We start from the raw sequence: 72,089 nt of genomic DNA, 5'->3' as shown, positions 1-72,089 counted from the left end.
ACATATCTTCACATGTATGCAGGTAAGATTGAAACAAAATATTGATTTTGCTACTTCCTTTCCTCCAATCAGTGGGAGCTGAAAACTTCAAATCAATGAGTTCAGAATGACTATAATGCTATTGCTGTAAGGAGTATGTTTTCTTTTGCACCTGCAACTTATACACTATCACAAACTGAATTTATCAGCTTCTTCAATTGAGTTGGTCTTTATTGATGAAAAAAATGGAAAGGAATCATATACTGGCCCTAATATTTGGCTCAAGGCCTTGCTTTATGGTTTCATGTTCCAATGTTGATTTAGAAGATTCAAAGAAATAAAAAGGAATCAGTCCTGCATGTATTTGGTCAAGAGACAGTCTTGCTATCATTCACTCCTTGTCTTGTATGAAATAGTATGTTGTGAAACAAAATTTGTGCTTTAATACCTTTAAACTTCATTTACTTGATCTTTCCTTTTTTTCTCCCCTTGCATTTGAGCATAAAGTGATGTTACTTGGGAAGTGAGATGTCATCTCATACAATTTTTGTGTAATGGAATTTTCGTTTTCCGTATATGATGGGGAGTTTTTGGGGGGGATTGGGAGGCTATTACAGCTTAAATGCTAGGATTCCTCCTTGGCATCAGCTTTCGATTTTCTTTCTCTTTGCCTTCTTAAACAAAAACTACAAATTAGAATTTGGAGTATGTTGGGTAGTGTTGTTCTAGTTTATATATCTCTTATGAATGCTGTTGGAGGTAAATTTTTTTGCTTACAATAATTTCGAAGGTAAGAAAAGGCAAAGGGAATATGACTTGGTGATATTTATTTTCATTTCATGTGCCATGCTCCTTGTCATATGGAATGTGAATTCCAAGTCATTCGCTATTCACCCTTTAATCTCTCATTAAACCTATTTTTTTCCATATATATGGTCTTGATCTTGGTCGGATTGGTTGGACTCTGATATACATTGTGGTTTGTGATGTGTTTTAGTACAATTTAATAGATTGTTCATATAATGGAATCCATTTTTTGAAACAGCATATGCTTCAGGAATAAGAGCTATGACGTAGCCAATATCATGGGTTACCACATAAACCCTTCCTTGACAAGTTAATCAACCACCTTTAATCAGCCAAAAACATGTGTGGTTAAGTAACCCTGGAAGTGGGATCACAATGGACATACTATGTATATCGCCTTAATTGGTATTTGAGTTGTGTTATTACTGCTACATCTTTAGAGCAGAAAGCGAAACCCTGGTTCTTTTCTCTTGATTCCTGTCTACCCTCAAATCAATATTTCTGTATTTTATGCACCTTATCACTGAGTTCTTGCTCATGTCACATGAAGAATTTGATTAATTTCAACAGTTTGGGCATGAATTTTTACCAGTCTGTGTATGTTTTGCTAAAAAACTGAACAGTATTTTTTCACTAAATCCATTGTGTGTGCAAGTGTCTACATTTATAAACATTAAACTTCTGTGGAAAATTATGCGTACACTTTTTAAATTATATGAAGTGTTTGACCAAGGCAATTAGTTACATTCTTTGTCATTAAAATGGATGCGCTGATCCATTGTTTTCTTTGATGCAGATAATCCTATTATCCACAGAGATATCAAGTCATCTAATATTCTTCTTACCGAAAACCTGCGTGCCAAGGTTGCTGATTTTGGCTTTGCCCGACTGGGTGTAAATGAGGCTGGAGTTACCCATATTTCCACCCAAGTTAAAGGAACTGCTGGTTACTTGGATCCGGAGTATATTCGAACTTATCAACTTACGGACAAAAGTGATGTATTCTCATTTGGTGTGTTATTAGTAGAATTAATATCTGCACGCCGCCCCATAGAGCGTAAAAGAATACTCAAGGAAAGGGTAACAATAAAATGGGTATGTGCTTTTGTCTTTTATACAATTAATGTCATGTGTCTTAAAATTAGGCTTTTTAGAATATTATTTATTAATTCTTAATAGAAACTACGATTTAAATACTTGTAATTTCTCTCACAAATTTCAATTGCAGTAAAATAGTTGAAACTTTATGATTTTGTTAAGGTTGTAAGACATAATTTATGATTTATTTGATCCTGAATTATCTGATCAGGCGATGAAGAAATTCAGAGAAGGAAGGACAATTCAGATTTTGGATCCGAATCTTCCACAAACACCAGCAAATAATCTGGCTTTGGAGCAGATCATCGAGCTGGCTTTGCAGTGTTTAGCTCCTTTCAGGCAGAGCAGGCCCTGCATGCGGAGCTGTGCAGAGATATTATGGAACATCCGAAAGGATCACAGGGAGCTGTTATCTTCAGATCCCCTCTCCCAGACTTCCCATCAAAGAACCCTTCCATCGGCGACAAGAGTTACATTTAAGTAAGATCTGCACACTGTAGTAAGCAGCTCAACTTGCAAATTCAGCACTCTCATCATCGTCATAGGATTGGATTATGCTGGTAAATTGCTTTCAAAGATGGGAAGATTAATATTTTGAGAGGGAATGCATGTAGAGGTTATGTTAATGGTTTGCATAGATGAAATTATACATATACATATGTATGATACAAGTTCCAAACTCGATTGACATGGGAAGTTAGGGTTCCTTTGTAGTTAAATTTTCCAATATATTTATACGTCTACAACAAATGCCTTCCCTTGAAGTATTGCAAGAGAAGAAATGAAAACACATGCATTAGCATTAGAACGATGATAATATCTTGTGTAATTCTTCCTTTTAAGTTTTTATATGCCCCACACGATATATATATATATATATATATATATATATATATATATATATATATATATATATATATATATATATATATATATATATATATATATATATATATCTCGAATTTTTAGAAAACACTCTTAATTTGAGAAATTCTCATAGCACTCCTATGTTTGACTTAGTGATAGAGGCACAACCCTCCCTCATTATTAGTCATGAGCAAGGAACAAGGGATGGCAAGTAGCCTTCCTGCACCCTCTTCTTACCATCAACCGGTAAGCAAGGAGGCCAAGTGTGAGAGGCTACCCTTTAAAAGGAAATATAGATAACACATATAAAAATATTTGTAAACAAGTTACTTTACTTTTTTTACTATAGATGGCTTGAGAGGCTAGTTTGGGACTATTATACCTTAGTCATTAAGCAAATTTTATAGAGAAAGGACGACAAGTAAAGTAATGGCCAAGGGTTAGATGGAGGGTGATGACCGACGAGAATAAAATGATCATTTTCTAAAAATATGTTGCATGAATTTTTTTTAGTTAGGGTGCTATTTATCAAACTTAGGATTTTGTTTCGACATTCAAATGTATATATATATATATATATATATATATATATATATATATATATATAGTTTAAAAAAAGTAAATGTGAAAATTACTAATTTCGGAAGGATTTATGTACATAATTATGCCTTTATATATATATATATATAGTTTAAAAAAAGTAAATGTGAAAATTACTAATTTCGAAAGGATTTATGTACATAATTATGCCTTTAAATTAAGATATGGAGCATGTTCATATACTTTTAACGTATTGAGAGATTTTGCCACGAGAGGTTTTTGGTGCGGCGGTATCCCAAATAATGATATATTATTGTTGTACGTAGAGAGATTTTGCCGCCGTTGAGACAAGGTTTAGATGATGTGGGCGTCAAAAGGGTCGGTTATCCGGGATCACTGACGTTCAAGTGTCGCGTGTAAAGAGGATTATTCCAAGGCGCGCTCTTTCTCTCTCGCCCATTGATGCAAACAGATGTGTGGCGATCCTACCCTCCGCGACAAGCTTCTTTCCGGCCACTCCAAACATCTGAGTTCCTTCTTCCCCCGCTGCTTCTCCCTCCGCCGCCTCCGGCAGCTACACGCCCAACTCTTCCTCTATGGTCTCCACCACTCCGCCGTCTTCGGCTCCCGCCTCGCCCACGCCTACTTCGAGCTCGACGCTCCCCGACACGCCCAGCAAGCGTTCGACCAAATCCACATGAAGACGCCCCACTCCTGGAACACCATGCTCTCCGGCTACTTCAGCACCCACAACCTCGCCGACCTCCTGCGTCTCTATAAGTTCTCCCGCGCCCGGAACCACAGGCCTGAGACCTTCAGTTTGGCCTTCGGCCTGCGAGCTTGCGTCGGCCTCTTTCTGTTCGACTTCGGGAGGTCGATTCACTCGGAAGCCATCCGATCCAACCTCGATCTAGCTGAGTACGTGGTTGTCCCGCTCATCAACATGTATGTCGAATTGGGCACTATGGAGGACGCCGAGAAGGTCCTCCGCCGGGTTCCTCCGGGGATTCCCACAGTTTGGGGTCTCATGATGAAAAGCTACGTCATGGCGTCGTTGGACGTCAAAATCTTCGATTTGTTCCATCAGATGAAGGAGTTGGGACGTGAACTGGATCAACTTTCTGCCGTTTATTTGGTTCGTGCTTGCGGAAACATTCAAGCAGCCAAGGCGGGGTGTATGCTTCATGCCATCTGTTTGAAGAAGAACTTCCTGGAGGCATGTATCCACTTGCAGACCTCACTCGTCGACATGTATGGTAAGAGCGGAATGGTTGATTCGGCAAAGAAGATGTTCGACGAAATGCCATGCAAGGATGTCGTCTCATGGAGCTCGATGGTTGCGAGCCTGGCCCAGTGTGGGAGAGCCTGGGAGTCGCTTCACCTTCTTCGTGACATGTTTGACCAGTCGATTTTGCCAAACGCAGTCACTCTTGCCAGTGCCCTCCTTGCGTGCTCAAACCTCGGGGCTTTGCAGCAGGGTAAGAGTGTGCACGCCTACATGGTCCGCAACAATGTTGAACTGGATGTGGTGAGTAATACTGCTCTCCTTGACATGTATGCAAAATGTGGATCCATGGAGGTTGCTCACAAGGTCTTCGCTGATATGCCGGAGAGGAATGTGTTCTCTTGGAGTGCAATGATCGGAGCGTTGGGCATGCACGGGATGTGCTCAAGAGCTCTGGAACTTTTTGAGCACATGAAGTCTGAGAATCTCGCACCCAATTCTGTCACGTTCGTCGCAGTTTTATCTGCTTGTAGCCATTCTGGTAGGGTCGAAGAAGGGCGTCGCTACTTCAAGTCCATGACTGAGGATTACAAACTAAATCCGAAGCACGAGCACTACACATGCATGGTTGATCTTCTTGGGCGAGCTGGGCTATTGGAGGAAGCCGAATCTTTGATCAAGGAAATGCCAATAAAGGCTGGTCCTAGTGTTTGGGGAGCTCTCTTGGGTGCCTATCGAATCCACAAGCAGATAGACAAGGCGAAACAAGTGGCCGATAAGCTCTTTGTCTTGGAGCCTGATCAACGCGGGGCACATGTGCTGCTTTCAAACATTTATGCCACAGCTGAAATGTGGGACATGGTGAAGAACACTAGAGAGTTGATGAGCAAAAGGGACCTGCAAAAGACAGTCGGCTTCAGCACAATTGAGGTTGACAAGAAAGTCTACGTTTTCGATGCAATTGGCAGAACGAGAGCATCGTTGAGCTCTGGCACAAGCTGAGTGGTGAGACGAAAGCATTGGATTATGTTCCACACTTTTATCTTTCGCACTTCATGATGTGGATGATGAGGCAAAGTAGGAGATGCTTTGCGGTCACAGCGAGAAGTTGGCAATGGTTTTTGGCCATCTAAAGACTAATGATGGGTTGCCACCGAGGATAACAAAAAACTCGAGTGTGTGGAGATTGCCACATAGCCAGTAAATATATCTCCTTGATCACTGGAAGAGAGATAATAATGAGAGATTCTAAGAGATTACATCGTGTCAAAGATGGATCTTGCTCCTGTGGGGATTACTGGTAATCAGTTTCAGTTCTTGTATTCTATATTCAAAATGATACGCAAGTCCTTTCTTTTCTTGACAAATTCGTCTACCAAGCATTTTATGTCCATCTGTTATAATTCTGTAGATGATTGAGAAAAAATCTTCTTGGTGCTAGGTAACAGAATCTTGGTCCAAACTCGAACTTTATGAGAATGGGTTAGGTCAGGAAAATGTTATTTAGGTTAGCTCCGAATCAGCACAACTTTTAATGGAGATTGATCAACTTTATTGATAATGATTAGCATAAGAGTGGATGGTCAGACTTGATATGATAGAGATAACAGGGGAGAAGAAATTAAGATGAGTGAAGAGTCTTAACATTAGGATTTTATGCTTCAATAGTTATGTAATTAGTATAGATGATTCCAATGTTGAATTTATTGATCTTCTCCACCAAACTAGAATCTATTTCTTAGACCATTAGCAAAATCTGATCATTATTGTGACACTCAACTTGCATTGTTTTCTTTTAATCAATATATTCTTTTACTCCCTAAGTTTGAGTATGACATGAAACTAAACCATAATTGATATGAAAGTTAATACAACAACAAGATCCATAAGAGGTCATATGTTTAGTTAAGTTTAAAATACTTAAATCTTTATTTATAATTTATATTAAAATCTTTTTAGATTTTTCTCCATCTTTTCTCGTACCATGAATATTAATTATTTTACCTCAATACCATATCCGAAGATCTTTTAAGCATATCTTCATATTATCTTAAATAATTTTCTCTTATATTATAATCTATCAAAACGATACTTAGCTGTTCATGAATAAAAATATATATTTTTTTATCTTTCCTATTAGTGCTATACATCTATCTTAACATTCTCATTTTGATAACAGAAACATTATATATATATATATATATATATATATATATATATATATATATATATTATTCTTAACAACCCAACATTTATATCCACATTATTGGTCTCACCACTATCTTATAATTTTTTTTTTTAGTCTGAAAGCATCCGATGATCACACAAGACTTCTGACACCGTTTATCATTTTAATCATATTATTTTTATTATATGAATAATATATTCATCTATCTCTTCGATTTCTTGAATAATTGATCCAACATATTTAAAACTTTTACTAAAATAAACTTTTTATCCATTCAAGTTAATTATATTCTCATATCTATTCCCATAACCACTAAGGTTATATTTTATATATTTAGTTTTAGTCTTACTTAATCTAAAACCTTTAGTTTCTAAGATTTACCTCCATAGCTTAATGTATAATTTATTTTACTTAGACTCTCATCAACTAAGATAATATCATTTGTAAATAACATATACCATGGAGGTCATGATGTAAGCGACTACATTATCAATTGAAAAGACCCTTGATGTAATCCTATGCTAATATGAAATTGACTAGATACACTCCATATAGTTCTAAAACTAATAGCTATATTATCATACATATATCTAATAGCATTAATATAATTAGTCGGTATATCTTTTATCTCTAAAAACCACAATAATAAATCTTTGGAAACTCTATCATACATTTTCTCTAAGTCAATAAAGATCATATACAAATTTCTTTTTCTCCTTATACTTTTTCATTAATTATCTTAATAAATAAATAACTTATATTGTTGATCTCTAGGATAAAACCACATTGATTTCCAAATATATTTATTTCAAGTCTTATCCTATTTTCGATAATTTTTTTTCAAAGTTTCATAATATACCTTATGATTTTAATTCATCTATAATTTAAATAAATTTGTATGTCATCTTTATTTTTGTAAACTAGCACTAAAAAATATTTCTCCATTCATCAAACATTCTTTCAAATCCTATGATTTTATTAAGTAAGCTAATTAACCAAAATATCTTTAAACTTTTTTTATACCTCAATAAGGGTACCATAAGGCCTCACACTCTTAACTATTTTTATCTTCTTTAATGTATTTTTTATTTAATTAGCTCTAATTTTATGAATAAAATATATGATTATTAAATTTGTTACTACTATTTATTATTAAATCTAAGTCATGTGTGAAATATTTATTAAATAATTTATAAAAATAATTTTTTTCATCTTTTTTTAGTCTCGTTATCATTAGCAAGTATTCTTTAATCTTCTTTCTAATATTGTCTAAATCCTTACATCTTTTTTTTTTCTAGTCTTAGCAGTTTGATTTTTTTTTTCACCCTCTTTAGAACCTAATTTTAGTCTCTTATTTAGATTTTTATATCTTTTAATTTTTTTCTTATTTTTATAATTTTATCAATTATTAAAACATAATTTTTTTAGTAAAAATTGCTTTTTGAATTTCCTTGCACCATCATCAACTCTCTAAAAAATTGAGTCAAATTATATTGATAGGTCAAAAATTGACTGGTCTAGTAAAAATTGATTTGCAAGTTAATAGAGCATACAAAAAAAATGTCATTCAAAACCAAATCATATGCACCAAATACTTTAGCCAAAACAGCACATTCATTGGACACCAATATAATAATCTATCCTGATATAGTTCAGGATGGATTATATTCGTACAACTTCAAGTTCCAGACAGTTTAATGAACTTGTGAAAATATTACTTTATCCTTGTCTATCCTGAAAAATGTCACACTTAATAATCGTAACTATTTAGAAGCCAAAACAGCACATTCTTTTTACAACAATATAAGCAAAATCTGAATTTTTTTTTTTTTATGTATGATGAGACTAGCAAAAGAATCAGTGTCACTGGACAATTCATCTCGTTAATGGGTAAGAAAAGCAGAGAAACTAATTCACAGTTACGTACATATATACTTGAATGTTCAATGCTCAACACCAACTAAAGGTAAATCTATTGAAATCCCACAATCACCACAAGCAAGAGAAACGGGCAGCTCTGGAGAAAAAAGAAGTGGAAGGTCGTGAGAGCGAGGCTTACTCTTGGTATGCAGAGACGATAAAGACGGAGGCGAAGTGGACTCTCTTGGTGAATGACACAAACCCCATCGAACTCCTTCCCCCAATCTCCCAACGGAGCTCTCATAGGAGAAGACGGGATCCCTCGCTCGCTCTAACACAAACACAATCGATCTCCTTCCCCCAACCTCCCAACGTAGCACTCAAAGGAGTTGACGGAATCCCTCGCTCGCTCTAACACAAACCCCATCGATCACCTTCCCCCAACCTCCCAACGGAGCTCTCATAGGAGAAGACGGGATCCCTCGCTCGCTCTAACACAAACACAATCGATCTCCTTCCCCCAACCTCCCAACGAAGCACTCAAAGGAGTTGACGGGATCCCTCGCTCGCTCTAACACAAACCCCATCGATCTCCTTCCCCCAACCTCCCAACGAAGCTCTCAAAGGGGAAGACGGGATCCCTCTCTCGCTCTAAAACAAACCCCCCCGATCTCCTTCCCCCAACCACCCAAGGAAACTCCCACAGGGAAAGACGGGGCCCCTCGCTCGCTCTATTTAAAGACGAGGGTGCGGCTGCCACTGGAATCACGGAAACGCCACTGGGCAGGCCAAGCCCTCGATTCGTGCCCCTGTGAGCTCGACAAATGGATCCGGACCGTCGGACAGTAATTAGAAGATACTCCTTCGGTTAACGGTCTGCTAATTATTAAGTATGTGCGATGCAACTGTTAATGAAGTTGCAATACAACATGGCAAGCAAATGAGACACAATTAGCTTTCCTCAAAGCTGTCCTTTGAAAGTTCAGCTGACCACCCAATAGCTTCTCTCATCTCTCAAAAGAGAGAAGAGGGAGAAAAGAAAGACTATAGTGTGACTCGACATAACATTTGGTCTCATTTGTAACTTTTGGATTTGAATTTAGCAAAGAAATGTCATCTAGTCGTGTTATGTATAACTCTAATCACATTATGCTGTTTGAAGTTGGGTAAGTTTCAGAATTGGCAAGAGAAAAGGTTGTGGACCATGGAGATGTAGACACAATCATTATTGATTGTTGTCGAAATGGAGCTTTCTGCTCCCTCGAAGCTTGCGGCTGGCACTAGCAATAAGGCTGTGGAAACCCTCATTTTTGCACCACCATTTTCTAGCTGGTAAGTGAGAGAAGTTTTGTGTTAGTGATTCAGCAATTAATACTAGTTAATTGTTCTCAGAAGAATCATAATTTAAGCTCCTATTAGCATTGAAAATATATTTAAGATGCCTGATTGCTGTAAAATATTTCCCTAGTTGCTGAAACCTACACATTTTTGTTGACTCCGCCAATGAACTGGACTTGATTTATTTTCACTCAGCGGATGATGATGACATCTCAGAAGTCAACAAAAAGGATGCCTCAATTGTGGCTTGAATGGTGTCCCAGTTTTCAGAAAGAAAATAAGGTTTTTGGACATCACAAATTTTATAAAAACCTTTTGTGATTACCTCTCATGATCATCTTTTTAATGTTTGCTTCGGGTGTGACATAAAATTCTGTCAAAAGAAAGTGTTGTTCAGTATCTAATCCAGTCTGCAACCCAATCAAACAAAGCTTTCCAAATATTTGTGATTCTTATAAAGCATGAATAGAATTTAAAGGTTCTTTCTTTCTTTCTTTCTTGTGCATTATCCTAAGCTTGTCAGCAGGATGAAATGGCATACAAGGAAGAAGGATAGCCTATAACATGTTCCGAAAAAGATTGAGAAGCTGGTTTTACTTCCTTTTGACAAAAAGAGAAAAAATAATTCAATAAAAACTCACAAATTTACATTCTGATTCATCCCAAAAGAATTAAATCTACATTCAATCTGAAGCCCAACCCACACACCTTTCAGCACCAACATGAAATTCTGTTCATGAACCTGCAACAACAAAGAAGAATCAACAGCTCTCTTGAGTCACAACTCGACTTTGACAGGAAGAACAGCGCTACGCGACGCTCGGCCGAACGAGAAGAAGGACCTCCGGAGTCTGCTCGTGCTGCTGCTCTCTCCAATAACATCTTGGAGCTCCGAGTTCTGCTGCAACATCCTCTGCAGCGCCGTGCACAGCTGCCTGTCATCCCAAGAGTCCATGGAGAATGATCTCCTCATGGGTTGGACGCGGAACTGCTCATCCCTCTCCCTCACATCGATGCACTCATCTCCCATGCTGCTTCGATGCTGGAGCCTCCTGCTCGTCTTGTCTCCAAGGCTCTGCTCCGTCACTGTATGGGTGTCATCACTGCCTACTTCTTCTTCTTCGATCGCTTCATCATTACTGTGGTAAGGATCATAATGATCAGGTGGAATCGGAGCTGTGATGCTCGACCTGCAGAGTGGGCAATTGGCACTGGTCTGGAGCCAAGTATCAACGCAGTCGATATGGAAGACATGGAAGCAGCTCGGCAGAAGCCGAACCCTCTCTTCTTCTTGGAATTCACTCAGGCAGACGGCACACTCACGGAAGGACGACCTCCGCCGAGCACTCTCAGCTCTTTTCCGGTACCGAAAAGTTGGGATCGCCTGAATTGTCGATTCATCGAGGCCGAGGTTGTCGGCGGAGGTCGAGAAGGCCGTGGATGGTGCAGGCCGGCGGCCGAGGAAGCCGGAGCGGTGCCAGTTCAGGCAGCATTTAGTGACGAAGACGTAGTAGCTGAGGAGGACGATGGAAGTGGTGAGGATTCCGATGATGGATAAAGCTAGGATGGGGAAGCTGGTGATTATGTAGGGAGACGGTGGTGGAGGTTGCGGCTTGAGGGGAGGGTGAAAGCTCTTGGTGTTGTCCATTGATGATGGAAGGAAGTTGTCTTCCATGAAAGGAAAAGAATGCTTCAAATGAGCTAAACCATGCGAGAATGATGTCTATGCAGTGATATCAATGCATACAAATCAGTGGAGAGTAGAACTATAAGTCGAGGATCATGGTCGAGAGAAGAGATACAAGTCAAAACCAGAGAAAAGATTGGAGAAGATGCTGGGCTCAGGCGATGAAGTCGTCAAGTAGAAGGCCAACATGACAAGAGTGGAAACTCGTGTGAATGAGGAGAAAAATGGGAACAGGGTAATGGGTCAGGTTGGGGAATGGAGTCCAAGTGGAGAGTAAAGGAAGCAAATGATCGAAATGTATCGATGATGACAAGCGTCTTTCAGAATAGTAAACCTTATTATTTCAATTGGCTATCGAAATAAGACGGTGTATATTAATCCTACATAAAACTTACATTGACGAGAGCCTCAGTTTAGTATATACTAAACTGTGGTCATTTGTAATGCGACGGTAAAGTTTTAACCTTAGGTTCAACCATGGTCGTACGTAGAAAAAGATTTGTGATTGAGAGAGAAATGTCAGACAGATGTGTCTTCTCTTGATGTTTAGGGCTGTTCATCCAGAGACAAGGAAAGCTGTAAGAGTATAATTATACTACATAGCCCCTAGTAGAGAGCATGGCAAAGCTGCTGGTCTACACCCAAGGCCAATCCTAAAGACTAGTACCTAATCAGTGCTTTAGATATTCCTTGTGCCATCATCCTTGCAACTTAGCAATCCTTGTGCATGAACAAATGATCCATTGATGAGCCACGAAGCCTTCAAATGTTCTGAAACTTTTCTCTATTTTGGTTGCAGATATCAGTATGATGTCAATGTGGCAGATGAACTCTCACAGAAACTTCCATGCTTTGGCAGTACCAAAGCAGGTGGCGGTGAAGAAACAAAATAGCCAAAAATAATCACTTGTGCTTGTTTCCTGACAGGTAAAAGGGGGATTAGAAGGTTGAAAACTCGAGCAACTACAGCTTGATGGCAGCAGTGAAGCATAGGAGACAGAGGAGCAGTCTCGAGGTTTGATCGAGGGAAGAAAAATGGAGGACAGCATCAGAACATGCAGGGCACTGGGTGAGGACATGATGTGATGGTGGACATGACTGTGTCTCACAAAAGTATCGCTCTTCTACAACTTTGATCGTAAAATGTTTCTATGATTTACTGGATGACGGTGTAGGTTTCTGAGATGAGATCAAACCAGAAAAATGTATCGATATCAAAGAATAAGAATAACACACTATTGTAACTGATAGTTATTGTGGAGTTATTATATTTGTTTCTTGCTAAAAGAATAACAGTGTTGGAATCTTATGATGTATCCATTGCCATAGTAAGAGAGAAAAATTGCAAGGCATTCCTTTCAACTTGAGGGTGGACCAAAGTCTATGAAAAATTAATGTTTGAGGTCCACACAAGAATTTGGGTCTTTGTGGATTTCACATGCTTTAGTTGACATGGTGTGTGTGTTGAAATGAAAGTGGTATGTGTTGAGATTTGATTTATAGTTATCTATCTAGATTGTTATCATGATCTAGTGGTTATATGATGATTTCAATAACCACTTGAATCATGATCCAATAGTTATAAGGTGGTTTCATTAACTACCTCATGATCTAATAGTTATAGGGTGGTTGTCATTAGGTCATATAAATAGGACCGTAGTTCATATAGCAAGGCATTGAGCCTGAGTCAATAGAGAAAAAGACAGATAGATAGAGAGTCTGTGTGTATTTGGTATCTTGCAAGTGTTCCTCCTGTTTTTAATACTATATCAGTTTTCTTGAGTCAAAAGGATTCTTTTTACTCGTATCGTAGTATTCTGTTTCTCCTTACTCCTCCATCCCCAACATTTGTGGTATCAGAGCCTAGTTTCAATCTGAATTGGGCATTATGGCTTTTAACGGCAATTTCATGTCTCAACCCCTTATCCCAATCTTCTCGGGCAAAAGTTATGAATTTTGGAGTATCAAGATGAAGACTTTATTTAAGTCTCAAGATCTTTGAGACTTAATAGAGAATGGATATGCAGATCTAGATGATGAAATTAGGCTGAGGGAGAATAGAAAGAAGGACTCAAAGGCATTGTTCTTCATTCAACAAGCTGTACATGAGACGATCTTCTCAAGAATTGCAGCAGCGACAACCTCAAAGCAAGCCTAGTTGATACTTCAAAATCAATTTCAAGGCTCATCAAGGGTGATTACGGTAAAACTTCAAACCTTCCGTCGTGAGTTTGAAATTTTGTTCATGAAAAGCAATGAATCGGTGCAAGATTTTCTTTCTCGAGTGACTGAAATTGTTAGTCAAATGAAATCTTATGGTGAACATCTTCCTGATCATATAATTGTTGCAAAAGTTTTGAGAAGTTTAACTCTGAAATTTGATCATGTTGTTGCCGCAATTGAGGAATCAAAAGATTTATCTACTTATTCATTTGATGAACTAATGGGTTCCTTGCAAGTACATGAAGTAAGGTTGAACAGGTCACTTGAAAAAAGTGAAGAAAAAGCATTTCAGGTTAAGGGGGAGTCTTCTACTTCAAAAGAAGACAAAAAATCAGCAGGAAGAGGACGTGGTAGAGGAGGATTTCGTGGTAGAGGAAATGGAAGAGGAAGAGGACACTATGATGAACAAGGGCAATCAAATTATGATCAAAAAAATTACAAAAGTGAAATTCAATGTCACTATTGTAAAAAGTTTGGTCACATGAAGGCAGATTGCTGGAAAAGAGAAAAGCAAGCAAGCTATGTGGAGAAAAATGAAGAAAATAGTAAGTTGTTTATGACTCATTCACATGTTCATAATATCTCAAATGATATTTGGTTTCTAGATAGTGGATGTTCTAATCATATGTCAGGCATAAAATCAATATTTAGAGATATTGATGAGACTCACAAGTTGAATGTTAGACTTGGAGATAACAAGCAGATCCAAGTGGAAGGGAAAGGAACAATTGAGGTGAAGACAAATCAAGGAAAGGTAAAATACCTTGATAATGTTTTCTTTGTTCCTACTTTATCACATAATTTGTTGAGTGTTGGACAATTAGTAAATGATGGATATTCAGTAATATTTGATGATGGTTCATGTACTATTAGAGATAAGAAATCTGATTTGATTATAGTAAATGTTTGCATAACACAAAACAAGATGTTTTCACTTGATGTGTCAAATATTGAAAGACATGCGCTTGTCACAACTCAAAAGAATGAGTCTAGTTTATAGCATTTAAGATATGGACACCTTAACATTAAAGGTTTAAGATTGTTAAGTCAAAAAGGAATGGTTTTTAGATTGCCTAAGATTAATACACTTGATGTATGTGAAGGATGTATTTATGGCAAACAAAGTAGAAAACCATTTTCTATTGGAAAAGCATGGAGAGCATCTAATTGTCTTGACTTAATTCATGCTGACTTATGTGGACCTATGAATAAGACAAAGTGGTAGATATATAAAGACACTTCGTAGCTGAGCGTAAGAATCGGACTGTCGTTGAAATGGCAAGAAGTTTGCTTAAAGGAAAGCATCTTCCAAATCAGTTTTGGGCAGAAGCAGTTGCAACAGCAGTTTATTTGTTGAATATTTCACCAACAAAGGCTGTTATGAATCGAACACCTTTTGAGGCTTGGTATGGTATGAAACCAAGTGTTAGACATCTAAGAATTTTTGGTTGTATTGCTTATGCTTTAGTGAATTCACAAAATCATCACAAGCTTGATGAAAAATCAGAGAAATGCATTTTAATTGGTTATTCTTTACAATCTAAAGCATATCGATTATATAACCCTGTTAGTGGCAAAGTTATTATTAACAGAAATGTTATGTTTGATGAAAGGGCAAGTTGGAATTGGGAGACCAATAAAGATGAAACACAAATGCAAATTCCAGCAGAACTAGACACTCCGCAGAATCAAGTGACAGATCCTGCTCCAATAAGTTCATCGTCAGCCTCACCCAATAGTAGTTCAAATTCAGATTCCTCAGATGAAACCCCTTTAAGAAATTTCATATCACTGACAGAAATTTATAACTCAACATTTGCTTTGTTTATTTCAGATCCGACAACTTTTGAGGAAGTAGTTAAAAAAGAGGAATGGAGAAAAGCAATGAAGGAGGAAATCAAATCAATTGAGAATAAAACTTGGGAGCTAATGGATCTACCGAAAGAAAAGAAAGCGATTGGGTTAAAATGGGTGTTCAAAACAAAATTTAAATGTAAATTATTTGGTTTCACTAATAGTGATTGTGCAGGAGTTTTAGATGATCGGAAGAGTACTTCAGGCAAGTGGAGCCATAACAAGGAAGTATTGTGGAACGGATGAACAAGTTACGGATATTCGGATACCCTCACCAAATCATTTCCAGTTCGAAAGCATTGGAATATGCAACTATGAATCAAAGGGGAGTGTTGAGATTTGATTCATAGTTATCTATCTAGATTGTTATCATGATATAGTGGTTACATGATGATTTCAATAACCACTTGAATCATGATCCAGTAGTTATAGGGTGATTGTCATTAGGTCCTATAAATAGGACCGTAGTTCATGTAGCAAGGCATTGAGCCTGAGTCAATAGAGAAAAAGACAGATAGATAAAGAGTCTATGTGCATTTGGTATCTTGTAAGTGTTCCTCCTGCTTTTAATACTACATCAGTTTTCTTGAGTCAAAAGGATTCTTTTTACTAGTATCGTAATATTCTGTTTCTCCTTACTCCTCCATCCCCAAACAGTATGGTCTTCTTTTAAACACTCTGTGAATGCCTTCCATTCTCCTTCCCTGGTAGGAGGATGAATTCTCTATTCGATGTGTCCTCATGTACTTAATTAAATGACAGCAGTTTAAGAAGAAACAGTTCCAAATGGAACAGCTATATGATTAAAGTAGCTATATGATTGAGTTGGAAACTTTTTTGCAGATAAATTTCAATTTCTGAAATAGAGTTTTTAAAATCTCTATTTTCATAAATTGAAATTTGAAAGGAAAAGAAGGAAGAAGCCATTGGTTTGGGAAGCTTTTTTCCAGATTAAAAAAAAAGCCTCTCTATATCAAAAATTGAAATTTGAAGATGAAGAAGAAAGAAAGTCATTGGCCGTTTGTAAACTTTTCTTTAGATAAAAAGCTTCTCTATTTCACAGAATTCACAACAAATTAGATGGATGTAATATATATATATATATATATATATATATATATATATATATATATATATATATATATATATATATATATATATATAGGGTAAATTCTCTACAAAAGCTCCTTATTTTACTGAATTTTTATTTAGCGTCCACCTTTTTTTTAATTTTCACAAAGAGCCTTAAAATTTTAAAATAATAAAAGTAACTCTCAATGATTATTTGTTTTCTCTTAAAGAGTTGCATCTTTCTCTTCTCCCTTTTTAAATTCATTACATTAAACCAAACTACTCAATTGAACCAATTTAAAATAAATAATATTAAAAAGTTGTATCCTCTCTCCCCCACTTTTCAAATTTATTATGTTGAATCAAACCGCTGAATCGAAGCGGTAGTACCAAGTCAACCAATTTACAAATAAATAATATTTAATAATATAATAATATAATAATTTATGATAGTAAATATCTTAATTAAATATATAAAATTATTTTAAATTATAAAAATTAAAAGTAACATAATATAAACAATAAAATAAAAATTATTGTTGTTATCTATAAAGTAAAAAAATAATATATTAAAAAAATTTATATTAAAAAAGATAAAATTATTGAATTATTTAAAATCTTCAAAATAAATTTGAAAGCTCTATATAACCATTACTTTTTATTTTTAAACCCTTTAAAATAGTTTTTAAATTAAATTTGACACTTACAAAGTTAAATTTCTCCAAAAAATACCAAATGTTTTTTAAAAAGTCCTTAAAATGGATTCTAACTAGGTTTGAAATCTATTCAGGAAGTGTGGTAAAAAAAAACCCATAATTTAGACTCACTCACACTATTTTTTTTGGTAATTTAAAAATACTATAAGTGGGCCAAAACCTAGTCAAAACAAGTTAAAACTTTGAGAACACTTTTTAATTACTTTCATATAAACAAAAGTATAAATTTTTTTCTAATTTAGAGAATTTATTTGTTATTTTCAAATTGTGAATACTTTGAATTTTTATTTTCTTCAATTTTTTTACAAAATTTGACGAATGTGTTGCTTCCATGCAATATTTTCTAACATTTGAAATTCTAAATATATTTGAAACATATTCTGAAATTTTTTTCTAAAAAATTCATGATTTAGACCCACATATTATTTTTAGGGACAATTCAAAAATAGTATAATTGAGTCAAAACCTAATCCAAACAAGTTAGAACTTTCAAAGAAATCTTTGAATTCCTTCTAGATGGATAAAGATATAATTTTTTTTTTCTATTTTAGAGAATTTATTTTATTTTTTGATATTTTTATATTGTGAATACTTTGAATTTTTCTAATTTATTCAATTTTGACAATATTTGACAAATGTCATGCTTCTATTCAATATTTTCTAATATTTGAGCTTCATAATAGGTTTAAAACTTATTATGAAAGTATGGTCCAAAAAAATTACTATTTAGACTCTTTTACACGATTGTTGGGGGTAATTCATAAATAGTGTTGCTAGTTCAAAACCTGGTCAAAACAAATTGAAACTTATAGGAAACCTTTCGATTGCTACCGGGTGTAAAAAAAATAACTCTATCTATTTTAAGAAATTTATTTGATATTTTTCTGGTATTTTAATATTAAAATTAGTCTAAAAATTTTAATTTCTTTATTTTTTTATAAAATTTAATTTTTCGTGTAATATTTTGTAAATTTTTAGCTTCTAAATAGACTTAAAACCTATTTTTAAATTTTGCTCCCAAAAACCATGATTTGAACTCACTTATAATATTTTTTAAGGTAATTCAAAATTAGTGTAGCTAGGCCAAAACATAATCAAAACAAAGTTTAGACTTTCAGGAAACCTTTGAATTGCTACCAGAATTTTTTAATTTATTGAATTTTTTAGAAAATTTAATTTAAAAAGTTATATTTTTACCTATAATTAACAGATTTCCTAAAAGTTGTAATTTGTTTTGACCAAGTTTTGACCTAATTATACTATTTTTGAATTGTCTCCCAAAAAAATAGTGTAAGTAGGTCTAAGTCATGATTTTTTAGGAACCATATAGTCGGAATAGATTTTAAACCTATTTAGAAACTTAAATGTTACCAAATATTGAATAAAAAATATGATATGATATTTTGTCAAAAATTAAAAAAATAGAAAAATTCAAAGTATTCACAATCTAAAAAACTTGAAAAATATCAAATAATTTTTTGAAAGATAAAAAATATAATTTGTCTATCTGAAGGTAATTTAAAGGTTTTCTGAAAGTTTCAACTTGTTTTGAATAGGTTTTGGCTTAGTTACGTTGTCTTTGAATTGTCCTAAAAAATAGTATAAGTGAATTTAAATCATGATTTTTTTACCACACTTCTAGAATGAGTTTCAAATGATATAAAAGCTAAATATTTATAAAATATTGGATGTAAGCATGAACTTTTATCAAAATTTACCAAAAATTAAAGAAATTAGAAAAATTCAGAGTACCACACTTCGAAATATCAAAAAATAAAATAAAATAAAATAAATTTCATAAAATTTAAAAAGTTACATTTTTGTCCAATCTGAGAGCAATTCAAAGGTCTTCTAAAAGTTTCAACTTGTTTTAACTAGGTTTTGATCCAGTTAATCTGTTTTTGAATTGGGTAAAATAAAATAGTATAAGTGTATCTAAATCATGATTTTTTTTCAACCATACTTTTTAATAGATTTCAAACATATTTAGAAGATATTTTAAAAGTATTTGCTTTAAAATACCAGAATTTGCTTTTATATCAAAATCATGCTTTAAAATAATGATTTTTTAAATATATAAATATTGTTACTATATCATTCTTTACTTTTATAGTTAATAAAATTATTTTTAGTATATTATTTATATTTTTTTTACCTATAGTTTTTCAATTGAATATTTTTATATTTTATTATTATATTTATTAATATCAATTGATATATATCATTAATTTTTAAATATTATTTATTTTAAATTAATTAATGTTTTTGGCACTAAGAGGGGGGGGCGGGGGATGAATTAGTACAGTGAATAAAATTATATCGGTTTGAAAAATCTTTTGTACATTGAAAATCGATCTTGGAAGATGTTAACTTGGAAGTGTAAGGAAGCATAGTGAAAGCAATAAGAAGGCAGTTTGCAGTTAAAGTAAACTGCTCAAAAGAAATGCAAACCAGATTTTTATAGTGGTTTGGTCGTCGTGACCTACATCCACTCTACCGATTCCTCTTTCGTCGATGCCACTAGCATCCACTATCAGTCTTCTTCAATGGGCGAAGGTCAACTATCCTTTTACACCCCTCTTCTCCTTTTCACGGGGTTAGGAGACAACCTTTTATAAGCACACACTCCTCTCTAAACAGAATTCTAAGTTTAAGTTAGAAGAGGGGATCTTTCAAGTAATTTCTATAGTGTTTTCTCACTTTTAAGTTCTCTATGCTTATGTGTATTAACCAGGGATGAGAGGGGTATTTATAGGCCTTAAGTTGATTCAAACTTAGAGCCTAACAAGGTCTCATCCTGAGTTTCTCGGGTCCTAACGGTACCACTACTTGTACTATGTGGTACCACCGCCTACAGTACTGACATTAGGCGAAACCATCGCTTGGGAGACTGTGTCTGGATGGTACCATCACCCAGACTAGAGATATCATCGCCTAACACTGACATTGGGTGGTACCACTACCTAGTTTGATAGTACAACTACTTGACATAGTCTTAGAGATTGTGCCATGATAGTGCCACTTGTTAGGTCACTATTTAGGCCTTTCACTTAGCCCAATATAATCCATACATAGGCCCAACTAGCCTCTAATTGGGTTGGCCCAATTTCAATCCTAATTATATTTTACCTATAAAATTTAAGGCATACACTAAGCAAATCCATTCTGGTTAGTCTAGGTTTCTTCTGGCGATCTTCCGGCGAACTTCCGATGATCTCTCGGCAATGTTCCAGCGGACTCCTATCAAGCTCCTAGACTTCATGACGATCTTCTTGGCGAGTTCCGACAAGCTTCTTCCATAAGCTCCTAGACTTCTCGATCAATTCCGACAGAACTTCCGACGAACGTCTAGACTTTCGATGAACTCTCGAACTCTCAATGAAGTCTAGTTCTTGACTCCGGGACTTCATTTTGCTTTATGCCTTGCTATCGTAGTTAATCTTACACAAATAAAACCTACTTTGATCTAGAAAATTATTATAAAGTTTGAATCATGTTATTCAGTATGTCATTGGTTCATCGATGCTTCATCCAATTCTTCGGTGCATCGTTCTTTCTTGTGGCCTATTACTCAATCGGCTAGTTGACCTCTACAACTCTGATTTCCTTAGCGCAATTTCCGTTCTTCTTTGCCCGATGCCCGAACTCATGGCCCGAAGCCTTCTATCGATACATCGATCGATCCTCCGGCTCGACATCCAATCTTCTAACATGTTCCACTCCGATCCAACATAATTCTTCCTACTCTTAATTGTCTCTCCCTAATCGAAGCTTCCTACGTCACTCAAAATGCAAATCAGATATACACTATCAATTGGTTTCAATATCAAAATCTGATATTCAACAATCTTCCCCTTTTTTATAATGACAACTAATTGATGACAAAGTTAACTTTAACTCCCCCTATCAATATGTTATATTGATAGAACTCTTGAATTAAAAAATTCAAACAACATGTCATGATAAAATCATGCATAACATCATACTTCTCCCCCTTTGTCATCAACAAAAAGGAGAAGTTCAACTATCAAGTGTTTGGACATACAAGTTCAAATCATTACATAATATCCAGTTTTATCATCATACAAGTTTTATAACATACAGCTAGTAAATTTGATCATCACGTTACAACATACATAATCACCAAATCATCATTAATTTTGAGGATGTGCAAGATTATAAATTTTGTAAGTTTATATTTTTCCTTCTTAAGATAGGCATGACAACACTTTTATATACAAGCAAGCAAAATTTTACTTCATCAAGCTAGCAACTTTGGCAAGTTTTACATCATTTTCCAATATGCAAGTTAGCAAATTTAGCAAATGTTACATTATATTATAACATGCAAGCTAGCAATTTGGCAAGTGCTATTTTTCTTTGAAGTATGAAAACTAGCAAGTTTTTGAAAAAAAATGCGAGATAGTAAATAGCAAGTTTAGAATATGCAAGCTAGCAAGTTTTTCATATATGAAGGTTAGTAAATTTTACATCATTTGAAATATGCAAGACAACAAACTAGCAATTCTTGGTAATGTTCAAGATAACAAGTTCTTAGCAATTTTTCTCCCCCTTTGTCATCTTTCTTGGTAATGTCATCTTTCAATTTGTAAGCTAGCAATTTTTTTCTCCCTTTGTCATTGTCAACAAAAAAGGAAGAATACAATGTTGTAATTCTTTTTCCCTTTACATTAATTTTCAAATCATGATAAAGTTAAAGTATCATCTTTTTTCAATAGTTTCAAATTAAAACATGTACAATTTTAAAACCTTACATTTTATTCTTACTTTACCAAAAATAAATCATCATTATGGGCATATCATATATGATACTCAAGCATTCATGATATATCATTTTAGCAACAAATCATAATATTGTATGCATCATTCCAAATCATAAATAATTCAAATCATGATAGTATCAAAATATCAAATTACATTACATTCTATCATGCATGATCATAACTTCTCATTTGTATGCATCAACATAAATTCATAAGTATTTCATGTATAATATCATATTATCACATGAAGAATATTAAGAAAAATTAGTTGGGTGATGAGATAAACACTTCATGAATACAAAGAATTATACATAAAAATCATATTATGAAAGATAAAATATCAAAGATCATGAAGGATTAAGCCATAAATTCTAAATGACATGATTTATCTTGACAAATCTCCTTTCTAGTAAATAACAAAAAAGAAACATGGGAGTTCAAAAATAAAATCTTGATTCATAGAAAAATTTCAAGTATCAATATCAAGAATTCAAGATCATAATATTGATAAAGACATTCCTATAGAAAAAGGTGTCATGAGAGAACATATAAAGGATCTCGATTCATGTATAATATCTCTCAATTCAACATAAATCATAAAAATTATAATTCCGAAAAATCATGATTCATTTAGATAGTAGATAGCAAAAAAAAATATCAAGGATAAAAGATCTCAATTCACTTAGGGTAAATCTCAAGTTATAAATATCAAGAAATCAAGATAAACATCATAGTTAGATAAAGCTCATCTAAATTCAAATCAACAAATCATCAAAAATCACTTTCAAGAGATTCAAACTGGCATAAATAACTTTATCAATCTCTTAGTGAAAAATCGATAAGATAGAGAAAAAAAATTTCAAGAAAAATACTTTCCTCTTTTTAGTTGTTTCCATTCATATGATTTATTTCATAGAAACATGTCTTTTTCATTTATACCAAATAAAAACATGCATCAACATTTAAAATCGAAAAAAAACTTTCATTACGGCAAAGATCGATAATCCATAAATCATAAAAATCATCATGCATAATTTTGAAATATAAACTTATTAAGCATGATCATTATGACATCAAAACATGGTTTCAAGTTTTCAAGGTATAACATGCACAATTTCAAACTATAAACTCATTAAATATGATATCATCAAACATGATTTCATAAAGTATTTTCAATCAAAATCGAAAATGATCAATTTAGATACACATTATTATTTTTTTCTTAAAGGCATGCATAGGATTAATCATTAGATTTAAATCTAATATTTTATTATATTTTCATAAAACATGTAATTATCATTATCATTTTCAAAATTAACTAGAAAAAGAAGCATGATATATATTTTTTATTTACTAACTAATTTAAAAATAAGTCATAAAAAAGCATTAAGTAATTTTGAAACAAGACAAAGAGGTTTTGGTTACCTCATCGTCGAAAGTCATTAAGGCGTAGTTTGCCACCTCGCTTTTATCGGTTTGTTTTTCATCTTTGGATGAACTCGATTCGTTCCAAGCTACCTTGAGTGCTCTCTTCTTCTTTGGCAACTTCCTTTTACGTTCATTTTTATTTTTTAATTCTTGTTTAATGAAACCTTTTAAATTTTATAGTGAGAAGTTCGAGTTCATCATCACTTGAGCTTTCGCTCGAATAGTTTTCATTTGTTTTAAGTGTCAAATCCTTCATATTCTTTGGAAGATTGTTCTCAAGTTCTTCATGAGCGTTGCAAGTCATCTCATAGGTCATTAACGACCCAATAAATTCTTCAAGGTGAAAAATATTCAAATCCTTGACCTCTTGAATGGCCATTACTTTAGGATTCCAAGTTTTAGAAAAAGATCGTAAAACTTTATTAACATGCTCAAAATTCAAAAAACATTTACCAAAAGCTTTTAGACTATTGACGACATCCGTAAAATAGGTGTACATATTGTTAGGATCGGAGCGGCACTAAGAGGGGGGGGGGGGGTTTGAATTAGTGTAGCGGTAAAGTACGATAAACTTTTGACGATTTAAACACTTTCGGAAACTTCGTACGATAAAAGCAATGTTTCGTTTGAAACCGTTTCGATTGCATTTTAACTTGAAAGGATACGTAAGAAGGAGACAAAGAAGTAGAGCATTAAAGTGCAAATGGTTTGCAATAATATAAATGACAATAAGTAAATGCAAACTAATGATCACGCCGATTTTAAAGTGGTTCGGTCAAATGACCTACATCCACTTGCGAGGCCCCTCTTCGATGAGGCTCCCACCTTCCACTAGCAAAACTCTTGAAGGGGAAGGGTAAATACCCCTCTTACAACTTTTTACAAATGGTTCACTCTCTTACAGATTTTCAGCAAGAAAGAAGGAGGTGAACACTAGCAAATTGAAAATAAGACTAGCTAGGACTTTTCTAAGACCTTTCTTTCAATCAATTGCTTCTTAAAATGTTGTCATCTCAACTGAGATTTGAGGGGTATTTATAGGCCTCAAGAGGATTCAAATTTGGGCTCCAAAATTTGAATTCTCTTTGGGTTCCCGATGCTGGCGGTGCCACCGCCTGTCAGTGGCGGTGCCACCGCCTGTCAGTGTCAGACACTGATAGTGGACTAGCGGTGCCACAGCCCAGCTCTCGGGTGCTGGGCGGTGCAACCGCCCAGTCTGGCGATGCCACCGCCAGACCCTTCGGTTCATTGGTTGGGCTTCAAATTTAGCCCAAACCAAGTCTAATTTTGGGCCCAATTGGCCCCTAACCAGGATATAGGATTATCTCTTAATCCTAATCCTAATTACAAGTGAACTACATAACAAAAAACATCCTAAGCAAGTTTTCAACGGCGAACGTCGAGTCTTGTTTCGGCGAGCTTTCCGACGAACTTCTTCCGACGGACTCCCAACAAGCTCCCAATCTTGTGTTGACTTTAACGAGTAGCCGAGCCTTCTCGGTGATCTCCATGAACCTCCGACGATCTCTTCGGCGAACTTTCGAAAATTCCGACAGGTTCCCGATTTCTTCTCGGTTGGTTCCGGCAGCATCTCCGACGATTCTTCGGACTCTTAAATGTCCATCGAACTTGACTCAGGTATTCTTGCTTTGTGTTTTCTAATTATCGTAGTTAATCTTGCACACTTAACACAATAATATGGATTAGATCAATTAACCCATCAATTGATTTTATCATCAAAATCCGAGATTCAACAATCTCCCCATTTTTGATGATGACAATAAATTGATGACGGAGTTAAACATAACTCCCCCTATCTAAATGTCATATTATGAGAAGATAAAAACACTTGAATTCTATCCCATTGAATTCAAGCATAAACCGATAAGTTCTAACCGTAGAACTTATCGTTATTCTCATTAAGCATAAGTAAATGCGAAACTTCAATGAAAATCATTTTCAAGTCGAATGATAAGAGACAATTTTTACTACGATAGGAGATAAAGATTTTCAACATGAATTTCATGATATACATGTTAGACATGCTTTCAATATGATCAATCAATCTTGCGATATTCTCAAAGATTTTGCAAGGCATATAAAACATTCATATCACACAAGCTTTTGTAATTCATATAAGTCATGCTATCAAAATGGTACAAGTCATTACTTTTCTCCCCCTTTGTCACCAACAAAAAGGGAATGAGACTTGAAGCACATAATTTGTGATTATAACATCAGGAATTCAGCATTGATCATACAAAAATTTTATCATTAAGTATGCTAAAATATTTACGCAGAGTTCATCTTAAAGGAAAATTCAGCATTCATCCATTTTATCAAATCTCTTCTTTCTATAAATAACAAAAATTATAGATGTACAAGGAAGAGATTGTGATAAAAAAAATTTCAAGTAGTAACTCCAATAAGTCAAGATCATAATTTGAATACAAATCCATTCAAATTCAATTCGTCAACTAGAAACTCATAATCAAGCCATTAAAATCAATTTCGAGATTCATAAAATATTATAAAATCATTAATCTTGATCAGATGGGAGCGGTGTTTGACTCAAGATAGGATAAGATAATTTAACATATCATTTAGAATCGAAAGAGAAGGATCAGATTCACCGAGGAACGGAGAGAGGATGAAAAACTTTACGAAAAATCCATTCAAACAAGTTTATTCTTAGGGACAATTTAACATACCTAATTCCCTTCTAATGAATTCAAATTGGTCTTCATTCAAAGCTTTTGTAAATATATCTGTTAATTGATGCTTTGTGTCAATGAATTCTAGAACAACATCATTGTTAAGGACATGATCGCGCATGAAATGATGTCTAACGTCGATGTGCTTAGTTCTAGAGTGCTGAATTGGATTTTTAGTAAGACATATGGCACTAGTATTATCACATTTTATGGAAATATTTTTAAAGTGAATTCCATAGTCTTCTAATGTATTTTTCATCCAAACAACTTGTGCACAGCATGCACTTGCAGCAATGTATTCGGCTTCCGCCGTAGATAGTGCAACTGGATTTTATTTCTTGGAAGTCCAAGAAACAAGTGCATGTCCTAAAAATTGGCATGTTCCGGATGTACTTTTTCTATCTATCCTGCATCCGCTAAAATCGGCATCTGCATAAGCTATTAAATCAAATTTTTTAGATTTTGGATACCACAATCCTAAATTTGGAGTTCATACCTAAATATTCTTTTAACACTCTTAAGATGAGATAATTTAGGATTAGATTGAAACATAACGCAAAGTCCTACACTAAACATAATATCCGGTCTAGTCGCGGTGAGGTAGAGTAGACTACCTATCATTCCCCTATATGTTTTTTGATCGAAATTTTCACTATTTTCATTCATATCTAACTTAGTCGAAGTACTCATAGGGGTGTTTATTGCTTTTGAATTATCCATGTTAAATTGTTTTAACAATTCTAATGTATATTTAGATTGGTTAAGAAATATACCATCACTAAGTTGTTTGATTTGTAATCCCAAAAAGAAAGTTAATTCACCCATTAAACTCATTTCAAATTCATGACTCATACATTTGGCAAATGATTCACATAGTGATTCATCCGAAGAGCCAAAAATAATATCGTCAACATAAATTTACACAATAAGAAAATTATTTTCAAAATGTTTGATAAACAATGTAGTATCAACCTTGCCTTTGGTAAAATTATTTAAAATAAGAAAGGAACTAAGCCTTTCATACCAAGCTCTAGGAGCTTGTTTCAAGCTATAGAGAGCCTTAGTCAATTTGAATACATGATTAGGAAGAAGAGAATTTTCAAATCCGGGAGGTTGTTCGAAATATACTTCTTCGGAAATAAAACCATTCAAGAAAGCACTTTTGACATCCATTTGAAACAGTTTAAAATTATTACTACTAGCATAGGCAAGGAGCATCCTTATGGCTTCTAATCGAGCCACGGGAGCGAAGGTTTCTTCGTAATCGATACCTTCTTCTTGGTTGAAACCTTTGGCCACTAATCTAGCCTTGTTTCTAACCACGATACCATTTTCATCTTGCTTGTTTCTAAAGACTCATTTAGTACCAATGACTAAATGGTCATTAGGTCCAGGAACAAGCTTCCATACCTTATTCCTCTCAAATTGATTTAATTCCTCTTGCATTGCAATAACCCAAAAATCATCTTTTATGGCCTCGTCAATGCATTTAGGTTCGATTTGAGAAAGGAAGGCGGCGTTAGCATAAAAATTCTTGAAAGAGGAACGAGTTTGTACCCCTTTTGATGTATCTCCTATAATTAGCTCCTTTGGATGAGCATCTATATACTTCCATTCCTTGGGTAAGGAAATTTCGGAAGAAGATGCATCCAAGTTGCTATTTTGAGGAGGGGGTTCATTTAAATTCAAATTATCAAAACCAAGATCATCATCAAAATCATTTTTCTTTAAATTAGAAATTTCATTAAAAACTACATGAATAGACTCTTCTATTACTAAGGTTCTTTTGTTAAAAACCCGAAAAGCCTTAGAAACGGAAGAGTAACCAAGAAAGATGCTTTCATCGGATTTAGCATCAAATTTTCCTAAGGCATCCCTTTCATTCAAAATAAAGCATTTACAACCAAAAACTTTAAAATATGAAATATTTGATTTTTTATTATTCCATAATTCATAGGGAGTTTTTGATAGGGATGGTCTTATTAGGACCCTATTCATGATGTAGCAAGCCGTATTTACGGCTTCAGCCCAAAAATACTTGGGTAGACTATGTTCATTTAACATCATTCTTGCCATTTCTTGTAGGTTTCTATTTTTTCTTTCAACTACTCCATTTTGTTGGGGATTCCTCGGAGTGGAGAAGTTGTGATTATATCCATTAACTTCACAAAAATTTTGAAAGTCACGGTTTTGAAATTCGCCATCGTGATCACTCCGAATTGATGAAATCATGAAACCTTTTTCGTTTTGAGTTAGTTTACAAAATTTAGAGAAACACTTGAAACAATCACTTTTGTGAGCTAAGAAATAGGTCCAAGTGTATCTAGTATAGTCATCCACAATTACAAATGCATATTTGCTTCCTCCTAGACTTGTCGTGTCAATTGGTCCAAATAAGTCCAAATGAATCAATTGTAATGGTCTAGTGGTGCTAATTTGAGTTTTTGGTTTGAAACTAGGTTTTATTTGTTTACCTAGTTGACATGCATCGCATACTTTGTCCTTAATAAACTTTATATTTGGAATTCCTCGCACTAATTCTCTAGATGAGATCTTAGATATTAGTTTCATGCTTGCATGGCCTAGTCTCCTATGCCAAAGCCAAGCATCATCATTTAAAGCGGAAAAGCACATTTCATTACTTAGTTCATCAAGGTTGATGGTGTAGACATTATTTTGTTTTAATGCAATCATAGTTATGTTATGGTTTGGTTTTTCAATAATACACACATTTGATTCAAATCTAACGATATAACCTTTATCGCATAATTGACTAACACTCAAGAGATTATGTTTCAATCCATCAACTAGTAAGACATCATCAATAGAAAATTTTAATTTGTTACCTATGGTTCCCTTGCCAATGATTTTGCCTTGGTTGTTGTCTCCGAAGGTGACGTACCCTTCTTCTTTGCTAGTGAGCATAGAGAAATGAGATGGATCTCCAGTCATATGTCTTGAGCATCCACTATCTAGATACCATCTCTTGCTCCTAGCTTGTGATGGTGTATGTTTCTACAAGAAAGGATTATTTTTAGGTACCCATTTTCTTTTGGGTGCCTTAAAAACTGATTTAACTTGTTCATCATATTGCATAGAATTGATCATGGTTCCTTTAGGAACCCAAATTAGTTTATTTGGACTAATTTTCTTGAATGGACATTTATAAGTTTTATGTCCATATTTGCAACAAAAGTTGCAATTGCTTTGGTGCCGAACATGTAAGACGGGGCCTTTAATGAAGGTGGTTGGATTTTGGTGAGAACTTCTTACAAATCCGATTCCACTTCTTTTAGGAACGTGACCCTTATTTGTAAGGATCATGTTCAAAGATTTGCTACCAACCTCGAATTTCTTTAAGGTGTCCTTAAGTAGCAAGTTCTCTTTTTGGAGAGATTCTAGATCATGGCATTTTATACATGGAGTTAAACTATCATGATATTCAATTTTTAATTTATCGATATCACAAGTGAGACTATCATGCTCCTTTTTTAGCAATTTGTATTTTCTACTAATTGTCTTACATTCATCAAATAACTCATGGAAAGCATTTAATAATTCATGATAAGGTAAATCTGCATCAATTAAATCTGTTACCTCTTCTCCGATGGCCATTAGGGCATAATGAGCAACTTGCTCGGTGTTGGACTCCTCTTCTTCGGACGCGCTTGAATCATCCCACGTTGCCTTGAGCGCCTTCTTCTTTGATGTTCTCTTTTTGGCTTGAGGACAATCGTTCTTGTAGTGTCCCGGTTTTTTGCACTCATAGCAAATCACTTGGTCCTTCTTGTGTTCAAATTTATTTTTTATATTATTTTTTAATTTATTCTTTCTTAAATATTTTTTAAATTTTTGAGTCAAAAGTGCAATGTCATTGTCACTGTCCTCATCACTTGATGTTCCTTTCAAGTGGTCTTCTTGTGATGTGAGTGTCATATCCTTCCTGTTCTTTAGAAGGGGGTTCTCGAGCTCGTCATGAGCTTGACATGTCATTTCGTAGGTCATTAGGGACCCAATAAGTTCTTTAAGAGGGAATGTTTTAAGGTCTTTAGCCTCTTGAATTGCCGTAACTTTTGGATCCCAACTTTTAGGGAGGGATCTTAAGATTTTAGTTACTAGTTCAAAGTTAGTAAAATCTTTACCAAGAGCTTTGAGTCCATTGATGACATCCGTAAACCGGGTGTACATGTCTCCGATGGACTCACTTGGTTTCATTCGGAAAAGTTCGTAAGAGTGCACAAGGATGTTGATTTTGGACTCTTTCACTCGGCTAGTGCCTTCACGAGTGACCTCAAGAGTTCTCCAAATATCAAAAGCCAAATCACAAATTGACACGATTAAATTTATTTTTGTCTAGTGCACAAAACAAGGCATTCATAGCCTTTACGTTTAAAGCAAAAACCTTCTTCTTCGATTTATTCCATTCGCTCATCGGAAGAGAAGATTTTTGAAATCCGTTTTCAACAATAGTCCAAAGCTCGAAATCCATGGAAATGAGGAAGATCCTCATATGAGTCTTCCAATAAGTATAATCCGACCTATTAAACAATGGTGGACGTGTGATAGAATGACCCTCATGTATGCCGGAGTAAGCCATCTCTCTTGGGTATCAAACCAAATATGAGAGTGAGCCTAGCTCTGATACCAATTGTTAGGATCGGAGCGGCACTAAGAGGGGGGGGTGAATTAGTGCAGTGGTAAAGTACGATAAACTTTTGACGATTTAAACACTTTCGAAAACTTCGTACGATAAAAGAAACGTTTCGTTTGAAACCGTTTCGATTGCGTTTTAACTTGAAAGGATACGTAAGAAGGAGACAAAGAAGTAGAGCATTAAAGTGCAAATGGTTTGCAGTAATATATATGACAATAAGTAAATGAAAACCAATGATCACGCCGATTTTAAAGTGGTTCGGTCAAATGACCTACATCCACTTGCGAGGCCCCTCTTCGATGAGGCTCCCACCTTCCACTAGCAAATCTCTTGAAGGGGAAGGGTAAATACCCCTCTTACAACTTTTTTACAAGCGGTTTACTCTCTTACAGATTTTTAGCAAGAAAGAAGGAAGTGAACACTAGCAAATTGAAAACAAGACTAGCTAGGACTTTTCTAAGACCTTTCTCTCAATCAATTGCTTCTCAAAAAGTTATCATCTCAGTTGAGATTTGAGGGGTATTTATAGGCCTCAAGAGGATTCAAATTTGGGCTTCAAAATTTGAATTCTCTTTGGGTTCCCGATGCTGGCGGTGCCACCGCCTATCAGTGGCGGTGCCACCGCCTGTCAGTCTCAGACACTGACAGTGGACTGGTGGTGCCACCGCCCAGCCAAGTGGTGCCACCGCTTGGCTCTCGGGTGCTGGGCGGTGCCACCGTTAGACCCTTCGGTTCACTGGTTGGGCTTCAAATTTAGCCCAAACCAAGTCTAATTTTAGGCCCAATTGGCCCCTAACCAGGATATAGGATTATCTCTTAATCCTAATCCTAATTACAAGTGAACTACATAACAAAAAATATCCTAAGCAAGTTTTCAACCGCGAACGTCGAGTCTTGTTCCGACGAGCTTTCCGACGAACTTCTTCTGACGGACTCCCAGCAAGCTCCCGATCTTGTGATGACTTTAATGAGTAGCCAAGCCTTCTCGGTGATCTCCGTGAACCTCTGACGATCTCTTCGGTGAACTTCCGAAAATTCCGACAGGTTCCCGATTTCTTCTCGGTTGGTTCCGGCAGCATCTCCGACGATTCTTCGGACTCTTAAACGTCCATCGAACTTGACTCCGGTATTCTTGCTTTGTGTTTTCTGGTTATCGTAGTTAATCCTGCACACTTAACTCAATAATATGGATTAGATCAATTAACCCATTAATTGATTTTATAATCAAATCCGAGATTCAACACATATCTCCAATAGTCTCATTTGGTTTCATTCGAAATAGTTTAAAATCATGCATCAAAATATTTATTTTAGAGTCTTTAACTATACTAGGGCCTTCGTGTGTGATTTCAAGAGTGTACCAAATCTCAAAAGTCATTTCACAAGTTGAAATATAATTAAACTCGTTTTTATCCAAAGCACAAAATAAAGCATACATAACTTTTGCATTTAAAGAGAAAGTTTTCTTCTCCAAATCATTCCAATCGTTCATCAAAAGACTTTTGAAATCCATTTTCGATAATATTCTATAAATCAAGATTCAACGAAAGCATAAAAATTTTCATAGGAGGACGAACGATAGAAAAACCCTCTTGAAATCCGAAAAGAGTCATTTCTCTAGGGTGTTAAACCAATGAGAAATAATGTATGTGTGTGTATGTGTATATATATATATATATATATATATATATATATATATATATATATATATATATATATATATATATATATATATATATGTATATGTGTTTATGTGTATATATATATATACAAATAAATAAATAAATAAATATATATATATATATATATATATATATATATGTGTGTGTGTGTGTGTATATATATATATACACATACATATATATATATATAGATATACATATATATACATACATATATATATATATATATACATATACATATATACATATATATACATATATATACATGTATATATATTTGTATGTATGTATATATACATATATAAATGTATATATATATACATACATATATATATATATATATATATATATATATGTATATATAAATATATGTATATATATATGTATATATGTATATATGTATATATATATATACATATATATATGTATGTATATATATATATATACATATACATATATATATACATGTATATATATATATACATATATACATATATATATATGTATATATATGTATATATATATATACATAAATATATACATATATATATGTATATATATACATATACATATATATACATATATATATATATACATAAATATATACATATATATATATATGTATATATATACATATACATATATATATACATATACATACATATATATACATATATATATATATATACATATATATATATACATATATATATATACATATATATACATATATATATTTATATACATATATATATTTATATACATATATATATATATATATATATATATATATACATATATATATATATATTAAGAAGCCAAAATTGGAGTTTAGGATTTTATAATAAATTATCAATATCTTTACTAGCTATGTTGATATCTTCAATATAATATAATTATAGTTAACAATGGAAAAGTCGTACTCACTAGGAAAGAAGATAGGAAAAGTCTATGTATGATATAATATAATTATAGTTAATGTATTGGTCTTGTAGCCACCAAAGTGATATAGATCAATAATTTATAAAATAATATTAAAAAATTAATCCTAAATGATATTAATGAAATAATATTCACAACGAAACATATAATTAGAAGATTTAGATAATCTCAAAGGAGAATCTACTTCAAATAATTATGTGATGGGATAAGATGATACTCTTTTGTATATTCTTGTAGTTTAGTATTATATACCCAAATGTATAAATACTATTCTACAAGGATAGTATCAATCCTCTATAGATGATCTTGAGTGAATACTAAATATGTTAATATTTAACTCAAATGTGTAATATAGATGATATTAATAGTTTATCAAATTTTTAAAAAACTCAAAGTATTAATGTTATTTTATATTTTACAATAGTACTTCCGTCTATACATTTTTATTCTTCTAGTATCCATATACTCTATGGATCAAATTATTCAAAATGGTTAAAAATGTGAAATTCATAGTAGGCATATTAGATCTTGATTTAGAATTACTTGTTGAAAAGCCTATAGACTTGACTGATGAAAGTACTATAGAACAAGTTAATGAAATGAAAGGTTAGGAAAGATTTGATAGACTTAGTTTAATGTTCATAAAAATGATGATTGCAAATAATATAAAGACCTAATTACCGATTGCAACTAGTGCACAGGAATATTTAAAAATTATTGAAGATAAATTTAAATCTGTTGATAAGTTATTGGTTGACACACTAATAAATGAACTGACTACGACTTAATATGATGACACTCGAGAAATTCAGGATCACATCCTCAATATGGCTGACAACGTTGTAAAACTTAAAGCATTAGACATGTATGTTAATGAGTCTTTCCTCGTTCTCAATTCTCTTCCTTCTCAATTTGGCTCATTCAAGATTTACTACAATACAAATAATGATAAGTATGACTTGAATGAGTTAACTAGATTCATTATTATGGAAAATAATCTCAAAGTAAAAGTAATATTAGTGGGGACTTATCGTCTACGCTTACAGATGGGTCAACTAATAGATCTTGTTGACATATGTTATGTTCCTACTATTTCTAGAAATTTAGTTTCCCTATCTAGAATTGAGTTAGGATATTACCTTTCTTTTAGTAATGGTAAACTCAGTGTATTTTATGATTCAATAAAAGTTGGTTTTTGAATTTTGTGTGATGGTTTATATAGAATTAATTTGAATCTTGAGTTTGCAAAGACATTATTGACCCTACAATCAAGTGTTGAATTGAAACGTAGTTTCAATAATGAAATATCTTCTATATTGTGGTATAGATGATTGGGGCATATCTCCAAGGAAAGAATTGAAAGATTAGTAAAAGATAATATTTTGAAACATTTAGACTTCACTAATTTTGATGTTTGTATAGATTGCATTAAGGGAAAGCAAACTAAACATATAAAGAAAAATTCCATAAGAAGTAAAGAGCTCTCACATATAGGGTATCACATCAGCTTGAACTGAAAGAATATTCAAATGCTGATTTTGTAAATTGCCTCGACAATAGGAAGTCAACTCAGGATTTGTATTCATGTTAGCTAGTGGGACAATTTCTTAGAAAAGTACAAAGCAATCACTTATTGCATCATTAACAATGAAAGCTGAATTTGTGGCATGCTTTGATGCCACAAATCAAGCTTTATGGCTACGAAATTTCATCTCAGGACTTGGTGTGATCGACTTAATTACCAACCCGCTAAATATATTTTGTCATAATACCACAGTAGTTTTCTTCTAGAATGACAAGTACTCTAGTGGTTCCAAGCATATTGAGATAAAGTACTTGGTGGTTAGAGAAAGAGTCCATAAACAAGTGTCAATTGACAACCTAAGCACCACTATGATGATTGCTGATCCATTAATAAAAGCTTTACAATGTAAAATATTAAAAAATTATATTCTTATAATAGGGCTTGTAAGCAAGTCATAAAAGATATGGTGATGCATGTTTAGGTGGATATTGTTATTGATATTTTTTTTACTTAATTAAAGTTATTTGTTTCTACTATCCTATTTACATTTATGTTTATACATATTATAGTTGAATGTAATAATAGGATTATCTTGACAAAACAAATTACAGGGTCATTATGAACTATTTTAGGAAAGAGTAACAATGTTGTTGTATATAGAAGAGAGTATAACATTGATAATATACAACCGCTATGAATCGCATTGATGGTTGGACTTAATATAGTATTATTATGTTTATTAGATTTATTGACTTGTTTTAAATATTCATGATCATGTATAAAATACTTTTCAAAATTCTTTCGAATCTAATTAAGTAAAATTATTTTTAAATAAATTTTATTTTATTTATTTTAATTTTAAATATTTTTTTATATTTTATCAATTAATGGGTCAAGTGAAAGAATGTTAGATTTTGTGACCCATTATAATTGGATAAGATATATATAATATAACTAATTAGATTTTGAGAATATAGGCCAATAGAAAAAAAGTTTACTTAAAATATGATTCCTTAGGAGATAACCTTGATGGGAGGAACTCTTCTAATTATTTATCCTAAACCTTTTGCTCTCGCCTATAAAAGACAGGATTGTTTGAGATTAAATAAGAGGAACAAAGATTATAGTTGAGGAATTAAAGTCTCTCTCAACTCTTTTATGTAACAATCAATTTAAGTGGTCATGTCAAACGAGAAGAAAAAAAGGAGAAGAATATATTAACAGTAGATCTTGAATCTAAAGACGATGCCTTTGTATATCTTTTTTAAGATGATATCAAGTACTGTAAAATCAGATCTAATTATTTAATTTTAATTTTAATATAAAAAATTATTTTCACATTTCACATAACATATTATAAATTTTATGGTAATACTTTCTATATCCTTCTGTTCCATCATGCAACATTGACAAAGTAACGCTTGTTTGGACTTTGCTCTTGTCAATATCACTGCACCGGAGTCCTTGCATATGACGTGTACCACACACATCAATGCTCAATAAGTGCACCAACATAGCAGAAGCTTCATGGCAGGGAAGCCATTCTTGACCAAGAAAGATGGAATTCAAAGTTCCACGTCCATGAGATAAGTACACTTCATCCATGAGCAAACACTCAGTCTTTGTACGAATTAGTATGAATTGTTTATGCATATTGTGGGGATGACCTTGTCCTTTTTGTTGGAACACATTAAATACATCTTCTCCATTTATGGAAGGATAAGAGAACAAGGACAGGAGGAGAGCCAAACACAACCACTGTGCATAATGCTGTGCTTATTTATTTGGAGCAGAATATTGGACACAAAAAGTATATCATTACTTTGAGTCGATATTATATTCTTGACAGGCTGAATAACTTGGTGGTACACATATTAATTGATATTTTATTTAAATGACAATATAAAGTAAGAAAAACATGTTTTATATAACTATATTTATTTTATAACAAAGGAGTTGCAAACAATTCTAATTGGACAAGTAGAAATAGTTCAACTCTATTCGTCATCATCATTATTATTTTAATAAGAGTGAATAATTCTTAATTTTTAGGTGTATCTATTCAAAATATTCATATGTGCAATAACAATCAAAGAAGATTAGAAAATAATACTACATATTGAAATGGAAAGAGTTGAGTGATATATATTATGTCTAGCTCATTACATAACGTTCTAATTTCTGTGTGTGTTTGATTATATATATATATATATTATATGTATATATATAATTAAATCCTAATATCGAGATTTGTACCATAATTTTTTTTCTCGTGTTTAAAAGGTTAAGTATCTAACTGTAAATATTGGTAAATAATATAAGTTATTTAATCTTTTTGCTAGCTTGAATGATTATTTGACTGAGACAATATTCGGAATAAGAATAAATAGCGACACCTACTGCAGCTTTCTCAGGATGATTTAAACCCGCTATCTTGGAGCGACTCTCACCTTAGAAAGGACGCATCTCCAATGGCTCATGTATTAGGTTCCTCGGCTGTTGCCCAATGACGACAACTTCTTTCCTGTTTGGTGACGGGACAAGCAGACACTAAACCAAGAGAAGCTCCACATGTCTATTTTCAGACAATGCCACTCCAATTTACGTGCACGCCATCATTCGATTAACCGCAGCCGTTAGATCAATAGATCTTCACAGACCCGGTGACGCGGCACTCTTTTGTCTCATCTCGCCGCCGTACGTCATCCGCCCCGACTTCCTTGTCGCGGCCTCAGTCCAACTTTTCTTTGCTCCGGTCCCCATTCCCATCCATGTTTCTTCCATCTTTTCGAGTATAAATCACGCACCTGATGCTTACCAACGTTCGACAGCCACGCCTAAGAACCACCGATCTCCCACCCCACAATTCACGATGGATCCTTCATATCTCCTGTCCCAGAGTTACGACGAATTCTCGCCGGAAGATTCCTATCCCCTCCCCTTCGACGTCAACGACAGCGACGAGATGCTCCTGTTCGACACACTGGCGGAGGCCACCCCTTCGAACCCGGTCCTGGCAGGGGAGGGTCGACCGACGGGCGAGCCGTGCTACCGCGGCGTCCGTAAGCGGCCGTGGGGGAAGTTCGCGGCGGAGATAAGGGATTCGACGCGGGGAGGGGCGCGGGTGTGGCTGGGGACGTTCGACACCGCGGAGGCCGCCGCCCTGGCGTACGACCAGGCGGCGTTCTCCATGCGGGGGCGGCTCGCCGTGCTCAACTTCCCAGTGGAGCAGGTGCAGGAGTCCTTGCAAGAGCTCGAATGGGATAAGGACAACTGCTCCCCCATCATGGCACTCAAGAAGAAGCACTCATTAAGGAGGAGGAGGAGACCTGCAGTGAGCGGGAAGACCAAGGTGGCACAGAGCAGGATACAGAGTGTCCTAGAACTGGAGGACTTGGGCACAGATTACTTGGAGGAGTTACTGAGAGTTTCCGAACTTGCATAACTCAGTAAACCTGCTCCCTGCAGCTCAAATCAAACTCCATGGAACTCGGATCCAGCTTTCGGTTCCTTGATCATTATTTATTCTGCTTGCATCATTACTTGGTCCCCCAAAATGATGTAACAGGAAAATGTATGTGTTTCAGATCCGTTGAATCCATGCAAAGATGAGCGCGATGGCTTTGCTTGCTTTACACCAAGTAATATGTAGATCGGCGGCTACTGTGACATGCATTATATATAAAGTCCTATGACAGCGGAGATTCTTGCACATATTTGACCTACCATATGTCGCATCTACGGAACCCACGAGGACAATCCCATGTCAGAATCCGTCTCCATGTCGCTTTACGAAGCTTTCACGTAAATTTTCTGACATAACATGTGAGCCAAACAGAGATATGGTCTTCACTGATGAGAAAGATCAATGATGCAAGATGTGAACCAAACAGAGATATGTCTTGATAATTTTCTAGACGTATCAATTACAATATCTTCTAAAAGGATTTTACCTTATTCTAAAATATCTATGATATTTTTCATCTTTCCAAAAATCCATGCCCTTTTAAATATCTTCCTTCATCTTAGATAATCAAACGAAGACTATCCTTGATTAAATTAAGCTAATTTCAATACTCTCCCTTAAGCTTAATTTTGCATTCATCCATAATGCTTAAAAGTGACTTAAACTTAGTAAGAACTCCAAGTAGTTTGGTGATCATATCGGCTACTTTGTCAGACATGGATAAGTTCTAACTTAACTTTTTTATATTATTATGGATACTTGGTCTTATTTTTTTTAAAAAAAATTATATTGAATCTCAAGAGCTTATTATTTTATCTTTTTTTTTTTTTAATTTTCTACTTGGTCTTAAGTCTTGACATGACTTGGATCTGAAATAAAAAGTTAATTTTTTTACTAAGATAAATAGCATGTTTCCTGTCACAATATAAAATAAACTTTTTTTGCTTAAGTCCTATCCCTTTTAGGTGCTTTTTATTCCATAAAAATTCTTTATAAACGTCTATTGCTGATATATACTCAATTTCAAAGGAAAACAAATAAGACACATTTTTATAGTTTTGATTGTCAAGACACTTATCCCCCTGAAAATGATATCAAGTAATCAAAGATAGACTTTCTATAATTAATATCATCATATATGTCTCTGTGTAGTCAATAAATACAGTTTTTCTAGTAACAAAGCACAAACATAATCTAAGTGCCTTTAAGATATTTGAAAATCCACTTAACTACTACTTAGTATTCTTTTTTAAATTAAAGAGAAACCAACTAATCACACCACTACATAAGTAATATTTGACAAATAGGTTTAGACGTGCTGATGTTAAATTTGTCAAGAACCTTTTGGACATATATCTCGTGAGATAAATAAAGTTTATTATTGTTCTTGTTACAAATAATTCTCGTACCAAGAATATGTTTTGCTAGACCTAAATCTTTTTATAGCAAAAGTCTTTCTCAACTCTCCTTTTTTATTTGTAATTTTCTTAGTATAATGATCAACAATTAATATGTCATCCATATATAACAAGAGAATAATAAAATTACTATTAAAAAAATATCTCACGTAAATACAATGATCAGAAATACTTCTATCATACTCATGATCTCTTATAAAAAAATAAAATATTTTATACAATTATCTTGGTAGTTGCTTGAGACCATACAAATATTGAATCTCAAATTTTAATGATGAAATTAATTGATGAAGTTATGAACTAATATACATTTAAGATAAGTGACACAGGAAAAACTTTGATCGTGGACTTGAATTATGAAAGCAGAATCTAACATTGGGCCGGAGAGCATCATGTCGGATGATTGGTCGACGTGCTAGAGGATAGACTTTGTGCCATGAGTTTAAGCATCGGGCGAGAAGAATCGGGCATTGCACTAAGATGATTGGGTATTGCGGAAAGTCAACATATCGATTAGGTAATACGTCGAATGAGAGAATGATGTACCGAAGGATCAAACAAAGTTCTAGATGAACCAATGACATGCTATATAACACAGGCTTCATGATTGTAATTAAGTCTTGGTCGAAATTTAGAGTCTAATTGAGCCAATTTTGAGGTATAACTATATAAACTCAATTAGGGCCCATTGGGCCTAAGTTAGGGTTGTTTTGGGCTAAGTAGAATGCCCATTCAATGACCCTTAGTTGGCCCAAGCGGTGGCACCGCTTGAGGCTTGGCCTCCTAGGGAGTTTGGGCGATGGTACCGCCTATCATATGATAGTACTACTAGAGCCTAATTTTTGAGATTTTGTCAAGCGATCATACCACCTAGACTGGGTGGTGGTACCGCCCAGTGTTAGTCTGCAAGTGGTGGTACCACCTAATATCCTAGAAACCCAGGATGAGACCCTTTTTAGCTCTAAATTTGAATCTATTTGGGATCTATAAATACCCCAGCTATTCCTGCTTGAAGTAGAAAGAAAAAAGAGCAGAAAGGAGTTGCTATTCTGAGTTGAAAAAGTGCTAAGTGTCCTCCTCTTTAAGTTTCAAGCTTATTCTAAAAGAGGTATGAGGCTTGTGAATGTTATCTCTTAAACTCGAGAAAAAAAGAAAGAGTTGTAAGGGTAGTTGATCTTCGCCGATTGAAAGAAGATCGGTAGTGAATGTCGTGGCCCCGACGAAAGAGGAATTGGGAGTGGATGTAGGTCACGACGATTGAATCACTATAAATCTGGTATGCACTTTTCCTTTGCTACTTATTTTTATTACTTAGCTGCTCACTTTACTTTACATTTACTTTAAGACAAGCTTAAACACTTTCCGATATAGGCTTTATCGAAATAGTTTTTCTATATTGAATAAGTTTTCAAATCGACATAATTTTTACTTAAGCGCTAATTCACCCCATCCCCTCCCCCACCCCTCTCTTAGTGCAAATTTCGGTCATAACAGTTGGTATCAGAGCTAAATTTCTCTCTATTTGGTTTAACACCCAAAAGAGATGGCTTTTTTCGGCTTTCAAGAGGGTCATTCTATTCATTCGTCCTCCTATATTCAATAGGATGGACTACACATATTGAAAAATATGTATGAGAGTTTTATTGCTTTCTATAGATTTAATATTATAGAATATTATTGAAAATAACTTTCAAAAACCCTCTAGATTAATGAACGAATGGATTGATCTAGAGAAGAAAATATTTTCTTTAAATACTAGAGCTATGAACACTTTATTTTGCGCCTTAGACAAAAAATAATCGTATTCCTTTATGCAAAACTGCAGATGAGATTTGGCACATACTAGAAGTAAAAGAATCTAAGATAAATCTTTTATTACATGATTTTGAATTATTTCGAATGAAGCCAAACGAAACCATTATTGACATGTACACCCGTTTTATGGATGTCATCAATGGCTTGAAAGTTCTTGACAAATATTTTTCTAATCTTAAACTTATAAATAAGATTCTAAGATCCCTTCCAAAAAGTTAGAATCCAAAAGTAATGGTAATATAAGAAGCAAAGGACATAATCAATTTTCCGCTTGAAGAACTTATCGGGTCTTTAATGACCTATGAAATGGCATGTATTGCACATGACGCACATGAGAATAACTTTTCAAAGAAGAGAAAGGATTTGATACTTAGAATAAAAGAAGATCACTTGAGTGAAAGCTCAAGTGATAATGACCTTAAACTCCTCACAGTAAAATTAAAGAAGCTAATAAAATAAGAATTTAAGAATAAAAATGAACTTAAAAAGGATAAAACAACTTGCTACGAATTTAATCGACTAAGGCACTTTAAAAGCGAATGTCCGCAAGTGAAGAAGAAGCTACAAAAGAAGATAGCACACTTAAGGCGACCTAGGATGATTCGAGTCCATCCGAAGACAAGGAGCAAACCGATAAAGAAGAGGTGGCAAACTATGCCTTGGTGGCTTTCGACAACGAGGTAAGCGACTCAACCAAAACCCCTTTATTTTATTATGAAATTACTTAATGTATTTCATAAGTTATTTTTAAATTAGTATATAAAATATAAAAAAAGGGATCATGCTTCTCTTTCTAGTTATTTTGAAAAATTAAAAAAATTGAGTATGATAATTGAAGAGTTATATTCACTTAAGAAAAAAAATGCATTACTACAACAAACAAAATGATTTTGATTGAAAATGCTTTGTGTTTAATAAAACCATGCTTGATGATATAATGATGCATGATGATTTAAAATAATGATGATTTTTATAATTTATGATTTATTGATACTCTTGTGATAAATCTTATTTTTCAGTTTTAAATAATAATGCATGTTTTTGTTTGGCATAAAAGATAAAGGTATACTTGTATGAAATAAATCACATAGAAACACATAAAAAAGGAGAAAGCATTATTCTTAAAAATGTCTCTATCCCTAAAATCTTATCGAGTTTTCAATAAGAGATTAATGAATCTATTTATGACATTTTGAATCTCTTAGTGATTTTGATGATTTGATTATTTGAATTTAAATGAGTTTTATCTATATTATGATATTAAATTCTCGAAGTTATAACTTGAGATTTTCTTTATATGAATCAAGACCCTTTACTCTTTATTCTTGTATGATTCTTACATTTTGTTAAAGAGAATATTTATCCAAATGAATCATGATTTTTTTCTTGATTTCTCGAAATTCATTACTTAAATTTCTTTTGAAGATCTTTTGTTATTTGATCTCCTATGTTTTCTTTTTTATTATTTTAGAGGAGATTTATCAAAATGAATAATGTCTTTTGGTATTTACATGATCTTTGATATTATCTTTCATAATATGATTTTCATTATGTATAATTCCTTTGTATTTTTGGTTGTAAACCTTATATTATGAGTAGAGCATTGATTTAAAAAAACAAAAATTATACTATTTTATTCTTTCACTTTTCTTCTTTCTTGTTTATAATGACAAAGGGGAGAAAGAAAATTACTAGCATATCAAGAGAACCAAAATTGTTAGCTTGAATGTCAAACTTAAGCATGTTAAATCTCCTAAATGCATAAATTCTTCTTATACATTTTTTGGATCATAATCTTGATTTCTCGATTTTGATGACTTGAGATTTTTTATGCATGAATCAAGTTCTTCTATGTTTCTTTTTGCTATAGAGAAGTTTTTATCCTAATCATGATCTTGATTTCTCGATATTTGATACTTGAGATTTTTTTTGTGAATCAAGATCTCTTATTTAATCTCCTATGTTTCTCTTTGCCATTTACTAAAGAGAAAAATTATTCAAGTGAGTCATGATTGTTCTTTTGATTACAACTTGAAAGTTTTCTATGAATCAAGATTTTTTTACTTTATTAAAGAAGAGATGTATTCAAATTAACCATGATATGTCACATGACTTCTTGATGTTTATGATTTGAATTTTATTATGTACAATTGCCTTATATTTATGATTTGTATATCTCATGATATGATTGAATCATTGATGTAAAAAAAAAGAAGAAAAATTATACTATCGTATTCTTCTCTTCTCTTTGACAATAACAAAGGGGGAGAAAAGTCTTGCTAGCTTACACATCATAAAGAAAAAAAAATTACTAGCTTGTACATTACAAAAGGAAGTAAAAATTACTATATTGCCCATCTCAAGATTCAAAACTTGCAAACTTATCTAAAAAGAGAAGCAAGAATTGCTAACTTGCAATCTCAAGATAAGCAAAAGTGCTATCTTGCTCATCTCAAGAAGCAAAGAATTGCTAAACTTGCACATCACAAGATAAGCAAAAGTGCTATCTTGCTAGCTTGCATATTCTAAAATGGTGTAAAACTTGCTATTTACAATCTTGCATTCTTTTTTAAAAACTTACTAGCTTAAACATCGCAAAGAAAAGCAAACATATTATCTTACACATCTCAAGAGAAGCAAAAATTTTGCTAATTTTTATATCTCAAAAACTTGCTATCTTACTGGCTTGCATATTTAAAAAATTTGCTAATTACATTTTTCTCCTTTTTGTTGATGACAAAGAGGGAGAAGTTATAATGATGATATAAAATTATGCATGAAATATGTTAGGAAGGAGTTGGCACTAAGGGGGGGGGGGGGGTCTTTGAATTGGTGCAGTGGTAAACTACATTGGTTCTGAAATTTTCCATATGATAAAAACTGAATCGTAAAGATGCTTAAGTTGAAAGCGTGTTCGTAAATGTATTAAAGGCAGTTTGTAGTTTAAAGTAAATTGCTCAAAAGAAATGTAAACCAGATTTTTATAGTGGTTCAGTCGTCGTGACCTACATCCACTCCACCGATTCCTCTTCCGTCGAGGCCACCGGCATCCACTATCGGTCTTCCTTCAATAGGCGAAGACCAACTACCTTTTACAGCTCTTTCTCCTTTTATCAAGTTTAGGAGATAATTCTTACACCCCCACTTACTCCTCTCTCAAACTATACTAACACTTAGATCTTTTGAGAGGAGTCCACACAAGATTACAGTAGCGTTTCTTTTCTTTTTCAATCTTAATACTTGTGTAAGTTAAGTAGGGATGAGAGGGGTATTTATAGGCTTCAAGTTGATTCAAAATTGGAGCCTAAAAATGTCTCATCCCGGGTTTCTTGGGTATGGGCGATGCCACTGCTAGTGCTGGGCGGTACCACCGCTAGTGTCAGTCTGACACTGACAATAGGTGGTACCACCACCCAGTTTGGTGGTACCACCGCCTGACACCCTGCACTAGGCGGTACCACCGCCTGATAGCCTCTTGAAGACTATGTTTAGGCGGTACCACTGCCCAGACCGGCGATACCATCGTGTGACACAGTCTTGAAGACTATGCCACAATGGTGCCACATGTTGGGTCACTATTTGGGCCTTTCACTTGACCCAACACAGTTCATACATGGGCCGAACTGGCCCCTAATTGGGTTGGCCCAATTCCAATCCCAATTATGTGCTAACTACGAAATCTAAGATATTTATTAAGCTAAACAAGTTTGTAAGTCTAGGTTTCTTTCGGCGAGCTTCCGACGATCTTTCGACGAACTTCCGATGATCTCTCGGCAATGTTCTAGTGGACTCCTAGCAAGCTCCTGGACTTCACGATGATCTTCTTAGCAAGTTCCGACGAGCTTCTTTGGCAAGCTCCTGGACTCCAGTAGAACTTCCGACGAATATCCGGATTTTCGGCAAACTCTCGAACTCCCAACGAAATCGCGGTCTTGACTCTAGGACTTTATTTTTCTTTATGCCTTGCTATCGTAGTTAATCATGCAAACATAAAAATCTACTTCGATCTAGATAATTAATACTAAGCTAATCAGATGTTATCCGGCATGTCATTGGTTCATCGATGCCTCGTCCGATTATTCGACGCATCGTCCTCTCTTGCTGCCTATTGCCCAATCGTCTAGTTGACCTCCGCAACTCCGATTTCCTTGGCACAATATATGCTCTTCTTGGCTCGATGCCTGAACTCATAGCCCGAAGCCTTCGGTCGATACGTCAACCAATCCTTCGGCTCGACGTCCAATCTTCTGACATGTTTTTCTCTGGCCCAACATGTTTCTTCCTACTTCAATTGTCTCTCCCTGATCGAAGCTTCCCGCATCACTCAAAATGCAGATCAAATCATAAATACTATCAATTAGTTTCATCATCAAAATCTAAGATTCAACAATCTCTCCTTTTTTTATGATAACAACCAATTAATGATGGAGTTAACCTTAACTCCCCCTATCAATATGTCATATTGATAGAACTCTTGGTTCAAAAATCAAAGCAATATGTTATCATAAATTTTTACATAACATCATCATATTTCACCCTCTTTGTCATCAACAAAAAGGAGAAGTGCAACAATCAAGTGTTTGAGATATGCAAGTTCAAATCATTGCATTATGGACATAATCTCAAGTTTTATCATCATGCAAGTTTTATAACATACAACTAGCAAATTTGTTCATCACCTTACAACATGCATAATCAACAAATTATCATTAATTTTGAAGATGTGCAAGATTGTAAATTTTGCAAGTTTGCATTTTTGCTTCTTAAGATAGGCAAGCTAGCAATCTTCGGTGATGTGAAAAGATAGCATTTTCTTCTCTTTTGAGAAGTGTGATTTTTGCTTCCTTTGCAAAACACAAGCTAACAAAATTTTACATCATTTTACAAGCAATCTAGCAAAAATTTTGAGTTTTGCAAGTTTGTAAATTTTGCTAGAAGTGCAAGTTAGCATGTTTTGCATCTTGAGATAGGTAAGATAGCACTTCTTGGTGATGTTCAAGATAGCAAGTTCTACATCATGTATGCTAGTGAATTTATATTATTTTAGAGTATGCAAGCTAGCAATTTTACACATGAAAGTTAGCAAAATTTTACATCTTTTGAGATGTGCAATATGGACTGTTTTTGCATCTCCTTGAAATGTGTAAAGTAGCAGACATTTCTTCTCTTGAGAATTGCAAGATAGTACTTCTTGCTTTTCTTTTGAGATGAGTAAGCTAGCAAGTTTGCATTTTTTTTGTGATATGCACGCTAGCAATTATTTCTCCCCCTTTATCATTGGCAAAAAGAGGGGAATAATAATACAATAATGTAATTCATTTCCCTTTACTACAAGCTTCAAATCATGACAAGGATAAATAACAAAGATGAAAAATCAAGTCATGAATGTTAAAACAATTTTTCATCATGAATATTTTATCATTGCATGCATCATTATCATAAGTTGAAGTATTGCATGCATAATACCAAATCATCATTCATAATTACATAAATATTCCAAGCATTATTTTAATCATAAAAAATGAGAGATCAAGTCTAAAATTCGAGAAATCAAGATCATGATCCGAAAAATAAATAAGAAAATTTTATGCATTTAGGAGCTCTAACATGTCTAAGTTTATCATTCAAGCTATCAAATTTGGTTCTCTTGATATGCTAGCTATTTTCTTTCCCCTTCTGTCATTGTAAACAAAAAAGAAAGAAAGAACATAATGGTGTAAATGTTCAAGTCATCACAAAAATACAAATGTGTCATATGAAAATCATGATATGAAAGATATTAATATCAAATCATGAATGCCATAAGACATGATTTATTTCAACAAATCTCTCTTTTTTTATAAATGATAAAAAGAAACATAAGAGATCAAATGATATAATATCTTAATTCGTACATAAGAAATCTCAAGTTATAAATCTAAAAAAATTAAGATAAAGCTCATTCAAATTCAAATCAAAATCATTTTCAAGAGATTCATAAAAAATATAGATAGATTCATTAATCTCTCCTTTTTGAAAATCGATAAAGTAGAGAAAAAAAAATTTCAAGGAGAAAGCTTTCCTCTTTTAGTGTTTCAATTCATATGATTGATTTCATATAAGCATACCCCAAATTTTTATGTCAAATTTAAATATACATCAATGTTTAAAACGGAAAATGAACTTTCGTTATGACAAAGAACGATAAGCCATTAATCAAAAAAATCATCATGTTTAAAACTGAAAAACAATACAAAATCATCATGCATAATTAAATCATTAAATTATCAAATATGATTTCATTAAACATAAAGCATTTACTTTTAATATTTTGTTCCTTTATCATAAAACATGTAATTTTCATTATCATTTTCAAAATTAGCTTGAAAAAGAAAAGCATGATCCTCTTTTATTTATTTATTTTTTGTATTTTATATACTAATTTAAAAACAACATATGAAATGCATCAAGTAATTTTAAAATAAATTAAGGGGATTTTGGGTGAGTCATTTACCTCATTGTTGAGAGCCGTTAAGGCGTAGTTTATCACCTCGCCTTTGTTGGTTTGCTCCTCGTCTTCGGATGAGCTCAATTCGTCCCAGAGTGCTTTATTCTTCTTGTGTTCATAGCAAGTGGTTGCATTCTTTTTAAGTTTATTTTTGTTCTTTAATTCTTGTTTTAAGAATTTTTTAAGCTTTATAGTCAAAAGTTCAAAGTTATCATCACTTGAGCTTTCGCTCAAGTGGTCTTCATTTATTCTACGTGCTAAATCCTTCCTGTTCTTTGAAAGGTTATTCTCAAGTTTATCATGTTCAACATATGCTACAAAACTTATTTCATAGGTTATTAAAGACCCAATTAGTTCTTCGAGTGGAAAATGGTTCAAGTTCTTTGATTCTTGTATTGTCGTTATTTTCGAATCCTAATTTTTATAAAGTGATCGTAAAACTTTATTAATAAGTTCAAAATTCGAAAAATATTTTTCAAGTGCTTTTAAACCATTGACGATATCCGTAAAATGGGTATACATGTCAATAACGATTTCGTTTGTCTTCATTTGAAAAAGTTCAAAATCATGCATTAAAAGATTTATCTTAGAATCCTTTACTCTATTAGTGCCTTCATGTGTGATTTTGAGTGTGCTATATATCAAAAGTCATTTCGCAAGCAGAAACCTGATTAAACTTTGTTTTATCCAAAGCGCAAAATAGAGCGTTCATAGCTCTAGCATTTAAAAAAAAAGTCTACTTCTCCAAATCATTCCAATGGTTCATTGGAAGAGAAGACATTCGAAAACAACTTTCGATAATATTCCATAAATTTAAATCCAAAGAAAGGAAGAAAACTCTCATTCGAGTTTCCAATATGTGTAGTCCGTCCCATTGAACAAGGGAGGATGAATGAGAGAAAGTCCATCTTGAAAGCTGAAAAGAGTCATTTCTCTTAGGTGTTAAACCAAATGAGAAACGAACATGACTCTGATACCAATTGTTAGGAACAAGTCGACACTAAGAGGGGTGAATTAGCGCAACAATAAAACTATGTCGGTTTTGAAATTTTTTGTACGATAAAAACCGAATCATAAAGATGCTTAAGTTGAAAGCGAGTTTGTAAATGTATTGAAGGTTGTTTGCAGTTTAAAGTAAATTGCTCAAAAGAAAGATAAACCAGATTTTATAGTGGTTTGGTCATCGTGACCTACATCCACTCCATCGATTCCTCTTCCGTCGATGCCATCGGCATCCACTATCGGTCTTTCTTCAATAGGCGAAGATCAACCACCTTTTACAGCTCTTTCTCATTTTACTGAGTTTAGGAGATAACCCTTACACCCCCACTTACTCCTCTCTCAAACTATACTAACACTTAGATCTTTTGAGAGGAGTCCACACAAAATTACAGCATCGTTTCTTTTCTTTTTCACTCTTAATACTTGTGTAAGTTAACTAGGGATGAGAGGGGTATTTATAGGTTTTAAGTTGATTCAAATTTAGAGCCTAAAAATGTCTCATCCCGGGTTTCCTGGGTATGAGCGATACCACCGCTAGTGTTAGTCTGACACTGACACTAATACTAGGCGGTACCACTGCCCAGTCTGGTGGTACCATCACCTGACACCCTGCACTAGGTGATACCACCACCTGACAGCCTCTTAGAGACTATGTCTGGGCGGTACCACCGCCTTGATCGATGGTACCATCGCTTGACACTATCTCGAAGACTATGCCACGATGGTGCCACCTATTGAGTCACTGTTTGGGCCTTTCACTTGGCCCAACACATTCTATACATGGGCCCAACTAGCCCCTAATTAGGTTGGCCCAATTTCAATCCCAATTATATGCTAACTATAAAATCTAAGTCATTTACTAAGCTAATCAAGTCCGTAAGTCTAGGTTTCTTCCAGCGAGCTTCCGGCGATCTCTCAGTAATGTTCCAGCGGACTCCCGGCAAGCTCCTAGACTTTACAACGATCTTCTTGGCGAGTTCCGATGAGCTTCTTTGGCAAGTTCCTAGACTCCGGTAGAACTTCCGACGAACTCTCGAACTCCCAACGAAATCACGTTCTTGACTCCGGGACTTCATTTTGCTTTATACATTATTATCGTAGTTAATCCTACACATATAAAAATCTATTTCGATCTAGATAATTAATACTAAGCTAATCAGATGTTGTCCGACATGTCATTGGTTCATTAACACCTTGTCCGATTGTTCGACGCATCGTCCTCTCTTGCGGCCTATTGCCCAATCGACTAGTTGACCTCCACAACTTTAATTTCCTTAGTGCAATATCCACTTTTTTTGGCCCGATGCCCGAACTCATGGCCCAAAGCCTTCTATCGATACGTCGACCAATTCTTCGGCTCGACGTCCAATCTTCTGATATATTTTTCTCCAGCCCAACATGATTTTTCCTACTTCAATTGTCTCTCCCTGATCAAAGTTTCCCGTGTCACTCAAAAATGTAGATCAAATCATAAATACTATCAATTGGTTTCATCATCAAAATCTGAGATTCAACAAAATACTCATGATATTATGATGATATATATAATGACAAGTTATAATGATCATACATGGTAGGATGTAATGTACTTTGATATTTTGATACCATCATGATTTAAAATACTTATGTTTTGAAATGATGCATGCAATGATGTGACTAATTGGTTCTTTCAATATTCATGATCCATGAAATACTCATGATATTATGATGATGCATACAATAAAAAGTTACATAGTAGGATGTAATGTACTTTAATATTTTGATACCATGATAATTTGAAATATTTATGATTTGGAATGATGCATGCAATTGTTAGGATCAAGAGCAGCACTAAGAGGGAGGGGGGTGAATTAGTGCAGTGGAAAATTCTTTGATTTCGTATAAAGTTCGTCTCGATTCAAATCATTTCGGAAAGATGTTGAACTTAAAACTTTCGTAAAAATGTAAGGAGAAGCTCAAGGAGGTTTGTAGTAAAATAAATTGTATAAAAGGAAAAGTAAACCAGAATTTAGAGTGGTTCGATCAATAAGACCTACGTCCACTTCGGATTCCTCCTCCGTCGAGGTCACCGATGTCCACTAAAGGCCTTCCTTCAATAGGCGAAGACCAACAACCTTTTACAGCTCTTTCTCCTTTGGCCGGGTTTAGGAGACAACCCTTACAAGTCTCACTCCTCTTTTTTGCATAGTTAGAAGGCTAAGAGAGGGAGGAGGAGAATTCTTCTCAATTTTATAACACTTTTCACACCCCAAACACTTAGAATTTTTCACACATATAATAGCACTTTGTTACCCTTTCATGCAGAAAAAGGTAGGGTATTTATAGGCCCCAATGGCTTCAAAAATGGAGCCAAAAAGTATCTCATCCCGAATTTCTGGGGTACTAGCAGTACCACCGCCTGACACGTGACACTAGGTGGTACTACCACCTAATCTAGGCGATACCATCTCCTGACAGAGTTTAGAGACCAAGCTCTGGCGGTACCATCGCCTGACAGGGGTGGTACCATCGCTGCAGCATTAACTGCCAGCTGTACTACCGCCCAGACCACTTGGGAGACTTGGTCTCCCAAGCGATACCATTGCCAGCCCTGATTTCAGGGGCTGAATGGGCTATTCAATCCGGCCCAATTCATCCCTATTAAGGGCCTAGTTGGCCCCTAACTGAGTTAGTAGGAGTACCTCCCAATCCTAACTCAATCTACTATCTAACTACAATAACTAAGACATAATCAAAGTACTCTTGTTCCGGTACGTCAATTGCTCTTCCGACGATCTTCTGGCGATCTTTCGACAAACTCTCGGCAATGTTCTGGCGGACTTCTGGCAAGCTCCGGGACTTTACGACGATCTTCTTGGTGAGTTCCAATGAGCCTCTTTGGCAAGCTCCTGGACTTCTCGGTTGGTTCCGGCAGAACTTCCGACGAACGTCCGAACTTCCGACGAACTCTTAAACTTCCAACAAGATCTCGATCTTGACTCCGACAGCACAACACTTGCTTTATGTCTTACTACTATCGTAGTTAATCCTACATACTTTTCTCAACATATAGATTAGATCAAATAATTTACAATTGATTTCATCATCAAAATCCGAGATTCAACAATCTCTCCTTTTTTTATGATGACAATCAATTGATAACTTAGTTGACCTTAACTCCCTCTATCTATATGTCATACTTGAGAAAATACATTCTTGAATTTAAGGTCATTGAATTCAAGCATCAAACCGATAAGTTAAGTTCTTTTAAACTTATCAACATGCATATTATGATACTTATCATGATTTACCAATTCAAAATATGATGCTTCATATTTGTGAAAATGATGTCAAGGCATGACATCCATTTTCAAGTCCAATGATACTCAATCATTATTTATGAATTTCGAATATGAATTTTAACAAGATGACAATTCTTGATAAAAGATAACAATTCATCAATCCATGGCAAGATATCAATTGTAAATAGCAAGTTGAGTTTATGATATCTTAACATAATGAAAGACATTTATCAAGTATCTACAATGCAGTACATTTTACACATTGTTTAATATATCAAGTTGTCATCAATTTGTCATATTTCTCCTCCTTTGTCATCAACAAAAAGGAAAATAATTTAATAATGCAAGTGTGGTAAACATTCAAGCAAGTTTCACAATGAATGTATGCAAGCAATAAATGAAGGCAAGCAAAACTTTGCATGATAATTTTTCTTTGAATAAGCTAACATTTTTACTCAAGCGCTTTTTTGTTCTTCTTCAGTTATACAAGTCTCTTTCTTCCTTTGTCATAAGAACAAGAAAAGGAAGAAGGGTAAGGAAGGAATCCATGAAGACCCAAATTCATGAAAGGATTTGAGTCATGTCAAAAACAATAAATGAGTTTCATTAAATCATGCTTCAATTTTAATAAAGAGAAATGATCAAGATATTCATGTGAAATCAAATCTTCACTCTTCCAAGTTATCATCTCATACTAAAAATTCATAAAAATTCTTCCTTCATGAGAAGAGTAAGGAAGAATTCATGTAAAAGAATTATCATATAAAGGATAAAAGAAATTCCATGAATAAATCTTCATAATGAGAGGAGCATCGTATCACATCCATTTCTCAGTAAAAATTCATAAGAGTGAAATCCGTGAGAGATGCATTTGTCAATAAGTTCAATGGGTGAAGGGACCAAGTGTATCAAACATCATTATATGATGGAGCAAGTGTATGGAATAAACTTGATACAACATAAATTCATGAAAGCTCGATACATAAAGATAGTCCGAAAAAAATATAACAACTCATGCATTCGGACATTTTAATATGCCTATTTCTCTTATAATGAAATCAAATTGTTCTTCATTTAAGGGTTTTGTAAAGATATCGGCCAATTAATGCTTCGTATCAATGAATTCTAATATTACATCATAATTATTAACATGATCTCTTATGAAATGATGCCTAATATCAATATGTTTAGTTCTAGAGTGTTGAATATGATTTTTCGCTAAACATATTGCACTTGTATTATCACATTTTATGGGAATATTCTTAAGATAAATTCTATAATCTTCTAATGTATTTTTCATCTATACAATTTATGCACAACATGCACTAGCCGCAATGTATTCGACTTCGGTTGTAGATAGTGCAACCAAGTTTTGTTTCTTAGAAGACCAAGAGACAAGTGCATGACCTAAGAATTGATATGTTTTGGATGTGCTTTTTCTATCTAATCTACATCCACCGAAATCCGCATCAACATAAGCAATTAACTCAAGGTTTTTAGATTTTGGATACCATGATCCTAGATTAGTGGTTCCTTTAAGTTATCTAAAGATTCTTTTAACTACTTTAAGATGAGATAGCTTAGGATTAGATTGAAACTTAGCATAAAGTCCTACGTTAAACATGATATCCGGTCTTGTTACGGTGAGGTATAGTAAACTACCTATCATACCTCTATAAGTTTTTTGATCAAAACCTTCTCTACTTTCGTCAATGTCTAACTTAGTGGAGGTACTCATAAGAGTATTGATAGCCTTTGAGCTATCTATATTAAATCTTTTTAGGAAATCTAAAGTATATTTTGTTTGACTAAGAAAAATATCATTACTAAGTTGTTTAATTTGTAAGCCTAAAAAGAAGGTTAGTTCCCCTATCAAACTCATTTCAAATTCTAAACTCATACTCTTTGCAAATGATTCATATAAAGATTCATTCATAGAACCGAAAATAATATCATCAACATAAATTTGAACAATAAAAAAATTATTTTTAAATTTTTTAATAAATAATATGGTATCGACCTTGCATTTAGAGAAATTATTTTAAATAAGAAATGAGCTAAGTCTCTTATACCAAGCCCTTATGGCTTGTTTCAATCCATAGAGAGCTTTAGTCAATTTAAACACATGATTAGAGAAATTATCATTCTCAAATCCAGGAGGTTGTTCAACATAAACTTCTTCAGAAATGAAGACATTAAGAAAAACACTTTTAACATCTATTTGAAACAACTTAAAATTATTACTACTAGCATAGGTAAGAAGCATCCTTATGGCTTCTAATCGAGCCACAAGAGCGAAGGTTTCTTCATAATCGATACCTTCTTTTTAGTTGAAACCCTTGACCACTAATCTAACCTTATTTCTAACCACGATACCAAACTCATCTTGCTTGTTTCTAAAGACCCATTTAGTACCAATAACTAAATGGTCATTTAGCCTAGGAATAAGTTTCAATACCTCATTTCTCTCAAATTGATTCAACTCTTCTTGCATTGCGATAACCCATGAATCATCTTTCAAGGCATCATCAATGCATTAAGGTTCAATTTGAGACAGAAAAATGATGTTGATATAAAATTCTTAAGAGAAGAACGAGTTTGAACCCCTTTAGATGTGTCTCCTATGATTAGCTCCTTGAGATGAGCATCTACATACTTACATTCCTTGGGTAAGGATGTTTCGGAAAAAGATGCATCCAAGTTGCTAGATAGAGAAATGTATTCATTTAAATTCAAAGTATCAAAATTAAGATCATCATCTAAATCAATTTTCTTAACTTCGGAAACTTCATTAAAAACCACATGAATAGATTCTTCTATAACCAAAGTTCTTTTGTTAAAGATATGAAAAGCCTTAGAAATAGAAGAATAACTAAGAAAAATTCCTTCATCGGATTTAGCATCAAACTTTCCTAACGTATCTTTTTCATTCAAAATAAAACATTTACACTTGAAAACTTTAAAGTATGAAACGTTGGGTTTTTTATTGTTCCACAACTCATAAGGAGTTTTGGAAAGTAGTGGTCTTACTAAAACCCTATTTATAACATAGCATGCTGCATTTACAGCTTTGGCCCAAAAATATTTGGGTAGGCTATATTCGTTTAACATGGTTCTTGCCATTTCTTGTAAGTTTTTATTTTTTCTTTTTACTATCCCATTTTGTTGAGGATTTCTTGGAATAGAAAAATTATGATTGTATCCATTAGATTCACAAAAGTCTTAGAAATCACAATTTTGAAATTCACCACTGTGATCACTTCGAAATCATAAAACCCTTTTCGTTTTGAATAAGTTTACAAAACTTAGAAAAATACCTAAAGCAATCACTTTTGTGTGCCAAAAGGTAATTATATGTGTATCTACTATAATTATCCATGATAACAAAGGCGTATTTGCTATCTCCTAGGCTTAATGTAGCAATTAGTCCGAACAAATCCATATGGATCAATTGTAATGGTCTAGAAGTGCTTATTTAGTTCTTTAGATTGAAACTACCTTTTATTTATTTTCCTAGTTGATATGCATCACACACATTGTCTTTAATGAACTTAATGTGAGGAATTCCTCTTATAAGTTCTTTAGATGAGATTTGAGAGATTAGTTTCATGCTAGCATGACCTAATCTCTTATGCCAAAACCAAGCATCGTCATTCAAAACTAAAAAACATATTTCATTACAAAGATCATTAATGTTGATAGTGTATATATTATTTTGTTTTAGGGCAATCATAGATGTGTTTTGTGTGGTTTTTCAATAATGCAAGCATTGGATTCAAATCTAACGATATATCCTTTATCACACAATTGACTAATGCTCAAAAGGTAATGCGTTAAGCCATCAACCAATAACACATCTTCAATAAAAAAGTTGGATTCGTTACCTATGGTTCCTTTGCCAATAATTTTACCCTTATTGTCTCCGAAGGTGACATATCTTTCGTCTATACTAGTGAGCTTAGAGAATTGAGATGGATCTCCGGTCATATACCTTGAGCATCCACTATCAAGGTACCATCTCTTCTTCTTTGGTTGCTTCTTCTTAGCTAGGGGACATTTGCTCTTGTAATGTCTCGGCTTCTTGCATTCGTAATATATTACTTGATCTTTCTTGGGTTTAAATATATTTTATATTATTTTTAAATGTATTCATTTTTATAAATTTTTTAAACTTTTTTATTAAGAGTGCTAAGTCATCATCAAGGTCCTCATCACTTTATTTTCTTTCAAGTGATCTTCTTGAGTTCTTAGTGCCATATCCTTTCTGTTCTTTAAAAGGTTGTTCTCAAGCTCTTCATGAGCATTACACATCATTTCATAGGTCATTAGTGACTCGATTAGTTCTTCGAGGGGAAAGTTATTTAAGTCCTTGGCCTCTTAAATGACCATTACTTTAGGGTCCCAACTCTTTGGAAGGGATCTTAAAATTTTATTAACAAGTTCAAAATCCGAGAAACTTTTACCAAGTCCTTTTAGACTATTAACGACATCCGTAAATCGGGTGTACATATCTCCAATGGTCTCACTTGGTTTCATCCGAAACAATTCATAAGTGTGCACTAAAAGATTAATTTTTGACTCATTCACTCTACTAGTGCCTTCATGAGTCACTTTGAGTGTATGCCAAATATCAAAAGTCGTTTCACAAATAGACACACGATTGAACTCGTTTTTATCTTAAGTACAGAATAAGACATTCATAGCCTTGGTGTTTAAAGCGAAAGTCTTCTTCTCCAACTCATTTCAATCGTTCATTGGAAGAGAAGACTTTTGAAACTCATTTTCTATAATATTCTATAATTCGAAATCCATTGAAATTAGAAAGATCCTCATTCTAATCTTCTAATATATGTAATCCGTCCCATTGAATATGGGTAGATGTGTAATTGAATGACCCTCGTGGTTGCCGGCAAATACCATCTCTATTGGGTTTTAAACTAAATGAGAGTGAACCTTACTCTGATACCAATAGGATCAAGAGCGGCACTAAGAGGGGGGGTGGGTGTGTGAATTAGTGCAGTGAAAAATTCTTCGATTTCATATAAAGTGCTAGTCATAGGTGCCCAGCAAGCCAATCACATGAGTGATGGCATATTATATCTTGACATTTATCACTTTATATTGACTATTGCATATATGCATGTATATATTGTGATGTCCTTAGATCCGTGCAATGAAAATCGGATCGTGATGAAATCATGATAATAAGACCGATTCGCCTTTAAACACATATCATAAATAATCCCGGTCATAGATTACTCGAGAGGGACATCGTGATAACCGGACAGACTGGTGTGTTGTATACCCGTCCATATGATGAATGCAACTGGTCTCATAGCTGCTCGTGTAGGGACACTAGGGATACAGTATAGGTGCTCATTGGAGAATGAGTTCACTGATTGATCCACTTACGGAATGCTGGATGGTTGATGATGCCTTATTGTCAGACAGCGATTCCGTAGTCCTAGTGGTATATTTGGTCCTTAGACTTGAGATACCAAGGATGTCATGTATGAGTGCTCCACTCTTTGATACCATACTTATAGGTTTAACTATCCCAGATTAGTACAGCTGGTCATTGGGAGTGGTAGTCGACCTTATGAGGGCTATTGAGTGTCGATAGAGGATCATCCACTCTCGGCATCATGAGAGGAATATCCTATGTATTCTTGCTCAAACAAATCCCTGGCCAGGGTCATTTGGGTTGAGAGAAAAAGAGTTCTTCGGGAGAATCCGATTAGAGCGAGACTCGAGTAGAAACCGTTTAGGTCTGATAGCACCATGCTCGATATACAGTCTCTGGGATATTAGATGGATGAGGGACTATAGGTACACGGTAATTGAGGACAAGTAGGTCCAATGGATTGGATTCCCTTGTATCGTCTAGGGACTACGGTGTAGTGGCCTAGTACGTCCGTAGTCGATGAGTCGAGTGAATTATTACAGAGATAATAATTCACTGAGTTAGAAGGAGTTCTGACAGGTACGACTCACGGCCAGCTCGATATTGGGCCTAGAGGGTCACACACATATGATAGGCATTGCGATGAGTAGAGATTCAGATATGAGATATCCGACAGAGCCCTTGTCTTATTAGATATCCAATAAGCCCCTAAATTATTGGATCTCATGGACGAGATCCAATAAGAGCCCATGAGAGATTATTGCACTAATCTAAAAGGCTTGGGTTATTGGATACAGATCCAATACCCACTAGGGGAGGATCCATTAGGATTTGACAGGGGACCTCTATAAATAGGAGGGATTCAGAGCCTCATAGGTTAGAGTCTTTGCTTGCCTCTCCTATTCTCCTTCCCATCTCCACCTCAGAGCAGGCTTTGAGTTTTGAGGAGCCTCGTCGCAGCCCTGTTGTGTGGATCACCACTAGAGAGGATGACGCTTGACCTCCTTCACCCTCTCTTAAAGATCTGCAAGGAAATAGGGATATACGATCTCCCTAGGTAACACAATCTACTCTATATGTAGTTTTTCAGTTTCGCGGATTTTGCGCACCAATCTTCGCACGACGACGAACATCTCTTTGGGAATCGGGGATTTTGTTTTCTTGTTCTTCCACTACGCATCTGATGTCGCCCCCAAGATTTCCCAACAGTCAAGTCCTTGACCTATATGCTATCACAAAATCCTCATCTAATACCATTGAACCCACCACCTTTACTCAAGCTCAAAAATCTTTATATTGGCGTAACGCCATATGTAAGGAATATGATGTCCTCTTCCATAACTCAACATGGAACCTAATACCCTTTCATCATACATAAAACATCATCGGGTGTAAGTGTGTCTTTCGAATTAAGCGGAACCAAATGGATCTGTTGCCCGATATAAAGCACGTCTCGTCGCCAAAGGGTTTCATCAATGACCTGGAGTTGATTTCACTAAGACATTTAGTCCCATTGTTAATCCCATAACAATCCGACTTATCCTAAGTTTGGCCACTACTAAAGTCCGGCAATTACGATAATTAGATGTTAATAATGCCTTTTTACAGCGGACTCTAATTAAAGATATTTTTATGCAACAACCTCCTGGTTTCATTTATCCTTAGTATCCAATGCATGTTTGCAAACTTCAAAAAGCTATTTATAGACTTCATTAGGCTCCAAGAGCCTGGTACACTAAACTTGGCTCATTTTTACTTCAGTTGGCTTTATCAACTCAAAGTCTGATACCTCATTATTTCTACGATAATAACATGGAGGTACAATATATATTATGGTGTATGTCGATGACATTATTGTCACAGGCAATAATCCTATAGAGATCCAAGCATTCATCAAGCAATTGGCAAATCGATTCTCTCTTAAAGATCTAGGAATCTTGAACTATTTTCTGGGTGTAGAAGCAACATACACATCTTCATGTCTCTTCCTCTCACAAAGAAAGTATATTCAAGATTTATTATCAAAGATAAATATGCAGGACACAAATGTGGTTATAACTCCCCTCTCTACTAGTGAATCTCTTAAATTATCTGATGGAAGTCCTGCTATGGAACCCACTCAATACCGATAAGTAGTTGGCTCTTTGCAGTACTTAGCTCTCACCCATCCAAACATCTTATTTGCCGTCAACAAATTATCACAATTTTATGCAGTGGCCATCTACTATGCACTGGTCTATAGTCAAACGAATCCTACGATATCTTAAAGGGATCCTCAATCATGGTCTCTTTCTCCATAAACACTCTCCACTTCATCTTCATGCCTTTGCCGATGTTGATTGGGCAGGAAACTTTGATGATAGAACATCTACATCGGGGTATATTGTCTTCCTTGGAGCAAATCCAATTAGTTGGAGTTCTAAGAAGCAAAAAATAATCGCACGGTCTACAACTGAAGCTGAATACCATATCATCGCCACTGCCACTACATAACTCAATTGGGTCACAAATCTGCTCAAGGAACTCAACATAAATTTCACTCTTATTTCTACAATATATTATGATAATGTCGGAGCAACCTATCTATACGCCAATCTAGTGATCTACTCTCGCATAAAATATATTGTTATCGACTTCCACTTCGTGCGAGATCAAGTCGTCTAACGTCAACTACATGTTTCTCATGTACATACGATTGATCAATTAGCAGACTCACTCACAAAGCCTCTCGCTCGTAATCTCCATTGCATCGGTCCAAGATCGGTATCCTTGATAGGAGCATTATCTTGCGGGGTCATGATAATAGATAAGATTTCTCCAAGAAATCTCACTGCTCTATTAAGGGAAATCCTTCCTCCTAACCTGTATAAATAGGGAGAATATCTCAATGAGGAATATAGCTTCTTCCATAATTTCTATCTTCTATCCTCTTCTAACAACTACTTCTCTATTTATAGGCCAATCTAAGATTTTTATTTCAAATATGATAATGACTTAAATCCTATCTAATCATAAAATTTTACTTAATATATCAGCATACCAAACTTTTAAATGGTTTAAAGATTTTGAGAATTTGATTTGAGAGAAGATAAGCGTCAAGATCTTTTAGAGTAGGATAAGCTAAGCATAGGCGTACTATCGATTTTAACACCTTTTTATCTCGTTGGTACCTTCAATATTTTATTTTTCTTTATCTTAATTTATATTTTTGTCAAGTAATACTATTATCATCCTCCTTTGCTTCTCAATCATCAACTTATTCCAAACTTTTAGATTTTTGTTAAGACACGAGTAATTAATCGATGCTCTTACTTTGACTAGTGATGTTACCACAAAAACAAGAAATTCCCTAAGGTTAACATCAAATGGTTTGATAAATTTACTTTGATGATGGTTTGGTTCATGTATAATAGTGTCAACAAGAAGTTGATGAAGACATGACAACGATTAAAGATTAAAAAAAAAATAAGGAGAAGAAGAAGAAGATGATGATGATGATAATGCAATAATTTTATTTTAAAGATGATCACCACATCATCATGATGATTATATAATTAAATATGGAGATTGACTATATAATTCTACCTTGCATCGAGATTTGGCCTTATATTTAACTTAACTTCTTCACTTGTTTACATGTAACCTCGCCATAAGGGACGACTTATGTAACACCTTTTTCTACGACTGATGGCCGGCAGAAGACAGTACGATAAAAAAATAATTCTCGCGATACGTCGCTTTCAAACCCGCCAACGTTGACCACTCTGGGAGTGCGCGCCCGTCGGGGGGCCCGGTCGCACAGCCGACGGAGTCTTCCGCCCTACCGGCCGGGGCGTGTCCGTAACCACATGACGCTGAGATTAGCGACACGAGATGGACGGCCTCGATGTTATTCTCGTCCAAGATTCCACCCGCGCGTCAACGCAAGTGCAGAGCACGTGAGCGTGGGCATTGCTTAATCAACGGTCTCGAGCCTGCCAAACGGTGCAACCCACCTCATAGGCGGTCGTCGGTTGTCTGTTTAGTCTTAATTAATTGCTTTCGTTGTTCTTTACCCGACCGCTCGCTCGCTCGCTCGCCCGCCCGCCCGCCGTGGTCTTCGCTTTCGTCGGGAAGTTCTAGTCTCTCTCGTTTCTTTCTTTCTCCCTCTCTTCCTCTCCTTCTTCTCGTCAAGGAGAGGAGAGGTGGGCATCGGTGGGTGAGCGAAAGCCCCAGCTGTTCTGCCTCGGTTTTGACCTTCGATCTCTCCGCTGGTCTTTGATCCCGGCGTGGGTGCTCGTCGCCGGTCCTCGCGGAGCGCTTGTGGGAGGTGAGATGAGTTTGGCTTCTCACAAACTTTGTTTGAAATGAAAACTTGTTTTCCCCATGAATTTGTGTTTGACCTTTGCTTTGTTTCCATCTGGTCTTCTCTATTTAGTGGGAAATTTGGAACCTAAAGACTGTTTCCGGGGGAAGGTTAGAGGGGAGGAGATTAAATTGGTTCCTGTGTCGTTGACTAGAGATAAAAAGGTATGAGCTCTGTTTCATTTTAATTCAGTTATGGATTCCTTAGGCAATTGCAGGTGAATAAGAGACTTCTTCTCAAAAATAAATTGTGGCCAGTTAGAGAAGATCGATTTCGAAAGATTTTATTTTTATAATCTTTGTTGCCATTTTTATTGATGATTTGAGTGGAAGGTTAGGCAAATGTATTGGTACTTTTGCTTCTTACAAAAATTTCTTTGTAATGAGAGCCAAAGTCGGTTGCAAGTTAACTGACGAGTCGTGAATCCATTTTCTTCAGGCTAAACAAAAGAAATATCCCCACACACATTTTACCTAATAGCTGGGAAAGCTTGTTTTTGGTATGTGTACGTTGAATTGAATTAGTTCGTTCTTTGTACTGAATATTTAACTCTAAACTAAAAACATTGGTTGGTCTTCTTCCCTTCATTGAGAGTTTCGAATTGTGGTTTTCTTTTCTTGATTGACCGTATTAGTACTAAGAACTTAAATTCTTTTTTGGTTAATGTCAAATTTTACCTAACATAATTTATTTTTTTTACATTAGAGAAATTATGTGTTTCCTGTTTCTAAATGGAGCGACGAAGGCAGAGCTCCAATCAAGATTTTCTGCATCAATCAGGTCTAACAGTACAACATCAACTGAACGTGACATGAGAAGATCAGGGTCTGAGTTGAACTCTAGGGATGTTTCCAGTGATGCCACTGATTACATGGAGAGGCCTCTGTACCCTAGCTTCTCCCAGATAACAAGCAATCTCAGGGTTTTCACATTTTCAGAACTGAGGACTGCCACAAGGAACTTTAGCCGGTCGCTAATGGTTGGAGAAGGTGGGTTTGGATGTGTTTACAAGGGAACAATTAAGAGCCTTGAAGATCCAAATGCAAATATTGAGATTGCGGTAAAAAAACTAAATCGTAAGGGACAGCAGGCAAGTTTCGTTTCTCATATATTCTTTGCTTTGTGGCTTATTGTGTGCAACTCAGCCTCGTTTTACTGACCAACTGTTTTGTTGGATTGGAAAAGTAAACTGATGAGATAACTCCATCAGATGGACATATGAACATTCTTAGTTAAGGGCCTAAAATCTCTACCTTTCTTTGTCAAATATGATCAGAAATTGATTTGGCTATCACTGTGATTGTTGGGCTTTCTAAAGCAATTTTTTTCCTGGCACTAAAGGAGGAGTTTTTTGCTTCTATGCAAGAAAATTTCGAAGTTATTTTACATCCTAGAGTAAGATGCTTGTCAGATGTTAATAAGAAAAAGTATATCTAGTGCACGAGGCTCCTACTAATGCAGGGTCTAGGGAGGGTCAATGAATGCAACATATTTTTACATATTTTAAGAGACTATTTTCGTGATATGAACTCTAGTATCCTAGGACACAAAGGAGCAACCTTACCATTGTACCAAGGCTTGTTAGACGTTAATACATCTACAAATTGAAGCATGATCTCATTGTTACGTATGACCAGGGTACAATGTGCTGAACATTTTACCTCATAAACTGAAATTTCATTTCTTTCTAATCCTTTCCTTCTAAAGTTTCAGTTATTGGATCTTTGCTAGCAGCAAGCACTTAGGCACCTCAGTTCCAGATTATAAAGCTAGCCTTCATATCAATAAAGTACACTTGCATAGACCATCTTATTCCTGGTCTCCCTATGACTGGTGATCTTGTACTCACCAATGGATGGATATCATCTAGAAGCTTGCTTACTAGAATTTACAGTATTTACTTCCTACAAGCATTGGACCATATGGATGGCATTCTCATATGGGAAAAATTTTCTTGGCACATGTTATGCATGTAATGTCATAACCATCTCACAGAAAATGGCATGGACTGTGGTTCATGTCACCATGCTGTATTGCAGCCCCATGCTTGGCAAGCAAGTCAGTCCTTGGTTCCTCATAGCAACCCTTCAACACCATGGATAGGCATGTTCAATCATTGATAATTTCTTTTCGTGGCCACTGCCATTCTACCTCATGTTGTCTCATATATGATAATGGTTACCTGGACTATCTATCCGAAAAGTGACAGATTAGATGTTTTATGTGGCATTATCATCATAGATATACAATAATAATATAAGTATATATGTTACATGCCTGAAGATGTGGATGATCTTAATGTGACCCTTATCCTTATGTTCAAGTATGTGAATTCTATTTTGTTATACACGAGTGACAACTCCCCCATCCATGTTTTTGGCAAACAGATCTTGGTTGCTGAGCTGCTGTAGAGCACCTGCTTACTTTTTCTTTTTCTTTTCTCTTGTTCATGTTTCTGCGTTTGTATTTTAACAATTCTGACTTCATCACTTTTTATGCATGCATGGATGGATTCAAATATTAGATGTTTCCAACTAGTGAACATGAGTTAGTTTTTTTTTTAAATCTTTAAGCATGCCCAGAGGCCTTATTATCCTTATATACTTCAGTGTAGACTGCCTATGTTAGTCATGATAGAAAATCTATTACATGTTTGTTTGTATGTGATTTTCTAGTTTATTTTTTTATTGATTCTGTACTGCTATAAGTTTATATTTATGCCATAAACTGGGAGGAATCCTCATTATGCTATTATCCGTAGGGACATAAAGAATGGTTGACAGAAGTTAATGTTCTTGGGGTGGTTGAGCATCCAAATCTTGTCAAATTGATAGGCTATTGTGCTGACGATGATGAGAGGGGATTACAACGGCTTCTGATATATGAATATTTGCCAAATGGAAGTGTAGAGGACTATCTGTCTCCTCAATGTAAGAGAACACTTTCTTGGTCCATGAGACTAAGGGTAGCTCTTGATTCTGCTCGTGGATTGGCATACTTGCATGAAGAAATGGATTTCCAGGTTTCAGATCAACTTATGTATCAGTTCTTATTATATGCTTGACATGTTAATGTTCATAAGTTGTGCATCTTAATAATTATTATATGTGTGTAAATTCTTGAACCTGTAGATTCTGTTAGTGATTCAACTGTACCATTTATTTGTCGTACTAATTTCTATCAGGTGATGCATTTTATTAGATTTATGCTGTACTTTCGTGCTTTCTTTTTAAAACTTCCTGTTGATGAGAAAACTTTGGAATTGCTAAACTTATCGAGGTTAAATTACATAAATAAATTTTAGATCTTGAAGTCAAAGTGCAATTGATTCTGAAAACATGTTGAACATTGCTTAATCTATGACTAGAAAGTCAATATCTTTGTTCTGATGCTTCTACAAATGTGACTTGAGAGAAAAATAGAAGTTAAGACACCTTTTGCTCTTCTGCTTTAATATTAAGTTTGTGTTGTTTGGTATTATCAAGTCTGAATAGCTTGTATATGATGTTTAATTCCAGATTTCCTTCGTTGGGACCACTACCTCATTGATGAAATTGTTGTTTGCTCTACTCTAGATTAACAAAAATAATTGTAGAAATTGGACCAAAAATGCACAAATATTAGACATATTTCTATTTTGCCTTTTTATTATTATTTTCATGCTACTATGTTTTAATTATTGTCAAGGACCCAATGGAATATAATAACTCTTTTTCCTCTTAATTTTGACTTTTAGAGCTTTTGAATTTGGTTTCCTGTTTTGGGATGCATGTGTCATGTGAGTTCTATTTTGTTTGTAAGTTGTACTTGATTGTGTTTTAGAAGAGCGGAGAGAGCTCGATTATGGTTTCTCAAAAAAAATCCACTGTCACTTTGTGTTGCCAGATTTTTTGGTCAAATTATGGTGGTGGCAGTAGAAAGTCTAGTATCAGTATTTAGATCTACTATTGAGTCTGGTGACCACAAATTCAGACACAACTTGACTATCCTAATCATGCTTGCATGAGCAGTATTTATTTATGAACATAATCTATTTCATTAAGTGGATCGGAGCCCATCCTCGATAGTTCAGGTCTTGGTTCTTCCAAGTTGCAGACTACTAGAAAATTTTTTACTTGATTTAAATTAAATAAACTAACTTTGACACCCGGGTTTGTTGATCTTGTGCTCCAGAAAATGTGAAACTTAAGCTTGATTTAAAAGATTTCTTTTGGCAGATATTTCTAAGAGAAGCTTAATCTCACTTGTTCCATCAGATAAAAGTGCTGATTTTATGCTATTTGGCAGATTATATTCCGTGATTTTAAAACCTCCAATATTCTTTTGGATAAAGACTGGAATGCAAAACTGTCTGACTTTGGCTTTGCTAGACAAGGACCAACAGAAGGAATAAGTCATGTTTCCACAGCGGTAAGTGATGTCAAAAATCCAATGGATCCCATTAGCTTCATTGCAATTCCTTGTTATATTTATATCCTTGTAGTATTGCAACCTTTACTGGTAAAGATATTCATGAATATTTTGGATAGTATCTGTGAATCTCCTATCTTTGTCATATAGATATCTGTGACGGATTCAAGGAAAAGTTAACCAGGCTCATGGCAAGCTAGCGCCTTCATGATTGCAGTAGCACAAATATCTTTGTAGTTATTTTCTTCTCATCGTGATCTTTTCAGTAATTACATTTTACTTGAAGTTTCTACAAAGTTCCTTGCTACAAATTGTGTACATGGTTATATATTATATTCTTAGAAAGTTCACTTAAGGATGTGATGTTTTGACAGGCCTGATGCACCATGTTAGAGATTGGACTAGGAAAAGCCTCAAATTTTATTCTCTCCAACTAATATTAGCATGACACATATTATTTGTTTAATTCCCTTTTGTCTTGATTAAACATAAGCAATGCTTATAATGACTAAATGTTTTAATCAAGTTAAATGGGAATAAAATAATAATAAGTGTCGTGCTAGAATTAATTGGAGATGAGGAATATTGAGGTTTTTCCTCTTCCAATTTCTAACACACTATGTGCATGCTTTTTCTAACCGGCACAGTATAAAAAAAAAAATAACGTTCTTAATGATTGTTTGGTAAATCTAAGATCAAGAGGTGATTTAGCCAAAGATGGAATGAGTCCCAACACTCTCCTGTCATCTAGTCAATCAAGAAACAAAACACTTTGGGTAAAGGAGTGTCATCTGATGACAAAAATGGTAATCAATCAAGAAGCAAAACACTTCAATCGAGGACCTTGTTTTCTTTTCCCTGTTTTATCAAAGTTACACTTTATAATAAGTAAAAGATGATATTTAGATTTTCATGTCATAAATTTATTTACCTGATTTTTTTCCTTATTAATTGAACAGCAAGAGATTCTGCTAGTGGCACTTGGGGCCATACTTAGTTGGCTGCAGTAGAGTTGGGATTCTGGAAAGAAATAACAAAACAGCATCATTCTATATTTCTTCATTTTCATGATTCAGAACATCTTCTATGTTGGTTTCAAAAGCACCAAATAATGAATGCCAAAAATGACGCAATTATCTTGGTCATTATTCTTGAAATGTATGCACCTCATCATCTCATTGATCCCATATCTTTTTTTTATTTTTGCTCAAATGCTGTTTTAATCATTGATCACAGAACTTAAACTTGTGTGCCTATATGGATCATCTTGACCACTGGGTTCAGCTTACTCTGTCACATCATATGCACCAAAATTTTCCATGCTCTCTGTTTCTAGATTTCACCTCTCCTATTTCTTTCTTTAGTTTTCTGAATGGGTCTAATAGTTCTATCACAAATATATGCTTGTGTTATGAAGACAATTAATAGATGATTCAACATAAATATATAATGGAATAGGTGATTTTTATGAAAGTGCATCATTGTTAATGTTTGTTCTTAATGTTATTTGATGTGGTAGTACAAAAATGGAGAAAAAAAGAATAGAGATAGAAAAAAGAAATATAAGAAAAGGCCAAAGCCTGGTCTTTTCTTTCACTTGCAGCCCTGAAGACTTAATGCCCACTCTTCCTTCTCTTTTCTGCTGTATTTTCCTCGGAATAAGGATTTCATGCTGTACCTCTTCTAGGTGAACCTACTATTATGAAATAAGTGGATATACTAGCTGTGACTTTAGAGCTCAGCTGATTTGTGAATCTTGGGGTGACTGTTGACTTTGTTATGACCATCTGTGCCTTTGCCAGTGGTGATGCATGACCGAGTACAGCAGACTTTTCAGCTTCATGGAAAACAGTAACCTATCTAATGGCCTAACTTAAATAGTAAGGAATCCAAAACTATTGTATTCTTGTATGCAGAAATTCATCGTTTTTTATCCTTATAAATAGGGCAAGTTGGATAGGAAGACAGTGTTGCTTGCATACTAGATAAGCTTAAATTGTTGGATAAGTGACTATCTAATATTAGTAGAAAACAGAAACATAGATGAAAGTTCATCATAATATGATTGGGCACCACTCTTTGGACCTGTTTCCCTGCCTTATCTGCAGGCAAGGCAGGTGATCTGAGGGCAAGGAGACTGTGCATAACCTCACTGTTGGATCCACTAACAGGCCCATGCTGCCTCTCCAATCACCTGCCTTACCCATGGTTAGGGAGGTTGGTAAAACCACATTTTTATATACGATCATGTTTTCATTTGCTTCACAATTGTTGAAATATCACAAAGTTCTTTGAAGACTAAGATATGCTAGAAGCAGGATTCTGAATGTCGGAGAAATATTTTGTCAACTGCACAACTGCTACTAATAAATAAATGGAATAAGAACCTGATTAACTATCAATAGAAACACTTTCCATGGTCCTCTGTAGCTAAATAAATTGTATCCAAAGCTTTTCTTTAATAGCATCATAAAATTCAACAGGTTGTAGGAACTGTGGGTTATGCAGCACCTGACTACATGCAAACTGGTCGCCTGACTGCCAAGAGTGATGTATGGAGCTATGGAGTTTTCCTCTATGTACTTATCACAGGCCGTCGACCTATAGATAGAAAACGTCCAAAAGGGGAACAGAAGCTCTTGGAATGGGTGAAGCCACGTATATCTGATGCCAAGAAGTTCCATATAATTATGGATCCAAGGCTGGCAGGTGAGTACTCTTTAAAATCTGCAATAAAGCTTGCTTCTGTGGCGAATAAATGCCTACTGCGGCAGCCAAACTCTAGGCCGAAGATGAGCAAAGTTTTGGAAATGGTGCATAAGATTGTGAAAAGTACAGAAACTGGAGAACCACAGCCCCCATTAAGAAACTGTGATTCAGAACAAGGAAACCCAGAAGCAGCAGAAAAGAAAGGTCCGAGGAAAACTCTTAAAATCTTGGAAGGCATGAAGTCGGTGTGGCAGGGATGTGGGTCAAAGCTTGTAAATATATTTTGAGTAGCTTTGTGAGTGTTGGAAGTTACAGCAATGTTCTTTTGGAGAGCTTCTGTTTTCTCAGAGCAATAGTCAAAGAGGAACTAGTATTATTATATCGGAGATTACATCATCTTTCAAAATAGATTCTGTATATTTCTTTCGTCCCTGTAATCCTCAGAATGATTAAATGTAGAATTGGTTTGTTTTTTTCTAGTGGATTCAAAGATATCACACTGACAATGGCATCGCTCCAAATAATCAGGATCTTGTGACTCATGTCTTGTTTGATCATATTCTAGCATTACGGTTTGCAGCATCAATATTTTTGTTCTGTTCCATAGATCATTGGCATCGAATAATTACGAAGTTCCCGTTGGTTACCAGCAAATAGAACTGTATATTGGGCGTTAAGCTCATTTCTCTGAGATGTTAGAATTACTATCAATCAGTTATGTGGAGCCTCATCATCTGTACCTGACGGTTAATGAATCATGTAAGCTTCCTTGTATTGTGACAGCAGTCGTACAGTTCATGAACAGGTCAACTTTGGTCATAGATTAACTTGTATCCATCTCATTGATCATAATTTCTCCACGCAATGAAGTTGATGTAGGCTCCAGAAAGACTGTCGGACATCAGAGCTAGGGACCTGCATTGCCGGTATTAGTTCACTAGGGTGCTGGAGCTGGGATTGCAGAGTGCTTCTGGGAAGTTACAGAACCTTCTCACCAAGTTTCTCGGAGGACAACAGATGTGGAATTATGCAGTCTCAGTTCACCATCCACCCGGGTAAATTGAAGATCTCGCATGGATGATCAGTGGCCAACCTCAATATCGTGTGTGTTCTTCTGGGCACGAGTTCCAACTAGATTCCTGGATTTTAATGATCCACAGCAGAATGCTTCGAGATTTGTGCTCCAGAATTGTGTGTTTTGCCACATCTATTTGAATGCAGGGCTGAAAGGTATTTGAAGGTCTTGTAAACAATGTCTAAATCAAATGTAGTATAAGATTTTGGTGATTTTGATTCGTTATTACCTCCTGCATGTGGTTTTAATCGTTCGGACAGTACTACTTGATTGATTTTTTTTAATGATGATTTTACGGAACTTGGTTCTGTGCTATGAAATTTCCAAGGATAGTCATATATTGATTGCCATAAATCAATTTGGATTTTTTTTATTTTTATTTTTTGTGAATAGACAGACTTGGTGATATATGCTCTTCAGAAATATTTTTGTTTTTATGATGAACCCGAGAAAGCTCCATCAAAACACATTTTTGTAACAGAATAGATAGGAAGACGATCGTATAACCAACATGGATTCGTGTAACACGAATGATAGAGAATAAACAAATTTTATGCTGTCAATATCAGCAGAACAAATCATACATATATTTCAGAAACAGCTATGATTGGCTATATATTTATTTCATATCATATCATATTATGTCTCCATACGTTGCATACACAGTAGAGAGAGAGAGAGAGCTTTGATGATACAGTGGCTATCTTCTCCGAAGATGGATTCCATCAAAACAAGGGACCAAATACAGTGGAAACAACAAGGAGACCATGACAAAAGATGATGCACGCGGCTCCCACACTGGCAACTCGATAGATTCTCTTCCTTCCCCTTCTTATCAGCGTTCACAGCATCTCGACTTGTTCACAGCATTCAAACCAATCCACACAAAAGTGAGGGGCACAGTCAAGGCCTGTGGAGCATCCTCAGGTGACAACACCCACCAAGGGTCTCACTGCTGTACTGCTGACACAGACCATGCCACCATCACTGGTTTCACTGGTACCAGGTTCTTAAAAGGTGTAGTAGGAAAATATTTCCGGGTACTAGGTTGTTGCCCACAACCAAGGCATGATGCCCCCACATCTAAAAGAGCAATCACATGAGCTTGTCGAACCCATCCATCTTCTTTCTTTCTTGTTCTTCTAGGGTTTGCAGCAAACCAAAAAAAAAAAACTGAGAACATTGTGAATGCTGAGAGACTGGACCAGCAAATGTCACTATGTTTCAGTGCACAGTTCCATACTCTATCATGTACTGGTGGCCTCGGTGTTGCTTGCAGGGTAAATTCACCTACAGTTTCGTGAAGTCTGATGGGCATTCATGATGGCATGGGATGGATGGATTGAATAGGTCAGATTGAAGGCATGATGTGTGAGCAAATGATGTCAGAAGGCCGTGCGAGTGATGGTGAAGTTTGAGTTGACCTGTGACAGGATAGCATGGACCGCCTTGAAAGAGATCTATGCAGAAACATGTGGATCGTAAAAATGCTAAG

At 34.8% G+C, this 72,089-nt stretch overlaps 5 protein-coding genes across 7 annotated transcripts in view; 4 read left to right on the top strand and 1 right to left on the bottom strand.

Moving 5' to 3' along the window:
• The window catches only part of LOC135648916 (calmodulin-binding receptor-like cytoplasmic kinase 2), an 11,547-nt gene extending 8,899 nt beyond the window's left edge, over nucleotides 1-2,648 (top strand). The window contains exons 4-6 of the mRNA XM_065166933.1: nucleotides 1-22; nucleotides 1,583-1,881; nucleotides 2,096-2,648. The exon at nucleotides 1-22 is cut by the window's left edge and continues 68 nt beyond it. Of these exons, the coding sequence (XP_065023005.1) occupies nucleotides 1-22; nucleotides 1,583-1,881; nucleotides 2,096-2,368 (594 nt within the window). The 3' untranslated portion in view covers nucleotides 2,369-2,648. The remainder of the gene's footprint in view (nucleotides 23-1,582; nucleotides 1,882-2,095) is intronic.
• Nucleotides 2,649-3,598: 950 nt separating this feature from the next.
• LOC103998519 (pentatricopeptide repeat-containing protein At1g06140, mitochondrial) lies at nucleotides 3,599-5,903 on the top strand. The gene is given in 4 exon segments (XM_009420007.3): nucleotides 3,599-5,491; nucleotides 5,494-5,553; nucleotides 5,556-5,686; nucleotides 5,688-5,903. Coding segments are annotated over 4 exon segments (2,052 nt in total). The 5' UTR covers nucleotides 3,599-3,763; the 3' UTR covers nucleotides 5,821-5,903.
• Nucleotides 5,904-10,610: 4,707 nt separating this feature from the next.
• On the bottom strand, nucleotides 10,611-11,810 carry LOC135649230 (RING-H2 finger protein ATL16-like). The gene has a single exon (XM_065167424.1). It carries the CDS (start codon nucleotides 11,575-11,577, stop codon nucleotides 10,681-10,683), a length of 897 nt encoding a protein of 298 aa, XP_065023496.1. The 5' UTR covers nucleotides 11,578-11,810; the 3' UTR covers nucleotides 10,611-10,680.
• Nucleotides 11,811-37,970: 26,160 nt separating this feature from the next.
• Nucleotides 37,971-38,820, top strand: LOC135648728 (ethylene-responsive transcription factor 1B-like). The gene has a single exon (XM_065166641.1). The coding sequence runs from the start codon at nucleotides 38,055-38,057 to the stop codon at nucleotides 38,625-38,627; it is 573 nt and encodes a 190-aa protein (XP_065022713.1). The 5' UTR covers nucleotides 37,971-38,054; the 3' UTR covers nucleotides 38,628-38,820.
• A 23,247-nt stretch (nucleotides 38,821-62,067) lies between these two features.
• LOC135649925 (serine/threonine-protein kinase PCRK1-like) lies at nucleotides 62,068-70,025 on the top strand. 3 transcript variants are annotated; one of them, XM_065168900.1, is made up of 7 exons: nucleotides 62,068-62,364; nucleotides 62,473-62,564; nucleotides 62,839-62,899; nucleotides 63,106-63,490; nucleotides 65,162-65,422; nucleotides 66,688-66,810; nucleotides 69,294-70,025. In XM_065168900.1, exons 4-7 carry the CDS (start codon nucleotides 63,113-63,115, stop codon nucleotides 69,804-69,806), a joined length of 1,275 nt encoding a protein of 424 aa, XP_065024972.1. In that variant the 5' UTR covers nucleotides 62,068-62,364; nucleotides 62,473-62,564; nucleotides 62,839-62,899; nucleotides 63,106-63,112; the 3' UTR covers nucleotides 69,807-70,025. The 3 variants fall into 3 exon arrangements, with proteins under 3 accessions (XP_065024972.1, XP_065024973.1, XP_065024971.1); XM_065168899.1 differs by lacking the exon at nucleotides 62,839-62,899 and having other exon boundaries at nucleotides 62,069-62,364; XM_065168901.1 differs by lacking the exons at nucleotides 62,473-62,564; nucleotides 62,839-62,899.
• The last annotated feature ends 2,064 nt before the right edge of the window (nucleotides 70,026-72,089 follow it).

The sequence above is a fragment of the Musa acuminata genome, chromosome BXJ3-9 (genome assembly GCF_036884655.1).
Source record: "Musa acuminata AAA Group cultivar baxijiao chromosome BXJ3-9, Cavendish_Baxijiao_AAA, whole genome shotgun sequence".
Classification (NCBI taxonomy): domain Eukaryota; kingdom Viridiplantae; phylum Streptophyta; class Magnoliopsida; order Zingiberales; family Musaceae; genus Musa; species Musa acuminata.
Note: the sequence above shows the minus strand (reverse complement) of the source record. Positions and strands in the feature narration are given on the sequence as shown.

Excerpts from the sequence above, each read along its gene's own strand:
- LOC135649230 (XM_065167424.1), bottom strand. The coding sequence starts at position 11,577 with ATGGAAGACAACTTCCTTCCATCATCAATGGACAACACCAAGAGCTTT.
- LOC135648728 (XM_065166641.1), top strand. The coding sequence starts at position 38,055 with ATGGATCCTTCATATCTCCTGTCCCAGAGTTACGACGAATTCTCGCCG.
- LOC135649925 (XM_065168901.1), top strand. The coding sequence starts at position 63,113 with ATGTGTTTCCTGTTTCTAAATGGAGCGACGAAGGCAGAGCTCCAATCA. Across the intron at positions 63,491-65,161 it reads TAAATCGTAAGGGACAGCAG|GGACATAAAGAATGGTTGAC; the intron begins GCAAGTTTCGTT and ends TATTATCCGTAG. Across the intron at positions 66,811-69,293 it reads TAAGTCATGTTTCCACAGCG|GTTGTAGGAACTGTGGGTTA; the intron begins GTAAGTGATGTC and ends AAAATTCAACAG.